The sequence below is a fragment of the Mustela nigripes genome, chromosome 7 (assembly GCF_022355385.1).
Source record: "Mustela nigripes isolate SB6536 chromosome 7, MUSNIG.SB6536, whole genome shotgun sequence".
Classification (NCBI taxonomy): domain Eukaryota; kingdom Metazoa; phylum Chordata; class Mammalia; order Carnivora; family Mustelidae; genus Mustela; species Mustela nigripes.
Window position 1 is genome coordinate 89058340 of NC_081563.1, and position 71849 is coordinate 89130188.

At 44.4% G+C, this 71849-nt stretch overlaps 2 long non-coding RNA genes and 1 other non-coding gene across 3 annotated transcripts; 2 read left to right on the forward strand and 1 right to left on the reverse strand.

Annotated features, from left to right (window-relative positions):
* Nucleotides 1-12260: 12260 nt before the first annotated feature.
* On the forward strand, nucleotides 12261-44914 carry LOC132022627 (uncharacterized). Its single transcript, XR_009405652.1, has 4 exons — nucleotides 12261-12346; nucleotides 40415-40507; nucleotides 44336-44449; nucleotides 44797-44914. It is a non-coding gene; the product is annotated as an uncharacterized LOC132022627 (long non-coding RNA).
* LOC132022909 (U6 spliceosomal RNA) lies at nucleotides 43328-43433 on the reverse strand. Its single transcript, XR_009405796.1, has one exon. It is a non-coding gene; the product is annotated as a U6 spliceosomal RNA (small nuclear RNA).
* A 973-nt stretch (nucleotides 44915-45887) lies between the features above and the next one.
* LOC132022628 (uncharacterized) lies at nucleotides 45888-59483 on the forward strand. Its single transcript, XR_009405653.1, has 5 exons — nucleotides 45888-45968; nucleotides 55849-55885; nucleotides 57405-57490; nucleotides 58104-58198; nucleotides 59298-59483. It is a non-coding gene; the product is annotated as an uncharacterized LOC132022628 (long non-coding RNA).
* Nucleotides 59484-71849: the final 12366 nt, after the last annotated feature.

The window sequence follows — 71849 nt, forward strand, 5'->3', positions numbered from 1 at the left end:
TCAGAATAGGTGCTGAATATGAATGATGTAGAAGAAGCCCACCAAAGTTTTTTCTCTTTTGAAAAATCCCAAACATTATGCTATTAAGAAGGGTTGACGATGGTTACACTTGCAATGCTCATGACCATCATGCCCAAATGAAAAGGAGTATTCAAATTAATTCAGCTGATTAAGAATGGAACAAGAGAGATTATTGCTTATCTCCATCACTTAAGGCCCCAGAGCTTTGAAGATATGTGATTTTCTGTTTTGTACGTTTTCCAGAAGACTGAGGCAGAAATAGCAAAAGCTTATCAATAGAATTTCTTTAAATAAAAACTTGAATCAAGAGTGCAGACCATGGTTGGGTGACTGGGGTCTCTTGGGGCTGTGGAGAATGGAGTGTAATTTAGAACTCATGCTTGATATACATAGCGGGACCCTGCCCAGCCTGCTGTGCGAGCACAGATGCAGCTGGGAGCCCAGAGCACCCCCTAGGCTCGCTGCCTGTGGCAGGTGCCAGCTACCAGCACCGAGAACTTTGGCTCACAGAGATTCAGTAGGACTCTCCAGGCTGTAGAAAACATTCATGTGTTGGTGGGAATGATCTAGCAGATCAGATAATTAACCAGTGAGCAACACTGAGCTGTATTCTGGTCATCACTGGGTCATGACCATTGAGTGAGCTGGTTCCTGATGTCCGCTCCTGCTATCAGAATAGCATTCTTGGGCGTTGGGCACCATTTACTCATTCAGCAAGTGCATGGTTCACCTCTCGGAGCTGGGATACTACGAGAGAGACAAACTCTGGCCTTGAGAAAGCGCCATGGAGGAATAGAATCACCAAGTTCTGAAATAATCATAATATATCATTCCTGGAAGTGATAAGTGGGCAAGGGGGTGCAGGATGCTTGGCCTGTGTGGGCTGCAGTGTGATTGTCTGCTAGTGACAGTTTCCTGCCATCTGATTACTGTCTGGGAAAGCGATCCCCCAGGTAGGGATGCTACTTTTCGGCAGTGCACCCCAAACTCTGAACTGCCTTGACCTATGACAAGTGGCCACAGCAAGTAAACTTCTGGTTACCTACAAAGTTTCCTTCAGAGTGTCTTCCAGGCAATTATTTTCCTCAACTCACAGGAAGCATATGAGGGTTTCGTGAAACTTTGTATGCCCATAGGGGGTGCTCAGTAACACTCACAGAGGTTTTCAGAAGAAGATGACCATAGCTCTGTCTGTGGCATGGAATTTGCAGATTTGAATCTGTCTTAGAACTAGAGTGGAATTGGAATTCTTTTCCTGGGGAACCTGCCCTTGTGATGATGAGGACACCAGAGTCCTCATGCCTGCCCTGGCCCAGTGTCTCCCGTTTCTCTAGGAAAGGCAAGACCCCAGCTCTGCTAGCTGTCAGAACTTCAATTCTGCCATCCTGAGAGCATGGGCTAGCTAGTTTTCAAAGCTCCTTGCTGCCCATGTTTATTACAGCTCCATAGGCAGAAGAAGCAGGAATATAAATACTGGTGATTTAAACCCTTACAATGTTTTCCCCAAAGTACAAACCCTGTAGAGGGTCTTGGTTTGCAAACAGGTGTTAAAAATGCCAGAATGGGGTTCAGTGCTACAAATGGAGGTCAGTGGCAAGCCAGCAGTTGAGGTGGTGAGGGAGCACGTGTGAGGGTGAGGCTTTGGCTGATAAAAGGGTCAGGACTGGTTGTTTGGAGAGGAAGGAGGGAGTTTTGCCTAGTAAGGGAGGAAAGTTGTTTTGGGTGGAAAGAATAGCTTGTGCAAAAACCCTGGGAAAGAGCCAAGCATACCAAGGTACCCAAGAGAGGAGCCATGTGGACAAAAGCAGTGAGGGAGCTGGTCCGAGTAGGCTGAGCTGGACTTGGGAAGGGCCGTAGAGAACACAGCCCAGTAAAGGGGTTTGGATTTTATTCCAAGTATATCATGATTTGAAGATAATGCAATTATATTTCAGAATACGCATCTATCCCTAGCGTCAAAAAGAAAAGCACTGCTCTAAATGGAGTTACTTATGCTAAGCCTTGTCACCCAGCTGAGGGTCCAATCAATACCCAACCTAACTGCAGTTTCAACCTCCACCAGACAAACAGTCTTATCTGGTCAGACAGGAATTTTCTGGTCAGCACCAATGAGATGCTCTGTCACATGCATGATAAGGGAAAGTGACCTTTCCTGGAACAGTCCTTTCTTTTCTTTTCCTGATACCATCTTGCCCCACCCTCCTTCCTATAAAAACCTGCCATTTGGTGCACCTCCTGGGGTTCTCTCTCTACCTGCTAGGTGGGATGCTACCCTTCATGAATTGCTTAATAAAGCCATTAGATCTGAGAATTTACTCCACTGAGTTTTGTCACTGTTGTTTTAACACCAGCAAAGGAAGGAAGGAGAGAGACGAAGTCTGGGGACCCTGGGGTGGGCACATGTACATGCTGGGCCCTGGGTCTTCTGCACACCAGTCCCCAGGGCTGAGTGAGTGGTTAGCAAAAGCATGGGTGATCTGTCTTCTCCCAGCGCAAAATAAGAGGGGACAACTCCAGGTCAGAGGCAGAATAAACAAGCCGGACTTCTCTCTTGGAAGAATGAGATTCTGCATTGAGTTATTTAACTAAATTTGCCATACTCAACACTCCACCGCTAATTAAAGAAATAAAAGTCTGGCTTTCCTTTACCCTGGACACTGTTTAAGAAAAAAGTCACCTGGATTTGGAACTCTCAGCTGTCAGTAATGAGTCTGGTCACATGGAGAGAGTACTATCATGAACCCTCTGCTGAGCCCTTGGCCTTCCCTGTTCCCCCCTCCCCCACCCCAGCCCCCTCCTTCACTCTGCCCCACCCTGGTTACATAAGCAGTGAAAGTATAATTGAAATTGATCCTCACCAAGAATGACTTTGGGAACTTGAATGGTGCAAAGGTTCAAAATACTAAATCTTTTTTATGACCCTTGATATTGTCATTTAGCTCAACAGTACAGATCAGTATATTTTTCTAATAAAAGAAAACCACAATAGTATTATAAAATCCATTTGCACCGTACCAGCCAGAAAAATCAAAGGGGGTTGGGACTGAATTTGGAAATATGGACTATTGATGTCTTCATTTAAAAATCAACACATTCGGGACGCCTGGGTGGCTCAGTTGGTTAAGCAGCTGCCTTCGGCTCAGGTCATGATCCCAGCGTCCTGGGATCGAGTCCCACATCGGGCTCCTTGCTCGGCAGGGAACCTGCTTCTCCCTCTGCCTCTGCCTGCCATTCTGTCTGCCTGTGCTCGCTTTCTCCCCCCTCTCTCTCTGATAAAAAAAAAAAAAAAATCAACACATTCATTCTTCCAATAGAAGAGTTCATATTTCTAACATAATTCATGGCTCTGGGTTAGTGAGTGGTTCATGAACTTATCATTCTAATACCAGTGAATGCTCACAGTAGGGGAATAGGAGCCCATAATATAAACGCACAAAATTATCTGTTCATTGGTTTATATTTAATACAATTTATTAATGGAACTTCATTACATTTACAGGCAGAAGAATAATTACTTTATAAGTGCCAATGTGTTCCTAGAGGACATGTGATTCTACAGAGTACTTAGTATATCTGTACTTGTCACCTACCACTGACAGGAGATCACTTTTCTCAAAAGCTGTGGTTATTGAGAGAAGAGCAGAATGGGGACAAAAATGTTTTTCAATGGGAAATCAACCTGGCTGGCAGGTTTGTCCCTGCCACCTGCTACCCTTTCCGATCTCACTCGTACCTTCCTGGTTCTGCTCAGGGCAACATGGCTGGCTCAGTGGCTGCAGTCCCCAGCTCGCCACGGGGCAGGTGTGCCCACTGCTTCAAGACCATCCACGGAGCCATTGCAGAGGTGCGAGACTTCCAAAAAGCCCGAGTAAGGGGATTTCTCCTCTTGGAAGAGAGTGGTTGTGCCACCTTCCACTTCACTCCTGGCTGTCACTCAGTGAATGTGACAACTGGTATAAGAGGTCAGAGCAAGAGCACGGAAGGAGCTCTGGCCCCTCGGTGGAGTGGTCATGTCAGCCTTGAATTACCTACCTCACTGATGGAAGGAGTAGTCCTTGTGTCTTTTAGCCATTGTGCTCAGGCCTCTGTCAGTAAAAGCCTAAATAATGTGCATGGTGTCCCTCTCTCTCCTTGTGACAAATCAGGATATGCAAGTCATTTTTTTCTAGATATCCAAGGTCTAAGAATGTCTGTTCTATGACAATCTTCGCTTTCATACAGAGAAAGTCATTCTTGGTGAGGATCAATTTCAATTACACTTTCACTGCTTATGTAACTAGGTTGTACTGGGTATCACTCAGAGTACAAAATGACTCTCCAAGGAACCGAATGCTGGTTAACTGAAAAGGTTCTGAAGAATGAGAGCCCCCTGCTGTCTGACTGTGGTTCTCTGGGGGCCAGAAACTCTAGCTCAGAGAGTAGCCAGAGCTGCCCAGCTGCAGCTTCTGACCCAGTCTGAACCCCAGTAGGGTGTGGGCAAGGGCTAGTCCCACTCTAAGCCACACACTCTAGGTATCTTTACACCCCAGATGCAGAGGTATGGGTGTAAGTTCAACATGGTTTCTTACAATCCCGATGGGACTAGACAACAAGTCTCTCCTTGGTCCACTCCTTCAAGGGGCTCAACAATTTCCAACCATGCTCACTGGGCAGCTTGAAGTATAAGAAAGATTCTGGATGGGTGGCCAACTTTTAGGATACTGTCCTTGTTAACTGAGTACGCGGGCTCTCCAAAGTGGAAATAGACACCATAAGGTGATCGAGGTAATTCACTGGGTGGGGCCAGAACATTAAAACTTCCACTTACATTGATAGCCAGTGTCTGAAATACAAGAAACAGTGTATTATTCATATCAAATCTAGGGACGTGTTTCTCCTGTTATAATTTCTTTTACATGGTAAATACAGGGTTAATCAAACCACATGAGAAGGCTGCCAAAATGTTTTTACGTTTTTAAGAAGAGTTTCTGAAGACGAGTTAACTTTCAGTGTTAACCATCTTCGTTTGCTCTCTAAGCATGGACCTGTCTTAGTCATCTTCCCTTCCAGAAACAGTCCATGGAGGCCAGGTGATGCTGACGGAAATCTTGGTGGCAAAATGCAGTGACAACTTACTTCTTGCTCACATCCCATTCTGATGGGGGTCAGGTGGCTCTTCTGGATGGTTCTCCTGTAAGAAGTGACTCAGAAATCCAAGGTCCTTCCATCCTGTGGCCCCACCATCCTGGAGTCCTGTACCCCAGGACAGACAGGGGAAGGAAAGTGTGGATGAACACACTTTGGGGTGAGGCCTGGCAGTGGGGCATATCATTTCAAAAAGCTAAAACCCCTCCACACGTGCCCAGGCTGACTGCAACTGAGGGAAATGCAGTGTCCTTATGTGTCCAGGGAGAGAAAATGGGATCTGTGCATGCATGACATTTCTCTGTTGCAAGACAGCTTCTCACATTGTCTCACCAAAATGCATCCAACTTCTGTCTGTTCCTCTAGATCCACTTCTAATTAGCTCGTCTGAAAAATAGGTGGCCTAATATGAAAATAAAGGATTATGGTTGCTAATGGTTTAGAAACAACCAGAGAACAGATTGCATGTTCGTCAAGGTTGTTTGTCCAACACCGATGTGAAGAGGCTGGGCGGCTGGCTGGAGGCTCTGGCTCTGGAGTCTGAAGATCCTGTTTTTGAGAGGCTGCTCTCCCTCACTGTCCACCCACCCTCAGCAGGTCTCAGAGCACACACCTGATGACGGTTGCCTCTCACGAGGTTATATGGAATTTCACAACAAAGGGGTTGTACGTGGACTTTGCCAGAACTTGGTGCCCTCTCTACATTCTGAAACTGTTCTTGCCTATGTCACCAGGGACCTCCTAACTGCCAAAGCCAATAGATGCCTTTTAGTCTTTATTCCCCCGGAGCTTCTTACCACATTACAATCAAGACCATCGATCCCTTCTTTCCATATGAAACCCAACTCCTTTGCATTCTGAAACCCTTGGGGTTCCTATATCTGTCTCTGATGAGTGATTCTTGGTCTTTTGTGGACAGTTCATCCTCCCCTGCCCAAACCTGCTCCTATACCTCATTCCCTAGCTCAGCTGGGACCAACACTAAGTCTCCTAAGGGGAGCATGTCTTCTTTCTTAGACCTCAAATCTTGCCAGTTCCACCTCCTGGATATGTTTCACATCTACTCCCTCTATCCCATTCCAACTGTTTTTGCCCTAGTTCAGGTTCTCATGATGTCCTCTCAGGATTATAACATCCCTCTGTTTTTCCAGTCTCTGACTTGGTCTTCCCAATTCAGCCTCCATCTGACTTAAGAACTCAAATCCTGAGCCCCAGGCTACAGTCCTTAGTAAAGGAATGGGGAGGGCACCCACTCATTAACCTCTTCTGCCAACTGTTGCAGAAATGCAGAAATGTAGGTCCACAGAGTTCCACAAGAAGCTCAAAAAAAAAAAAAAAAAAAAGAACACAAAAGGAACAGACTCCTAATTGTTGGCTGCCAGAGCCAGGAGGTTGGGGGAAGCTTGGGAGGGGGGCGAGATAACTGACTGGAATTAAGAGCTAAAAACTTCTTATAAAATTATAAAATAAATAGGTGACAAGGATGAATATGTAACACAGTCAATAATATTGTAATAGCTTCATAAGGTGACATATGATAACTAGACTTATGGGGATCATTTCGTAATATATAAAAATATCAAATCAGTATGATGTACAAAAAATATGATATTGAATATATCAATGAAAGAAAGAAACTAAAAAAAATCTGGACTTTAAAAAAACATGAAATCTTCTCATTTTTATATACTGGCTACTAATCTGTGTGGCCCAAATAAACATACACAGAAATCTCTAAACTAGATTAGGTCTCCAGGCTGCCAGGTGGTGGCTCTCTGAACTGAAGGCTGAGGGCAGAACTTGTGCCCTCTGCTACCAGACCTTGGTTCCACATTAGTCTCATGGCTCCCCAAGTCCGCTGTGAACCTCAGACTCTCCTAGCAACCAAAGGCTTACAGTCTCAGGCCATTCTGTTTTTCTGAAATGATTTTTACAACTAGGTTCACCCATTTCATGTTCTTACGGTTCAGATGACCAAAGAATTTAAAATTTTTATTAGCATAAAAATGGAATTGTCTGGAGAGGACTTCATGCTCCACAGAGTTTTCCTTTTCCCAGCACAGAGTCTAAATTACTTACCCTCTGTAAACCTTGGTTTCCTCATCTGTAATTAGTGATAATAATAGTGTCTACTCCATAGGGTTTTTGTGAGTGCTCTAATATACACACAGACTGAGCCTGGAAGTTGGCATAGCTGTCAAGTGACATTACCTCCTATTCCCATTAATTAGAATTTAACCATCTTTTCAAACTACCCAATTCATTCTGTAAAATTACCTTTGGCTATAACTAAGGTGACTTATGGATTCAGCCACTCCCCGCAGTTCAGGACAAAAGGAACTAAGACAGCTTTCCACATTGTTCACTGAGCAGGGAGACCCTGTTCTTGATCAAATATTAAATACTTGCTTCATTTTGAGTGAGGCCACTAACTGTGACTTTTTAATCTTTTAGTACAGAAGCTTGCCAGTCTTTGATATGGCTGTGACATACGGAGATTCTTGATAGGGCTGGTGGCAAAAAGCACAAACTGTGAAGTGTGCACTTTTCCATTCTTCCGTTTTGTGAAAGCTTGTGAAATCTCTGTGGCTAAAGGTTTTAGGCCTTCTAAAAGGTACATATTGAATAATTTTTTTAAAATTCCCATTTTACTTTCACACAAATATGGTAGAGATCATGGAGAGAAATGAAGACACTTTGGATGTGTGACCGTCCATCAGTGGCAGATGTCACAGGCTTGTTTGAGTTTGGGGCTATAAGAGGTGCAGGTTTCATCAACGTTTCTAACCTGCCCACTCTGTCTCATCTTATGCTCCTGCGTCTGGGCCGCTGCCTTACGCATGTCCTAGTTAAGTAACTGCCCACACCCGAAGGCAACCTATAGGTTTTAGACAAACTGATGTGGTTCCTGTACCCAAACCGGGAACAGGAACAACTTCTGGGAGGATGAAGCTATCAGGCAGAAGTTTAGCAAAGCAGTGGCAGGGCCAGAGCATCTGTCCAGCAAAAAATTCTGATCTATCCCAGATTGTCAGGGTCAGGGCAGAAAATAGTGTGTGAGACAAGGAGGTGAGCAAGCGGAACCACACATTTTATGTAGAAAGCTCACAAGCCAAAGGAGGGATGCAAATAGAGTCCTATGAAGGCACAAGGCAGGACAGGTTTCTCCCACTTGGGAACTGGTGATGGTTTCATGGAGAAGGAGTCATGTTTCAAGGGGACATGGTATCATGATGATGGTGGTGATGGAGCTAACAATGTGTCCAGCATTACCGAGCACTCCCTGAATCCAGGCACTAAATGCTTTGCAGAGCTAAGTAATCCTCATAATGGATCATTATGTCATCCCATTTTACAGGTGAGAAAAATGAGGCCTGCAGACAGGGCATAACCCGCTCCAACTCAGTTCTCAGCCCCTGGCAACCAGACCTGACGATCGGAGCTCTAACACCTTCAGTGTGCTGCTGCAACGCCCAGCAGAAGGGGCTGTGCTCTTTGCCGTGTGTCTCTGCGGACAGTGAACTTTGCCACTGGAGGAGGAATGTGTAATTGGGAGAACGCTCAGTATAGTTGGTTTTCTGTCTGGTTTGCATGAATTTCTTGTTCCCAGCAGAGGTGCTCGGCATCTGTGTGAGAGAATGCACAGAGGAGCTGGTTGTGCCCTGAGTCTGTGAGTGCAAGTGCTCCCGGCCAGCCCAGGACCAGTCTCAGCAACCGAGTCCCCAGGGCACCGTCTCTTGCACCAGGGGACCATTGCAGAAGGAACCAGTGCTTGGGCCGGAAACACTCTTTCCGGCCCTGCGTGCTCAGTGCTGAGGAGAGGGCTTGTTTGAGACTGAGCTGGGGTGAGAGGAGGGGCAGGGAAGCCTGACGCACCAGGAGGCAAGTCCAGGCCTGCCTCTCAGGAAGCTGGAAGCAGCCTGTCTTAGGGGGTGCTGGTCCAGCCTCCTGTCTGCCCTGGATGCCTCGCTTCCATAAGGCTACTGGGGAAGGGATGCTCAGGAAGGATGGGAAAGGAGGGACAGGCGACCCTCCCATGGAACCTGTGAAGGTGAACATACCGGGCCCTGCTGTATCTGGCCTGACATGCTGCCTGTGGCCCCTGTCTCAAGGAGCCCGCCTGTCCCCTGGGCTCCCTCTTGGAAAGGAGACACACTGAAGGAGCCCTAAATTCTGTATCAGTTTCTTGATTCCTGGGCTCTTAAGGGTTAAAGCAACCGGCCCGTGATGCCTTTCTCTGTCTGACCCATGTCCCCTGTCCCTGGGACCTCCACAGTTAAGAACTTCAGTGGCTTCTGACTGTCGGTGGGATCACATCCCAAGTCACTGCTTTAGTTATGAAGCCTCAATACATGACGCCCTCACAGCTTGGCCCAGCCGTTCTCTCTAACCTCACTCAGAGCCATGCTGCTCCTTGTCACCCTTCACTGGACAGAGGCCACCAAAGCTCAAGAATGGACATTGATCATGTTCTAAATACAGGGTCTGACACTTGGGGTTTTTGGTGGAATAAATAAAAATCTTTCATTCTGGTCATACTAACACACTCACAGTTTGGAGAAATTGGTGTCAGGCTGTGCCCCAATACTGTCTCTTCTGCTCTGAATGCCCTCACCCACTTTCACCCACGAAACCCATCCTCCATGATGTCCCTTTATTGAAGGCTTTCCAGATGCCAGGAAATGTATTCACTTGCCTGTCTTCCTCACCAGCTGTTGGCTCCGTCAGGGCAAAGAACAAGTCTTTTTGAACTTAGCATAGAACCTGGCACATGGTAGCAATTTTTTAGTAAACTGCCAGAAGTATGAATGAGTGTGATCATCTCCTTTAATGCTCTCATTTTGAGCGAGAGTAGACTCAAGCAGCTCTATTCTGCATGTGGGAATAAAATTATGCATGCAAAGGATATTGGAAGATAGCTTTCCGGGCACGGTCACAGCAGAGGAAAAAATAGCACCCGCAGAGCTGTTTAGTTGGCTCTTGGTTTGCCTGAACTGGAATGGTCATTTCTTACTGCCTCACAGAGCCATGAGGTCTCCCAGGTTCTCTGAGTGGCAGACATTCTAGTCTTGGTTGGTTGACATCAAAGACAGCTGGCAGTCATGAGGGAAATGAGACGGCTGACAAAAAACAAACAGGAGATAAGTTTTCCTTATCTTGCTTATTCTGATAAGAATGTCTGCACATTTTTGTAAAGAAATGGAAAATCACTTTGGTAGAAAGGCTGCAAGCCCAGGAGACTTGGTCTTTTATGGGAACAGCCTGAGGGACTCTCTTTGTAAACCAAGTTCCCCAAGTTGTGGGAATGACTTGAAACTCCCATAGACCTCTGTCACCTGCCCTGAGTCTCAGGATGGGACGTGAGCTCAAAGACGCTGTTCCTTCTTTCCCATAGTTCAGAGGTTCTCAGAAGAGTGGTCCCAGAGCATGAGCATCACCAAGTGTTAGAAACACACATTGTCAAGTTCTTCTCTACCTCTGGAAGAAGAGACTCTGAGGTGAACCCACTAAGTTGAGTTTTAATGAATGTTCCAAATGACTTCCATGCTTTCTCAGGTTTGGGAAGCACTTTCATAGTCCAAACCTCTCTGGAATTGGCTCTGGCTTCCATTCCTGGGGAAGGCACAGTGGAGAGTGAGGAAATGGTGAATGAAGGGTTCTTCCTGGGCTTCTTCTCTCTCTCCAGTCTCTCCCTTGGGTTAATCCACAACCTGTTTCCAGCTCCGAACTCCTCAGAGAGAACCTCTCATCTCCAATTTTTTTCCTTACTTCTTTCTTGAGTGTTTTTTCTCCCTACTAGTCATTTCAATCTGCAGAGTCTACTGCAACTTCAAATCTGGAACATCTGAAAACTCACCATTTTCTCCCAGTTTAAGTAATTTCACTTCGGTTGGCCATTATTCCCTCCCTCCCTCTCACAGTTATTTACCAAAGGCCTCCGGTGGCCAACCCTTGTGCTGGGAAAGCCTCTGGTTTACAAGTAACCATGGATTCTCACCTTCTTCCACAGACCCCTATGTGATAGGTTGAATATAATTTCTTGCTCCTTGTTTTCCCAGCTTCAACTCCTCTCAAGACCCTCTTATTCCCAATCCAATTCGGGAAATATTTATTAGGTACTTAGAACCTGAAATGCACTGTGCCAGCCCCCACTGGGACAAAAAGCAGAATCAACACAGGCCTTGCCCTTGAATAATTGGTTTTCTGAATTATTAAAGGATTAACAATCAATTCCTTCTCCTCCAGGTCTTCTTCTCAGTAATCCAGATTAGATTAATCTCCCCAAATTGATCATTTCAACCCACGACTCTTAAGTTTTTCACGTGTTTCCTGTGTTGTTCAGAGGATCAGGTCCAAATTCCCTAGCTTCCCATGCAGACCTTCTACAGCTAGGAGTCAGTTTTCCAGTCCTCTGCAAACTGTCCCTCCAAACTCTCATGGGCATTGCCACAACTGTTCTATGATCGACCCATCCTCCTGCCCGGTATACTCTATTTCCCCACCCGGCCTGCAGAAGCACCTTCTATTTCATCACCTCTCTGAAACTTCTTGGACAGTCACAGCCTGAAATGCTTCCTTCCCCCTTTTTTGGCCCTGAACACATACTGACCTCTGGCATAAATTACCACTTTACATGTACTCATGTCCCTGAAATTAAACCACAGGGCTCACAAGCAGCTCTTACACCAGAGTTCGTTGCACCCCCCAGAACCCAGGTTCCAGCCTGAGCACCAGGTCACCCGCTGTGTGCCTCCGCTTACTCCATGCTCTCTCGCAGCCAGTATCACGGTTTTCCACCGAAGGCAGCTGCACTGACCCCAAGTGTTAATAGTTGACACTTTCTCGTCACCACCCAATAGATGGGCGCCGTGCTGCTCTTGGTCATGCTGGACGCAGGCTCATTCCGATGACGTGTCCCCCTGCAGCGGCTTCAGAGCACTGGGCTGCCCACGCCATCTAGCTCAGCGCGGAGGAGAACCGGCAGAGGTCACGTGAGCAGGTCCTGGGCGGATCCACCGCAGGCCGGAGTGTCTGCCTTGCTTCCACCGACGCCATTGGCCAGCGCCAGTCACGTGGTACCACTGAAGGCCCACGTGCTGAAGGTGCAGCTAGGCGCAAGGGTCTATGCTGGGAGTGTGGCCCACCATGGTGAACTCGAAGTGTTTTCTTCCTTTACGCTAAAAGGCCGAGCAAACACAAGGTAATTTTGCTGATCAGAATGCGTGCATGAGTGTCTTTGGAGCCGAGGGATGACCGCAGTTGGGGACGGCTTTTGCTTTTGTCCTTGCTGTTTGTTCTCAGGGCAAAGTCCGAAGGACAAAGCTTGGTGGCCGTGGGTCACAACCAAAAGTAGAAGCTCGTTGGCCTACCTCCACTCCACTGGCTGGAGCGGTGTGTCCCACTTCTCTGCAAAACTAACCGGGTCAGGCAGGGCGCTGACCTCCCCTGCTGTGGCAGCGTTCAGGGACAGCAGGTCAGGTGCAGGTACAGGGCAAAAGCTCCTCCAGGGGCTTGCATGCTTACCAAGCTTTAAGTGGGGTGGTTCCTAAATCTTTTAAGTTATGCGTGCGATGTCAATTACTTAAATCTTTCAATTTAATTGATGTCACATAAATTGTTGAGTAAAATGGAAATATGAGTGAAAAAACTTTATTATTTTTTAAAAATTCCAGTATAATTAACATACGGTGGTATGTTAGTTTTGGGTGTGCCATATAGTGATTTAATAATTGTATCTATTACTCAGTGCTCATCACCCTAAGTATACTCTTAATCCTTGAAAAAAATATTTTTTAAAGAAAAGTTTAACTACTTTGGAAAACTTGAACTGAATGAAAAATGATTGTCAAATATGGTGCTTGTGAGACAACTTTGGGGAAAGAGGGTGAGGGTTATAAAAATATAGGGGTCTCTGTACTCTGATTGCTTCAGGGTGTCTCTTAGCTCTAATTGTGCTTTGAAGAAACCCAAACTGGAAGTCGTATTTGATGCATTACATATGTGGCTTTTGTGAAAAGGACCACCGAGACTCAAGGGAAGCCCTTGGCCTGAATTCAGAAGCTTGACAAATAAATGTACTGTTTCTGAGTTTTAAGTTAAAATGGCTATGTTTATATATATATTTAATGGATTCACCCACTTTAATTGGCTTTTTTGATCAACCACCCCGTAGTGGTTGTATCAGGTAAGATACATGCCTATTGTTCTTGGAACACCGCTCCAGAGGGAGTACACTGTAGTCACACTGTATGAGGCTGACTAATTTAGCATTCTGATTTTCTGGAAGCCTCTTCTGGCTATACAATATGTGTCTATAGCTTTTAGTTCCTCAGAGTGAGGCTGCAGCTACTCTCAGTCTAACTCACCCTGTATTTGTTGCCACCTTTATTCAACAAAGGCACCTTACTGTCTTTGGGGTCTAAGGGCCGCCCTTTAAGGGCTGTGGGGGCTTCCCTCTGACTCCCACTTCCTCCCACAAAGCACAGTGTGGGTGTGGCAATCAGGACAAGTCAGGGAAGGAGATAAATCTGCAGTGTGGACCTTTTGCCTGCTGCTTATGGGTGGAAAGAGAAAGCTCCATTATTAACGGGCCTTTTATTGGGATGGTTGTGGCTAGAAATGGACATCTCATCTATGTTGTCTTAGAAACCAGAGATCAGTTCTCTTGTCTAATGGAAATGGTGAAAAGCAGCCTTCTTGCACACTTATATAATCAAGAAACTAAGAGAAGAAATCTAAACCTGTCAGCAGCATTACTGACCAGAGAACAGCAGGCAGGCAAGAGCTGACATTACAGCGTGAGCTGACCACCTCAGGGTGACTTGTTCTTTGTCTCAAAGTATGCTTTTAAAGAATGACTTTTTGTGAAATGAGAAGTCATGCAGGGAATGAGCAACACAATACTATTTTACAGACCTGGTGCCACACTTACTCACAAAGAGTTGAGAGTATTTTTCATACTCCATTCCTTCAGAAACTCTTTGTACCGTTCTCATGGCCCTTAACAAATTAGATCCTATATCATAGTCATTTGTGTGCACGTATGTTTCCATTGCTGGAGAGCAGGCTTCTTGAGGTCAGGATCCAACTCTGAGTCCCCACATGGAACATAGCTGAGAAGGTAAGCACAAGGTAGATGCACAATTCACGCTTATGGAATGAATGAATGGATGAATGAATGAGGTGGAATAACACAGATGAAGGAGACTGGACTATCATTAACTTCCCAGTTGCACCCACTAAACAGCAAATTACAGAAATAAATTCAGTATTTTAACCAAGCAGTATTTTAACAGAACCAGTACTTTGGTGCCTTCTGGTAACCCATGCCAGTCATGAGAAGCTGGGACCGGGCCCTGGGGACTTGGTGCTCATCCTGTCTCCCATTGTCCGAATGTGGTGCCAGAGGGTGATTGGCAACTGCTAAGAAGTGAATAAGAGAAAAATTCCATATACAGTGACCTCCCTTTTGTACCTGATACTATTTACATTTTATATACTGAGGTAAAAAGGTAGCCTGATTAATTTCTGTAGGGAATTTTTGTTATATGAGAGCTTAAAAATAATTTTTCTTATTTTTTCCTTTCACTTGTAAGAGGAGTTTGGGCTTGTTGAAGATAATTTGGACGATACAGCATAATCTAGGGAGTTTATAATCTTACCACCCAAGATCTTGATATTAATTTTTTCAACCATTTTTAATTTCATAATTGGGATCACAAGGTACATGCAACTTTATAGATTGCCCTCTTTATCAAAACTTTATTTTGAAAAGATAGTTTCAGTAGCTACTGAAGGTTCTGTCTCCTGGAAACACTGTAATGTATTTAACAATCCTTCTAAGCCAGGACATTGTGAATGGATACTTCCATTCAAAACATTTTTAAAAATGTGTACATTTACACAGTTTACAGAGTTTTTAAAATCTTCTTATGAAAGCAGCAGTTCCTTGTGCTCTGCCTTTGGATCCTTTGAGGCAATCACCTTCTTTTAGCTGAGTTTTTAGGAATTTACCTCCATATTTTCCAGTAATGTACTTATATGAATGCATTTTTGTGTCTTCAGTTTTAGGCACTAATAGCTTTCTGCACAGAAGGTAAACATTTAGCTGTGTTTCACCACTCCCCTCCCCCAACCCAGCTCAGCCCTACCGCACGTACATACTGTTCATCGCTGTATCCCTCAGCTCGTCTTTCCTATAACTCTGGTGATATTAGCGTTTAGCATCATTTATATTACATTGTTACGTGCATGCAAATGCTAGTTATTACTAAGCCACCAAGGAATTACTAAGCCACCAATGATTACTTTTCCCTTCTGGCACATCTCTCTGTTTCTCTGGAGTTAAAATTTGTCCAGGATTCAGAGAAGCCAAAGGAGGAGACTGAGAAACAGCTGAGGTTACTGTCTGCCTGGCTGCCACAGGTGAGCCAGCAGATGAGTCACAATGTGTGTGAACTGTTACAGTTCCTGGAGCTCTGTACTCACCTTCTTAACATGTAAGAAAAGGGCTGCTGCCCATCTTTTCACTTTCCAAATCGCATGCAAAATGTCACTTTGGTCAAGGCTAATCCGGAATCATTTAAGAAGAGAATTCTGGGCTCAGCAATGTTAACCCAATTCAAATACCAACCCAATCTACTTGAAGGAGTCCAGCCTGTTGCAGTCAGGACTGGTCATGCTCTGTAGCTGGTGCAGTGTTTCATCCTGGGATCCCCTTCATCATCCAGGAGAGTCCTTTTACCTCTTTTCTTTTGTCTTAGCCCTCCTATTCCCTAGATGTCATGATTTCCCCTTTATTGGTTTATATTCTCATTTCTGTTGATCACATCATCAGGAACACTTAAGACAGGAATTCATCAACGGTGAATGTTTCAGGTCTTCAATGTCTGACAGTGTCTCCAGTGTACTCCTACTCTTAATTCTGGCTTAGAAATGTTCTTTAAGCATCCAGTGTTGAAGTTGAGGAGCTCAAAGCCATTCTAATTTCTGGGCTTTGTATGTAATAATACTTCTTTTTGTTCGTTTTCCTCTCTGAAAGCTCACAGGATCTTCTTTGTTCCTAAAGCTCTGAAATTTTGTAATGATGTGTGATTTGGCTTTTCATCCAGTGTGCTGGGCATTCAGTGGGCTGTAATTTTATTATCAAGTTCCTTACCTTAATTTTCTCTGTTGTCTCTTCGTGGAATTCCTACCACATAGGTATTGGAATGTTCTGGAATTGAGTCTTCTATTTTTCCTCCTTTTCCTCTTCTGTTTTCCATCTGTTTGGTTGGTTGGGTTTTGCCCTTTTTCCCTTCAACCTCTCAGCAAATTTCCTCAGTTTTACTTTCAAATGCATCTATTTAGTTTTTAATTTTTACTATCATTTTTTAATTTCCAAAAACTCTTCTTGTACTCTAATTGTCCCTTTAAAAATCATGTACTTGTGAACGATTCTTTTCTTTTTTTCTTAAATTCTATGCCTTCTCTTATCCTTCTGAAGATATTAATACTGGTGTCTTTTCAAGTTACTTTCTTGTGTTTTTTTTGTCTTCTGTCTGTATGTTTCACATCTCAGGCTGACTTAGATAACTGGCTATCTTTGTATTCCCTCATATTTGAGCTTAGGAGATTAAAAATCTGACTGGAAGCTTGGAGATTTGTCAACATAAGGCTATATCTTGTGATGGCACAGCAGAACCATTTTATGGGACCTTGACTCATCAGTATCCTGGGGATTTTTCCTTTTCCTGAGAAGAATCTTGTCTTTCTCCTGGAGGACATGAGCTTGAACGCCAGTGTGCAAGGACTGCCTGGTGTGTCAGCATTCCTACAGTCCTGATTCTTTACAGACTCACCTACCTGGCATCCCACAGTCCAGAAACCTCCACAGATCCAACCTGGGGTTTTCTGTCACCTTCCCCAGCTCCCTCCTCACCTCCTGGCCCTGCCTTGGGTTGCAGAGCAGCAGGAATGAAGGAGAAGGTGAGGGCTCTGTTTCCGCGGTATTTTCTCCAACACTGCACAGAATTGAAACAACACATCCTCAAATCCTGTTTTTAGCCCCATCTTCACCCTGCTTTTCCGGTCACCTGCACTGTCACCTTCCAAGTCATGTGGCAGTCATCATGCAGGGCAGAGGATCAGTGCCCAGCTTTTCCTGCCACTGAAGCTGTGACTTTGGTCTGCAAGCACCCACCTGCTCTGCAGCCTCTGCTGTTCTTACTGTTTTCAAATCTCTCATCCTCTTGGTCCTCCAGGGCTTGTGTTCTTTTAGAAGTTCCTTTTTCTGTCCATTTTGGTGAGATTTGGGAGGTAGCAAAGGTAATGTTTCAAGTCAGTATCTTAATAGGTATCACCTTTTCCAGGAATTTAAGGTGTCTTCATTCCCAGGTAATTCACAAACAGGCCACATCAAGGTACTGACTTAGCTTGAAGAGGCATTTGTGCTGATCCAGGATTAACAGAGGAGTCTGATTCTTTTGTGCCTGAGTAAAAAAGAGGCAACCCTGTCCTTCTCTTAAAAAAATTTTTTTTTAAACTTCAGAAGAGAGGAACGTTTATACTTGGGGAGTGGGGCAGTTTCTATAAACAATGCCAACAAACCTTGAAGAAGGGTCTAGTGGCTCCTTGCGCACAACAGGGGTAAAAAGTTTGCTAGTACCTGCCTAACCCCTTTGTGTCATTCCTTTGGAATAACACCTTTGGAATAATACCTTTGTGTCATTCCAACCAAGGAGTGCATCTCTGACTTGTTCTTGTCTACTGACTGATTCACACACTTTCTCTATCTCTCACGCCATTAGTTTCTGGCTCCTTCCTTGGGCAAGCGACTCAATAAGGATATTCATTTTCTTCCCTACTCAGTGTCAACTAGGGGATTCATCTCTGTAGACATGTCCTGTCAGTCATCCGCTTCCAAGTTCACAGCAGATTTACCCCAAAAGACCTTTTTATCATCAACATGAAAAGCAATTTCCTTCCTTCCTTCTCTTCTTTCCTTCTTTCTTTCTTTCTTACTTACTTTTTAGTTTAGATTTTTTTCATACATAAGCTATCACTATGGTAACCATAGATTATTTTGGTGATCAACTTTTAACTTTACAACTGACTTTTCTCATTCTCAAGGAGCAAGTGGCTGGGAGTTTTGTTTGCTTCCTTTTAGAAAACTTTAATGGAAGCTTGACAAAAAGGTAATTATACTAGCTATTTTTCTAATGCTGCGTCATTTTCAGTGTAATGATTTACCGTCCTGAAGAGACCACTTTTCTTCCATGTAGAATAGAGACACACCTGACCAGTATGAGAAGATAATGGGATGCGTCAGAAGACTTGGGTCACAGATGATTTAATAATGCACAAACACATCATTAGAAAAACAGAGGAGAGTGTGCTTCTGGCAATCTAGTGGTAAAGCAATTCTTTGACACACACAGATGTCTATTTAAACATGTTTATATTGTAAAGTGTAGGATAATCTCTTCTTAATCATTCTTAATGGCTTTTGCCTACTCCCATTTATAGCTTGTTACTAGGTAAGGTCTGATGTTCAAAAGTCAGTAATAGTTATTTTGCTCCCCACTCTTGAGCAACAGTGGAACTATTCCAATTCTGGTCTTACTGGACAGTGTGACAAACCAACGAGAATGCAGGTGTCTTAAGGACAATGATTTGTTTATGGACAAGCCAGACTTGCAGCTTTATGTTAAATTAAAAAATTGTAAATATTTATTTATTTATTTGAGAGAGAGAGAAAACAAAGAGGGGTTAGGGTCAGAGGGAGAGGGAGAGAGAGTCCTAAGCAGACTCTGTGCTAAGCATAGGGCCCCATGGGGGACTCAATCTCATGACCTCGATCTCATGATCTCTTGATCACTACCTGAGCTGAGACCAAGAGTCAGATGCTTAACTAACTGTAGCATACTGGTGTCCCAATAAAGTAATTTTTAAAATAAGCCATTGGAATCAATTATATTTTCTCCTGCCAGACAATAAAGATATTCTACCCATGAAAATGCAGCCTTTCTTTTCAATGTGGCTGCCCACACAGTCATTGCTTAAACAATTGAAGATTGAGAGATAGATACAAAGGTCCTGAATGGAAACACAGTGAGACACTCAGGCTGTGTCGAAGGCCGTATGGTAATAACTCAAGTCAAACCCCTGGTATGAATGTGCTCTGGGCCTGTGCTCCCTGGGCAGGGCCTCCCTGTGGTTTGGAATCTTTTTCCGTAGAGTCTGGGGCTCCTTTCTCAGCATCTATAGTCTGTATCAATGAACAAGAGAGAAAGCATTCATTGTCCAATAAATGCTGGCGTGATTTTCTGAAATAGAAATGTGTCCCTGAGCCAATTTCTATTTTAGAAACAACCAGTGACTCACTGGCAACCTTGTGCAAGGAAGAGGTGACTTTTATCCCTTGCACAAGTTGCCGGGACTCAGAACGAAGTTATAAGGAATACTGTTTCTGACAATGTTCTCTAGAGTGCAGAATGTAAGTGAGCAGCACCCCCCACGCCCACATTCTCAGAGACTTTCTGTTAGAGCATCCAGGATGGCTTGGGAGTGAAGGGTGCAGGGTACAGAGCCAGACCAGGCGTCCAAACCCCAGCTCCAACAAGGTGTGTGGTACGGACTTGACCAAGTTCCTTAGTGTCTGTTCTCCTCCCTCTCCTCCTCCACAAATACGAATAGAACTCGGGGTATGGTGGGGAACAAATATGTTAATATACAGGAAGTGCACATACCAGCAAGTGGAGAGTGCTTAGAAAGGATCATCATTGTTGTGATTGTTGTTATTTTCTAAACAGGTGTAGTAGGGGAGTTATTGTTGCCAATATTATATCCTCTGTTTCCCACGTGCCTTTGAAGTTCCTCCTCTAGAAGTGGAATGCCCTTCCTCACCCTTTGACTTTAGGCTTGACCACATGACTTTCTTCAGCCAACAGTGTCTGGATAGAGTGACAGCATGCCAGTCTCCCTAAGCCTTAAGAGGTATTACATACTCCCACTTGTAGCTCTTAAGCTTCAGCCATCAGTCATGAGAGTGGCAAGTCCCAACCACCCCTCTCTGATATGGGGAGGATGAGATACATGTGGAGCAGACCCGGCCCCAACTCACTTCTCAGAGCCAAAGCCAGCTTGTTGCCCAGACAGTCTGAACACGCATGAATGAGAATAAGTGAGGATATTAAACCAGGGAGTTTGGGGGTGGCTCTTCATTCAGCATAATTGTGGCGATCACTGGCAGTTAGAACAGGAACGTTAATTAATTGTTAACTCAAAGTGAGTTAACTGTTATGGAAAGGTTACATGAAGTATGGCATGATATGATCTGACTGATATGAGGAATTTGAGAAACAAGACAAAGGATCATAGGGGAAGGGAGGAGAAAATGAAACAAGATGAAACCAGAGAGGGAGACAAACTAAAAGAGACTTAATCTCAAGAAACTGAGGGTTGCTGGAAGGGAGAGGTGTGGGGGGATGGGGCAGCTGGGTGATGGACATTGGGAGGGTATGTGTTGTGGTGAGTGCTGAGTATTGTGTAAGACTGAGGAATCACAGACATGTACCTCTGAAACAACTATTACATTTTATGTTAATTAAGAAAAAAAAAAAAAAAGAATGGCATGGAAGCTAAAGTATGAAGGGTGGTTTAGAGGCAGACCTAGGAAGGAAACCTGCTCTCAGAATCTCACTGCAAAGCGTGATGTATGAAGATCGGTTGTTCTGAACCTGCAGAGAGGCCAGTTTTTTTTCCCTCAGCATGTATCTATACTGACCACATTCTCTCTCTCTCTCTTTCTCTCACAGCCCCTCTCTTTTTAAAAATCAACAGAGAAAGGCTCTACTTCTGATTCACATCCAGGGGAAGCCCTGCCTTTCTCTGGTTGCCAAAGGTTCTTACTATGAAGGACAGGTGAGAATTCAGATTCTGGAAATGCTGTCTCTTCACCTGTGCCCAGAATATGTCACTATTTTTCTAATGCTGCAGAAGTAGCTGAGTGATGTAACCCGTTTGGTGTAATCCCGAGGCTCCATGGAATCAATGGCTTGACATTTTAGCATTCTTGATCCCTCCTGTCAGCTTCTTAAAGGGGAGAGAGAGAGAGCATGCATGCAGCGGGAGCAACAGACCCTGGAAATCCCAGGACAGTGGAGGCAGTGGTATCTCATCCTGCTGTTGACTGGCCTGGCTTCTTTGACTTCCTGCTTCTCAGACATTCCTGGGCAGACTCAGAGAAACATTTATATGAACTGAAAGAAGGCCTTTGAAATGTTACCTCACCCAGTTGAGTTAGAGTGACTTTTCTAACTGCTTGTTTTTTCCATTCCTCTTTTATAGTGATTTATTTATTTTATTGGACAAAACTGGCACGTGAGGTCAGTGGATATTTTATAATGGAAAGGTGACCCTCGGATGTGTGATGTACTCAGCCTGCCATGAGCTGTGGTGACCAAACTCATAGTGCATCAATCAGCTCTTAGGGGCAGAGACCCCTCAGTCCGAAAGGGGGCAAGACATTTGTCTGAAACCACGCCTTGCTGGGCCTGAGCTTGGCAGCCCCATCATTATATACTGTCTTTGCTTTTAAGATAATCATGCTGCATTTTGCCTGAGGGTAGTGGAAATGGTCATTGGGGTGAGGAACATTCTAGTTAAAACGGTAGGGAGATCTGTCCCTGACTACCACATCTCATGGGTGCCTCATCAGTGAAGCAAAGGTAATGATGCCTGTTGTTTAAAAAAGAACATTTGCACTGGTAACCATTTTCTTAAAATCAGACCACTGCCTCGGGATTAGAATCAACAAAAGGTCAGAACTGGGCAGATTAGGCTTATCCAATTATAACTTAAAGTGAAATGTTGCCAAGTATAAATTTAACATGAAGATTTCTATTACAGGGATAAATAACTATCTTATTATCCTATTAATTACCTTCTCTCCACAAGTAGAAAGTAACTTTCACTGGCAGACCCAGGAATGGAGATTCTTAGAGCAGGATAGAAGGAATTAGGAGCAAAATTGCAAAATCACTTGAGTGAGGCCTTCCCCACTCAGAATAGCCTACCACCTGCTAACTGGCCTGCCACGTGCTCTGTGGCACCTCATTAAGAGTGGTCTTCTTCCAAGACAGACAGGCTCATGTCATCCTTCTAGCCCCATCTAGACTCTTGAATAACTCCTTCCAAAGGCTCCCTGTCACCCTGGGAGCCAGTGGTTCCCTCTGCTTCAGAAGTTCAGCCAGACCTGGCCCCTTCCTGTGCACCATGACTATGCACTGTTTTCCCATGGCAGCCTTAGCCTCCCGCATTGCTTTCCTTCTGTCTGGACTGCCCCTCTCCATGCTGCAGTCATTAGCTGCAGCTTAGCCCCTTCAGGCACTGGCTCAGCGATGACATCACTTCCTTAGAGGAACTACCCCGACCCTCTAGTCAAGCTCCCCTGTTCCAAACATGTACACCACTTACCACATACGGAGTATTTGCTTATTTGATTAAGTTTCTCTCCCAATACATTCTTTAACTATTTGTAAGGATAGCAGGTTTTTGCTCACCATTGGCTGGGACCCAGAACTGGAATGGTGTTGATACATAGCATGTACTCAATGTCTGTTGAACAAACGGAAAGGGCATTTAGTTTAAAATGCACTTAGAACTTGTGACTGTTGTCCAGAAACATACATTCTAGATCAGATCTTTCCTCAGGGAAAGGACAGAGGATCCAGGTTATCTTGGAAAAGTCTCAAGCCGATAGTGCTTGGTTTGGTTCAGCAATTTGATGTGCTAGTTTGATTTTTGCCTCACTGTTTTTTGCCAGTATGCAATTTCTATTTAGGTTCATACTGGCTTAAAAAGAATCAACCTTTCTACTCATTTATCTATCCATCCATCTCCCTCTTACCTGTCTGCTGAGTAAACTGAATGTTTGAAGCCATTGGCTTATTTGGTCCACATGATATAAAAATCTGGGGTTCTGTGTTTTGTTAGTGAGCTACCAAGTGGTTCTTTCTAATCAATACAGCTCTGAAATCCTCTCCATTGGCATGGAACATGTATGTATCTCCAGCGACAGAGCTCTAAACGAGCAGTTATAAAGCCCAGGGAACACAGTGGCTGAGGAGACAAAAGGGGGTCATTCTGGGGCTGTGTGTTCCACAGAGCAACGTTGTTTGAACAGGGAACCTTTTGGGACATGTTTTTACACTACTTTTCTTGTGATTTGTTCATTTCCTTTCATGACTTCCTCACGGTGAGTACGGGGAAGGGGCTTCTGAAGGGAGGCAGGGCGTGCTAGGATGATGTGGGAGCAAAGGGAGCACCGTTTGCACAACAACAAAGGCAGCCCTAGGCAGTGAGCACAGGCAGAGTAAACAGCACAGATGCTGCCAGCATACTGTTCAAAGCTTGGCCATTCAGGGGAACATCAGAGACAAGCCACCACAAGACGCCTGTAATCACCTTTCCCCCAGTTTATGAAACAGGCCAAGATCAAACGAAGGAGGTTAGAATTCCCGATAACAGCCTCCTGTTTGAACAGCCTGCAGGAGAGGAGAGGAGGTCAGCGGACAGTTCCAGAGATGAGGGCTATTTTCAGTGAGAGCAAAGAAGGAAAACCCTCCAGAGTCATAGATCCCAGGGCAAAAGACACAGTTGTTTGGTGAGCTCTGCTGCGCATGCCCAGAGAGTATATCACTGCTGAGCAGCTGCCCTGGACCGTGCCGGGGAGAAGCAGCCCAGTGATGACATTGACTGTCATCTCCCCGTGGGGAGTGGTAAATGGAGACACCACCGGCAGGCCAGTGAGGGAGACTGGCTGAGAGACAAACAGGTTTGCTTGACCAGGGGACTATGGCTCAGACCCACCCACAATAGGGAGTGGTTTTAGTTTTAACAGTTAAAGTATTATCAAAAACCTAGCCTGCTGGAAACAATTCACAAGTCTGGGCATTGAGAGGGTGAACTGTTTGTCTGGGGGGACATGGTGGCAGAAACGTTCAGTGAGAGACCCGAAGACCTGATTGTTGGGGTGGGAGAAACTAGAGGGAGTGTCACCCCTAGGCTGTCCCCCAGTCTCACAGGGCATTGGTAAAGCCAGGTGGGCCACGCTTCCTGGCTCTGAAAGCAGGAGACGCTTCAAATCATTTCAAATTCCTTTTCAGGCAAAAGGGACAGGGAAATGGTAGAGAGGGATCTCCGGCAGAGGTACAGGGTCCTGGAGAAGACAGTCTGAGGAGCTGCGTGAGCTGTTTCTGGATGGGGGCAGTTTGCTCAGTGCTAATCAAGCAATAAGCTACGGTCCTGTTTTTGCATGAGAAATGATGGCAAAGAAGGGCTCTGCCTAGTGAATGCTGAATCCTGGCACCAGAGCGAGATTTATGGGCCTGAGGACGTGGAGGAGAAGACAGATGGAAGGAGATGCATCAGGAGGATGTTAGGGAACGGAGGAAGAGAAAGCTGCTATGAGCACAGCTGGCCTCTCCAGCAGCCTCTCTTTCATCAGCAATGGCCCAGGCAACACAGGCGTGTGAGCAAAGGACCTGTGAGGCTTTACCTCGTTGTTGAGCAGCAGGACAGCACCCCAAGGTTCAGCAAAAAGGGGACTGCAGAAGCAGCCACGTGAGTGTTTGGAAATCCAAATGAAGTCCCTTTAAGACAATTCCTCCTTCCTAATGAGAAGGGGCTCTGTAAGGACATGACTTTCACCTCTCCAGGGATTAAGAATTGCTCTGGATGTCGAAATGGACCCTGGGGCCAAGCAGGAGTTTGCCTGCGGATCGACCATGGCATGTGGCTCTTACACAAGCCTCTAACTGGCCTGCACAGAAACTTGCAGGTTTCGAAAGCTTTCTGGAAACAGTGGCACAGAGTTGTGGGTCCCAGCTTGCCCTCGTGTTGGGCACTGATTGGCACCGTGCTCAGGTCAGGAGGCCAGTACTCCAGCAACCGCTCCTGCTGACATCACCACCTGCACCCCTTCACCTCCACCCCTCTGCCTTTCAGCCTTGCTGCTGGGGATGGGGACGAGGACCGGCGTCCTGCTGCAGTGTCTTGAGCTGACCCAGAGAGTTTCAGGTTGCCCCTGGGGATCAGCAACACTATGGTCAGAAGTGAGCTTTCAGTTCTGCCTGTTTCCTATTTCCAAACTAAACACCAGAATACTCGGCAAATTCCATTCCTCCCCACCACTGCTTTACGGACCAACTTTTTGTTTGTCAGGAATGAATCAATGGTTTAAAACAGAGGTGTGTGTTGGGGCACCACCTTGTCTGTGAGCATTCTCTGGGGTAAAGCTGTGACTCCACTGGGGCTCAGACTTCCCGCGTCCACGCTGCTCACCTGTGCATGGCCTCACACTGGCCAGGTGTTCCTGCAGAGCATGCGCTCACAAAGGTGCATTTTCCGGATCATTGGTCGTTCAAACTTTTGCAGTGTCAAAACTTTAAAAAGTCACCTTTTCTCATGAGCACCTTGATGACATGTACAAATACTTCTGGTCTTTCCTAAGTAGAAAGTACATAATGTAAGTCATCTTTTCATGATGACTCAGGAATATCATTATAACATTATAATCACCAATTGCAGGGCTGTCCTAAGTTATCAGCAGAGCCCCAGGATGGACAGAGCTTCTAGCACTGTTGCCTTCTACAGTGAGCAATTCCAACCTTAGTGACCAAATAACAACAACAACAACAAAATTAAATTTTAAAAAAACCTGAAAATCTAGGAAACAGGACAACTAGACAGCAATTTTAAAAAACTGCTCTTTTAATTACAATAGTAGTACATGTTCATTGCAGAAAACTGTTATGTATGAAACAATAAAATAAAAAGTCACTAAAAGGAGATTTAAAACAGCTTTTTGCTGCCAGGCATTCCTGCCACAATTTGGCTGATGTCTGTGGGTACTACTGTTAGAGCTCTCTGTTTCTACCTAGTGAGTCTCATTTCTTCTTCAAGATAAGGTGCCTATGCTTTGTGATCACTGCTTTTACTTCTGGGTAAAACAGTTTCGTGGTTTCAAGAAGAGAAGATAAATGTTATCATGACTGTATAAAAAAATTCTCTATACCCTTACTCAGGAAAAAGATAAAATTGGGGCAATTTATAAACACTATCTTACAAACAATGTCAGTTTAAGTATATAGGAAGCAGGTCACATCAGCAAACAGTCCTTCATCTTTTTGCATTTTTGCATAGCTACTCTCAAAAACTTCAAAATTTTGCAGGAAGATTTTAGAGTAGAAGGTATCAGGGTATTTTGCTATAACAAAATACCATTGGCTGGGTGGCTTAAGCAACAAAAATTAATTTCTCACAATCTAAGATCAAGATGCTGGCTAATTCATTTCCTGGTGAGATCCTTTCTCCTGGTGGCAGTTGGCCTTCTTCTCCTTATGTCATCATGTGGCAGAGAGAGGAGGCAAGCTCTTCCATGTCTCTTCTTATCAGGGCACTACTTCTCTGAGGTCCCATCACACTGGGAACTAGGTTTCCACAAGTGAACTTTGCAGGGACCCAAGCATTCAGCTTGCAGCATTCTCGGAATATGCTTTGGCATCATTATAAGAAAATTTGAAAGTCCCCTCGTTAGAGCTTTATGCTGAGATTCTGGTGGCCACATGTTTAATTCCCAGATTTCTGACTTCCCATGGTGGGACTGGGACAGTCCCAGGGGATACCTTCTTTTGAGGCATGACTGTTCATAGTGCCCCTTCCACCCTTCCAAAGGCCCTGACAATGACGTCCTAGCCTCAGACCCCATTCCTGCCTGGTGGGGCGGCTCCCAAGTGTGTCCATCCAGAGCTGATCAGAAGAGAGAGGCAGCTGAGTGCACACCAGGTTCTTCCCAGGCCTGGAAAAATAGTTCAGGAGGATTCAGCACAGGCAAGAAAGTGTATTTTTCTCAATGGTCAATTTTTGCACATCTGAGGTACCGACTGTTCCCTTGGTCCTTTCTTAACTTTCAAGCAAGGGGAAAGAAGACTGACCAGCAGTCCTGATCTCCTGGGGAGGACACACTGGATAAATCCTGCAATTAATTGAAGGAAAGCAGCCTATTTTCTTTACATCCTTAAAGCTCAGAGCCCTTTAGGCTGGGAGAAAGGTCAGAATGGCTCCTCATTCATATTTCATGATGGTTGCTAGTTCAGAGTTGCCAATTACTTAAAAAATCATTGAAAATTTAATGTCAAGAAAAACCAGAACCAGTCATGTCAAACCACATGTATTTCTGTTTTTACATTTATGTTTGTCTTCATGCATGCTTTGTGTATGCTTTTCTATAGTTAATATTTTCACTTAACACCTGTTTTGGCATAGTTTCTTAACTGTCCCCTGTGTGCTCCCCACGCTGCTGGACATGCTCCCCTTTGGGCATTGCAGGACACTCCTTGACCCCACCCAGAGTCTGGGCATTCTGTTTCTTTGCAGGGGCTTCCAGGTAGAGCTGTTGAAGACATAAGGAAAGGTTGAATCTTGAAGACAAATATCATTTTCTTCCTTTGAAGGCAGCATGAAACTGAGGAAGCCCAAGGCACCTAAAACCAGGAGGTTGGGGCTCCAACCCTGCACCTACCTCCTACTTCCGTGACCTTGGGAGGGACTGAACCTTCCTGAGCCTCAGCTGCCAGGAATGGTGGGTAAACCTCACGGCATTATTGAGGATTGGTGCCAGGAATGGTGGATGAACCTCACGGCATTATTGAGGGACTAATGTGGATGGAGCATTGATGTGCTGTGCAAATGTTGTTTGTTATTCTGTCAGGGAATCCGAAGCAGAACTTAGGCCAGGAATGAGGTCTTGGGCTAATGAGGGCCCCTGACCCTGGGAAAGGGGTAGCTTAGGTGAGGCAGGCCCTCCCAGCATGCATGGTAACCTCCCTTCCATTTGTCTTCTTTCTCCCCCCAGAGGCCACTTCCTTGCCTGTCTCCCAATTGCCCCGCTTCCTCTAGAGCTGCCCCTCATGGAGCACTCCTCCAACGGAGGTTAACCTCAGGGTTAAAACACATGTCCTGTAGATGTAAGGAGGAGCAAACTCTCTCAGCTCAAGGATTTCCTGGTGACATTAAAAAATGTGCTGCTGAATTTTGATTGATAACTGATACCTGATGCTCATGGCTAATTGAAAGTATGAAGACAACATGGAGCCATAGTTGACTGTATGGTGATTGAGCTCTGCTAAAGAGATGCTGGCCCTTCTAGCCCTTGTACCAAACAGAAGGGTGTTCCCACCACCCCCTGCCCTCCCAGTGGGGAATGGCGTGTCTCCACACTCCATGCTCCACACTCCATGCTCTGTCCTCCTGCACGGCAACTCCCTTGTGACTGGCACATCATAGCGAAAGGGTGGGGGCCAGTGAGTCAACATTTGCACACTTCTGAGCCCCTTTGCCTTTGTGCTCTTCCATATCCCAAGCATCTTGATCCCAATATCCACGGTAGAAAGCTCTCTTAATTTTTTATTCCACAGCCTTTGAAGAGTATCAGGCATTGGCAGTCGATGATGCTTTCAAATGAGTAGGTAAAGTTAAGGAAAAAAAAAATGCAATTCTGATCTCTCTTCCGTATGCAAATACACAGAATCTTTGAGCCTAGAGCATTGGGAACGATGTTAGAGATCATCCACTCAACCTTCACTTCTATCAGCCAAAGGGTCTCAGGGTCCTTGACATTTATGTGCAGCTCCTGGGTGTGGAGGGTAAACAGGGTAAAGATGTGAAATCATTTGGTTGTTACTGCTTTAGCTATAATTGTTTTATTTATTCCAGAAGGAAGATTTAAGGCAATATTATAGCTATTACTATTAATAGGACATCTGGGCCCCCATTTTATGGAGCTATAACTGACATTTAACATTGTATGTTTTAGGTGTACAAAGGACACTTCAGCCCTTAGTATTAAGACCTAATCCCATGAAGCCCCTGCCTGCTACCACTTCCACGTGGGTGCAGGTGCTGGGGGCTCGGACATTCACTGTTGCCAGTTCTCTTCATGCCTGCAGGTTGCTTCATAAAGTTAGGAAGGCCTCCAGAGAGGAACAACAGGAGACAATACTGTGTAAGAGGGTGACACTTAGTCAGAATGATGAAATGGGGGTGAGTTCCAACAGGAAAACACGAAGGGGAAGCTGAGGAAGAGTGATGTAGCTCCTTCCCTGGCAGGTTCTTAAGGGGGCCTTCGAACTCCCACAAAGTATGTGACCCTCCTTTCGCACAAGAAGAATGGGTCCTTCCAGACCATCTAAAGAAGAGATGCTGCAGCAGGTCGAGCCCTGTAGACATAATTCGTGGCACCAATTCCACATGCAGAACCGGGGTGACCACGGCAGGCACTGGGGAGCAGATCGCCCCAGGTACCCTGTCCCCACATGTCTCTTCCCTCCTCTCCTTGCTGAAGTTGCGGTGAGGGGCCCCAAGACCACTGAGAGTTTCCGTCATCACTACCCTTCCCTCTGTAGGCTTGTCTCCAGTGGCGTCCATGGCTTCACTGTGACCATCACGTGCTGAGAAGCTGTGTTCCTTCAGATGAATGTGGTGCGTCACAGCCTTTGTGGGCAGCATCTGTCTGCTGTAGAGACACTAACCCTCTCCTGACGAGGGTCCTGGTTGTCACCTCTATAATCACTGATTCATTCAATCCTTTGTTTCATTCATTCAAGAGACATTGTTGAATGCCTCTTTGAGTGTGCCTAGGGGTCTTAGATTTCCTGCCCTCCTAGACATCTTTCTTCAAAAAACAATTATACCACCTCTGCCTTTTTTTTTGCTACTTTAGAATGTCCTGCCTGTGCAAATAGTTGCAAATCAGCCTGGATTCATGGGCTCCTCAACCTGCGTGTCCAGCCTTATTCTCAAACCCACACATCCACAGCAAATGGTTCAGGGCTCCCCGCTCAGCAGTGGGCCCTGTATTTTAGTGCTTTTGCTTCAACAAAGCAAAAGTAGGAAGCTCTACCCCCTCTCTACCCAAATTATGCTACACTACTTAAAATTCCTCATATTTCTTTCCTTTTTTATTCTTAAATTTATATCTTAAGTGGATTTCACTTAAATGAAGCAGATCTTTTTATGTCATCTGAAAGCTCATTTCTAAGTTTGGAGGCAGGTTTGCCACCTGTCAGATGTGGCAATGGCGTCCAACCCAGTGCCTAGTGCGTGGGAAGTAAGCAATAATCGTGAACTGAGTGAATGAGTGAGGGTGTCATAGGCCCACCTGCAGAAGGAAGGGGTCCCTGAGGAGTAGAGGAGTGGCTAGCGACAGCACAGCTGGGGCAGGACAAGGCTCCTATAAGGAGGATTTTCCATGAGCATGGAGGACGATCCTGAAGCCTTGTGTGCTCAAATTCCTGGACCATTTTGGTTTCTGTAACCAGGGTGTTAACCACATTCTGCCTCTTGATGGTTTTGAAACTTTCCCAAGACTTGATTTTCTTCTTTTTAGAACGGTTTAACAAGAGGATGCATACTACTAACTAGTATGTGCACTAATAGGCATGCTAATATGATAGGTGTATATACTGTAATTAGTACGATCTGAGGCCTGTGTCTTGAAAGACCCGCGGATCCCCTTACCCAACAATTCAACTCTGCCACAGGATGCAAACAGCAAGAGGTTCTTTATTGTATCGCAGGTGCCTGCGGGTGGTCAGCGCGCGCCTGCTAGCTGAGCACACCAGGCTGGGGTGGTGCAGGATTTTTATAGACTGGTACAAACAAGTTTTGGGTGGGGCGGAGCTGATTGGCTGACAATTTGAACATTTGAAAAAGGCATACTTGGTGTTAGCGGATTGGCTTCGGAGGACCCGCGCGCGCGAAGAAAAAGGCGGGAAGGGGAAATGAGGAGGGGGAGTTGGACCTCATTACTCAGCAGAGAAGTATCCTGCCTACGTGACTATACGATAGGCTGCACCCTCTGACTCAGCTATTAGCAGAAGGTATCTTGCTCAAACAGGAGACAAGTGTCATACTCTAAAGGCCAAGCGGTTACAAAAAGGCAAGAGAGCGGTTAATCAGTTAACAACTGGGGGAAGGGAAAGGCCAGGCGGTTACAGAAAGGCAAAAGAGCAGTTAATTAGTTAACAACTGGGGGAAGGGTCTTTCAGTCTCACTGGGTCACTGAGGCCCCAGAGAGCTAAACTGTGTGAATTCTTTTTGCGAGGATGTCCAAGTCTAAATTGTCATTGTGATTACTCAACCACAATAAGTGATTGTTGTGGGTCCCAGTACTTCTGCCTCAGTTGGCCTGGCTCTGAGTGGAGGGGGCAGATTTCATCTGTGCTCACTTGACTAGTTCTAAGATCTGACCTGCTCTGGCACTCAGTAAACATGGAGGAGGGATGCACAGCCTTAGGCCATCGTGTTCTTCTGGTAGTTTCCTCCGTAGACTCATATCCGGCTCAGCTGAGTGGTACCAGGTGGTTGAAAAGGAGCATTGCCTCAGTGTTGTTGGCATGGTGCCTGGGCTCCAGGCCCTTGGGGTAGACGCCCGGAAACGTGGGGCAAAGCCACCCTTCATGCCCCAGTCAACAGAAACCTCCTCCCTCTGTGCGTTTTCCTCAGCAACCAAGCTTTTATTTTTGCTAACTTTCTTTCAACATGAAAGCTGTGCTATCCCCCGGTTCCCTCCCTCTCCCCCAGCCCCACCACATCCGTTCACTGTTTTTGACCTTCTGCCAAAAACTCTATTTCTTAACGCTCAGCCACCCTCCATCTCATTTGTTCACAGTGTTTCAGGCACTGTGAGTTCTTGGTGTTCAAACCCCCTGAGGTTACGTAAACAGTACTTGGAGCTGATCTTCTTTCTCCTCCTTTAGAGCTTTGTTTTCAGCTTCATTAGGGACTTCCTTCTACGATTAATTACCATCATTCCGTTTTGAGTGCTGCCCACCTTCCCCTTATTTTGTTAAAAAGTCAAAGATCTTCTGAGATTGCTTTACTTTTAAAGTTGTTAACTGCCTGCACATCAATCTTGCTGATCCTCTTTCAAGAAATTTTCCAAAGTGAGTTTCTGCATAGCTATTTTTCTGACTTCAACCCCCTTTTGTAGGGCAGAAGGAAAGGATTAGAACGCAAAGACCCAACCTCAGCTCCTTCAAGCACTGTGTCTGCAAACCAATTGCTGTGCCTGCCGGCCACAGCTCCTTAGCTTACAAAACTTACATGCAGTGAAATCAGCTATATGCATAAGGGGCTCTTCTGTGGGGACCCTGGCTTTTATCCTATACCATCACTCTTGTCTTTCCCTGTTCCCTCCGTTAAGGAGGTTGCCTCCCCTCTGTGATGCCAGTTCCTCCCACTGAGACCAGAGGCCTGGCAGCAAACAGGACCTGTCTTCTGGACTGTCTTCCTTTGGCCACTTCCTACCTCTGGCTCACGCTGGTGGTTTAAACAAAACTTGAATTGTGATCATCAAGCATTTGATTAAAGGTAACACTGATTAGAAATCACAGGTCAGAATGGAAAATTAATTTCCCTCAAGTTGCAGGTGTAAATGCTAATGTGTATTCACTTCATTCCATGATGGAACCTCTTAATTCTGTGGGTTTCAGAGGGAACTCTACACATGCCATTAGGAACTGACAACTGTGCCGTATGTGTGGCCTGGAGCTGCTTTTCCCTGGATCCCAAAAGAGGCTTCATATTTGACCCCGTCAAGAAAGGATGAGATAGAAATCCTCTCTGAGTTCTTAGAAGCTGATTGTGTGACATTGGCCAGGGATATACATTTCCTTTAGATTGGCCATTAGGCCTCAGTTTCATTTGTTCACTGAGTACAACGGTGACCTGCCATGTTTAGCCAGTCATCAACCAGGCACTCTCTTCCCTAGGATGGAATAATTGCAGATACTCTAGGCTATGGATGGGACCTGTCCCCTTTAATTTTTTTTTTTAACTCAGCCTAACTCATTTCTGTGAGCTGAGATTTTGATTATTCCAAGACTCTCCTTGCAAAACAGAATGACTGAAATGAATTGGGTGCTGTGGCCCAACCACTCTGGTTCAGGCCTGCCCCAGAAAGCAGGTGATGTGAGGACCCAGGGCTATGCACCTTGAGAGCTGTTTCCTGTTCTATCTCTGGAGGGGGCAAGTTGCAGAGAAGGATATTAGAACCAGGGGAAAAGGACACAGGGAACTGGGGAGCTGGAATATTGAGGCCAAGCAGAGGACTCATGAAAAAGGGTCTGGAGGAAGATGGGCAAAACCTCTCTGTCTCTCTCATAGAGAATAGATAGATGATAGTTCGATCGCTCTGTTTCTCTGGAGAAGCCTAAGAGATCGAGCAGCTTTTCATATGTTTATTAGCTATCTTGATTTCCTCTTTTGTTAAATGCCAGTCAAGTATTTTCCCTATTTTTTCTATTAGTATATCTATCATTTTGTTAATAATTTTAAGGCATTTGAAAATATGTTCTGAGTATGAGCCCTCAGCAGTAGTGTGTGTTACAAATGTCGTCTTCTATAACTTGCCTTTTCACTCTACTAATGGCATCATTTAATAAATAGAAATTCATAATTTCAGTGTAGTCCAGTGTGTCAGTCTTTTCCTTAAGTTAGTACTTTTTGTATTCCCAACACAATTTTCCCTAGCCTCAAAACATGAAGTTCTCTTTTGATATTATTTTGCAAAAACTTTACTATCTGTTCTTTCACAGTTAGATCTGTAATACACCTGGAATCAGTTCCAGTGTGTGGCATGATGTAGGGGTCGGGTTTTAGTTTTTGCCCATATGGATATCTAATTGTCCCAGTACAGTTTATTAGAAAGACCATCTTTGACCCCTTTTTCTACATCGTTGTCTTAAATCAAGTGTTCATATATGTTTGATGTGTGTCTGGGGTCTCCATTCTGTCTCACTGGCTTTTTTCTTTGTATCCTTGGGCTAATAGCACACTGTCTTAATGATCTTCAGCTTTATAATGAGTCTTGATATCCAACAGAGTGAACTTTCCCACCTGCTTCATTTTTTTTTTTAAAGATTTTATTTATTTACTTGACAGACAGAGATCACAAGTAGGCAGAGAGGCAGGCAGAGAGAGAGAGAGGAGGAAGCAGGCACCCTGCAGAGCAGAGAGCCCGATGTGGGGCTTGATTCCAGGACCCTGGTATCATGACCTGAGCTGAAGGCAGAGGCTTTAACCCACTGAGCCACCCAGGCACCCCTCATTTTTCTTTTTTAAAGAGTGTCTTCATTCTTCTAGACTATTTGTATTTTTATATAAATTTTAGAATCTGCTTGTAAAACTACACATACACGAAGCCCCTTGAAATTTTTGTTGGGACTGCACTGAATCTTTATCAAGTGGAGAATTGTTTCCTTTATTGAATTTTCCATCCATGAACATATAGACATGGTATGTTTTTCCATTTACTTAGATCTTGAATTCCCTTACTAATGACTTTTAATTTTCTGTCTGGAGGTGTTGCACATTTCTTGTTAGATTCTTTTCCCATTTTTTGATGCTATTATATATCTCAGGACTCTTGCTATTATATCTGATATTTTGTATCTCATTATTTGATCTCATGTATGAAATGCAATTGATTTTTAAAGTACTGATTTGTGTACACCCAGGAATCTTGCTAAACTCAGTTATTGATCCTATTAGCTTATCTATACTTTTTTGGGCACTTTTTATTTATACAATTGTATCACCCATAGATAATGGTAGTCCTCTTCCTCCCTCCTTCCCTTTCCCCTTTCCCTCCTTTGTTTTTTCTCTTTTTCTTTTAGCCTTATTGATCTGACTGAGACATCCAGAAAAATGTTGAAAAGAAACACTGATAGAAGATATCCTTGTCCTAATCCCGAAAAAAGAAAACTTCTTACATTTCATTCTTATGTATGATGTTCACTATACACTGTTGGGTCAGTGGCTCCGGGAATGCAGGAGGAACAATAGAAATGACAGCCGGGGCCGCCATCTTCCAGCCCCCTACCCACCCTTGACTCTCCCGCCAAAAGGATGTATGCCCAGGTCACATCTCCATAGGTAACCTGACACCTATGCAGGAAACAGAAGTATCAGGACCCCCTACCCCATACCCTCTGATCACCAAATATCCTACCATATATGGATATGAGCCCATGCCCTGCGTTGGCCGGATAAAAGACCCCCGCCGACTCCCTCTCAGTGCGACTTCCCCAACTCCACTTTCCAGAGTTGCAGAACCTCGCCCAAGGGTGCCCACCTCCTCCCGGCGCGACTTTCCTGGCTCCCCTTCTTTTGAGCCCTAAAACTTCGCCGGAGAGTGCCTTTAATAAATCTTGCCTTGTACCTACCTCACCTGGTGTCGTGTTTATTTCACCTATAAAACCTTACATACACTTTCATGTAGTTACCCCTTATTTGATTGGAATGTTCTGTTTCTAGCTGTTTTTATTTTAAATTTTTTAGAAGTATTTTTTCAAAGATTTTATTTATTTGAGAGAGAGTGAGAGAGAGCATGAGATGGGAGAAGGTCCGAGGGAGAAGCAGACTCCCCATGGAGCTGGGAGCCTGATGCGGGACTTAGTCCCAGGACTCCAGGATCATGACCTGAGCCGAAGGCAGTTGCTTAGCCAACTGTGCCACCCAGGCACCCTGTTTTTGTTTTTAGAAAGGGGGAGGGCAGAGGGAAAGAGAGAATCCCAAGCAGGTTCTACAGCCAGGGCAGATCACCACATGGGTGGGTCTTGATCTCATAACCCCAAGATCATGGCCTTAGCTGAAATCAATAGTTGGTCACTTAACTGACTGAACCTACCCAGGCTCCCCAAGAGTTGTTTTTTTTTCTTTTCTTTTGTTTTGTTTGTTTGTTTTTTTAACGCATCATTTCTTGATGTTGAATTTTATCAAATACTTCTTCCATGTATTGAGCTATTATTGTTTGTCCTCCTTTATTCTGTTAATGTTCTGAATTATTATTGTTGTTCTAATGTTAAACAAATCCTGCATTGTTGGAATAAGTGCAAATTGTTTGTGATCTTATGGGGTTGGTTGGTTGGCTTCTGAGAGAGAGAGAGAGAGAGAGCGAGCGCAGAGAGGGAGAGAGAAAATCTTAAACAGGCTCTTCACTGGTTGGGACTGAATTTCACAACGCTAAGATCATGACCTGATTCAAAAGCAAGAGTCAGACGTTTAACTGATGGAGCTACCCAAGTACCCTACCCCGTGATACTACAGCTAGAATCGCTTGACAGTATTTTGTTTCAGGTTTCTTCAAGTTCCTGAGAGAAATCAGCTCTTTTACTTTCTTGCAATGTCCTTGTCTAGTTTTAAAATCAAGTGGAAACGTTCTTCATTAAACAAGTTCCTTCTTTGTCTAGTCCCTGAGGATAGTGCTCTGGGGAAACTGTTACTTTATTCCAGTACACTCAAGATATCATTTTGTTTTATTTTGGACCTCACAGTTTCTGTTGGGAAGTCTTCTGGTTATAAGTAATTGAATGGAATCTATTTTGTATCTCTGGCTGCTTTAAAATTTTTCTCTTTGACTTTGTTTTCTGCAGTCTTATTGTTATTTGCATTCTTTTTCACATTTGTCTGGCTTCTTGAATATGTAGTATTGACACTTTTCATCAGTTTTAACACATTCTCAGTCATTACCTCTTCAAGTATTGCTTCCATTCCATTTTTTTTCTCTCCCAGAAGAAATTTTGGAGTCTATATCTTCTTTATCTTTTATGACATTTTCTGTTTTGACCGTTTGTTCCATATCCTTTTCTTTGGATCTCTGCTTCTTTTTGGACAATTACTTCTAATCTGTCTCCTGTTAACCACTTCTCTTCTCTGTAGTGTCACTTTTTGGGTTAAACTCATTCACTACATTTTAGTTTTATATTTAAGATATTTACATTGACTTCGGTTACTTTACTTTCAGTTCTAGGGTCCCAATTTCATGTTTATTTTAGAGTCTTATTTTAATATTTCAGTGCAGAGTCTCTATGTGTCTACTTCTATTTTCTCTTGTTTTTTATGTCATACCCCCTCCTGTGCCTGTTATTTTTGATTTTGTGATAAATGTTTTATTTGAAACAATTTCAGTCTTGAGCTTATCTTCTTCCAGAGAGCTTTTATTTTTCTTTCTTTTGTTGAGTTTCTGGGACACTACCAATCCAAGATTTCCTTAATCCAACTGCATAGACTGAGTTGTTTCTGAGCAACTCAGAGAATGTGAAGCTCTGGTTTGGTTTTTATGAAAGCTGGGTTATTTTCAGTCTTCTTATAGCTTGGTCCCATACCAAAACTGAGGGGGCTTGCCGGATCCCAACCCTTGGAAAGTACTGGTCTTTCCTGTTTGTCTCCCCAAACCTAGGGGTCTGTCACCAACCTCCATGTTAGCCAGCAACACCAGGCTCTTAACAATCTCCATTTTAGCCAACAGAACTAGGGCAAGGGGCTGGACTGATTTCAGGGGCTGGGCTCCTTGATCTGGATTTCAGTATTTCTCCTGGATATGTTCTTATACTTCTTGTCTATGTTGTTAGCTTTCCCATGCCCACAAATAGATTAAAAAAAAAAAAACAAAAAACATGATGTCGCTTTTATAAGAGTCCCAGGAAGGAAGATTGATCCTAGTCTACTAAAAATGGAACTTCTAATGACTACTTTCTTAGTCAATAAATTTACATTACTTTTAGAATTCATGACTATACCAAATGATCACATTCTCTTATGTTTAATGAACTTTAAAAATGAATTTTATTTTATAATTTGTATGTAATAATTAAAAGTAGCAAGGGCAGTCACAACATTCAGCTGTGTCTAGTGCTCAATCCTCAAGGGCTTTTGGCAAAGCGTATGGGTGGGAACTGGCATTTAGACCAGGCTCTGCTGGCCAAACTCATCCATGTGGATTTCTCCATCCAGAGTGGTCACCCTTTTCTAATCTGAATGAAAACTAAAGGTGACCCTCATTAGGAATTGCCACGACAAAGGTATATAAGGGGAAGTTTGTCCGTAGGATTTGCAGAAGGCCTGGAAATAGGTAGCCTAACCAGAGGGTGAGTGTGGGAGGCTTTCTGAATTAATGAATAGCCAAGAATGGTTTACAATTAGTGAGTCATTTGTATGTAAATTTAGGTTTCTGAATTACTTCATGTCATTTATTCATTTAAGAGATTATTTCTTGAAGTTTTATTTACATTGTTCACTCGCTTTGCCAAGTTTAAAATTTTTTAAACAATAGTTAATACAAGAGTAAACTTTACTATAGATTACCTTTGAATTACTGTAAAATCCCATGTTTGCATTAGAGCATGTCTGGAGAGATGATGGTTTTATGACATGAAAGTTCTTTGTAAGCATCCACAAGCATAGTTATTTAAATGTTACCCAGAGCCCAGCATTGGAAGACAGACATTGGAAGATGAAAATGATGAATTCTTGATATAGTTGGAAGACTACCAAGAGACCAAGACACCATGCTAAAGAAGTTGGATGTCATCCTATAGTGAATACTTACCTGAGTTTAACCCCAGGAATATTCTGGATAGGCCACTGGGTCGGGGCCAGCCTGGAGCCCATGGGGTTGATGGTGGTATAGCCCAACCAGTGGGGCCACTGTAAGGAAAGGCACTCCCAGAGTGAAGACAGGGTGGATTCATTTTTGGAGTAGAATGCTCACATAGCTTGTCACCTAATCAGTGAGAAGAATAATCAAGAAGGAGAAATCAAAAGTGGTTTTTAGTTCTGGAATGAAAACTTGAATTGTGCTTTGAAGACCTGTATATCATTATAGATGGTATTAAAAAATAAAATAATTTTATCCCCAAATAAATTATGAAGGAGAGAAAACCCTTTGTGTTATTTCTCATTATTGTTTAATTAGGATATAGTTTTTAAAAATAAAATTAATAAGATAAATCACCAATTTCAATTAAAACAGTACTAAGAAATTGTCTTTGACTCATTCTATTAAAATAAAATTTTGCAACACCACAAAACTATAAAGTGGAAGAATCTAAACATACGAGGGCTTCTCATATCGTTCTTTTCCATTCCAAGACTTGCTATAAACTCTCTGGGGCACTTGGGGGATGGTAAGGCAGGCACTGGTGAAAGAAGCTGATCAGACCCAGCTGAACAGCTGTTCAACTCAGGTTTGGAATTAAAAAAAAAAAAAAGTTTTATTTATTTATTTGACAGAGACACAGCAAGAGAGGGAACACAAGCAGGGGGAGTGGGAGAGGGAGAAGCAGGCTTCCCGCTGAGCAGGGAGCCCAAGGAGGAGCTTGATCCCAGGACCCTGGGATCTGGACCTGAGCGGAAAGCAGAAGTTTAACTGAGCCACCCAGGTGCCCCACCTTTGGAAATTTTTAGTGCAATTAAAGCACAGTCTACATCTGCAAAGCAAGCTGTTCATGTTTCAATGAAAAACACCCCCAGAATATTTCTGTCATCTAAAAGGGTGCTTTCTTTTGTACAAATACCTGACACTACTACAGTTTTCCCACAAAAAGGATTTACTGTATTAAATATAGTAAAGCAGTAAACCATGAGTGACCTGTGGGGGTAGTTTTAACTCAAGTTTTTATTCCAAAAATGTCTCTGTTCTGTGACCAGCTAATATGCTTGAAGGTGTGAGCGCAGGGGAGCTGGAGTTCCCCTTGCATGAATCTGCAAAACTATCATCTCGTTCTAAGTGCAGGGATCCCTGAGGAGTCCCAGTGGGGCAAGGAGGCGTGCACTGACAAATATCGGGAAAGTGTCAGGTGTGAGAAGGAACAAAGAGGGTCGTCAGGAATGGAGCTGAAAGGACAGGTCAGAGGACGTAGGTGGAGAGCTTTCTCTTGGCGATGTTCACTGTGTATCGTCAACATAAAGGTTATCAAACAGTGGGTTTCATTTCCAACCAGAATGATATTTTGAAAACATTAAATCAATTTATGTTCATTATTTTTCTACAACCATTTTCCCTAGGGCTAAGCTGGGAGGGTTGTGACCCCATAGAGGGAGAGCTTCTGTGGGCCAGAATCCAAGTTTGGGGGCTGAACAGAGAATCTTCCCGCAAGAATGGGCTCCATTCTGGAAGAGGCAGGGCCACCTGAACACCCAGAGGCTGTGGTCGCAGGGGAGTGGGATGCTCCCTTTTGGGGACAAGGTACAATTCCCTTTGGAAAGGAGGTTCAGGAGAATGGGGACTGATAGGAGCTGGTAAGTGAGAGGGAGACCTGGAACCCTGGGGTCATGTGGTCTGGGCCTTCCCCTCTTGACAGATGGTGTAGGCTTCTGCTGGCCGCATGCCCAACCATAGGGCGTGTTTATGGTTAACTTGTAGCTCTCTACTCTCTTGGTCTAGAAACGGAGGAGGCGGGAGAAACCCACAAACACAGAATGCACAACTACTTCCAAAGAGACAGAGGTAACCTGAAAGACACTGCTTCCCACTGAAGTGAGTTTATTCTCTTGAATGGGAATTCTCAGATGTCCTCCTCCTATGATACCTTCATGCCCATTTGCACTGACAGGATGAGTACAGTTACAGGGAATATAAGAGCCAAACATCTTGTATCCTCAGTCGGTAAATATGTGTGTATTCATTTATGTGAAAGAAAATCCAAAATGGTGTTTGATTTTGGCAATGAGATCATGGGTGATTTTTTTTTTAATTAAAAAAATTTTTTTTTTTTACCAGTTTTCTTTGATTTTGAATTGGGTGAAAATTTTATGACCATGTATAGCTATTTATTTTCCAAAGCAAAACAAAACAAGGTAAACCCTAAGGCTGTGTCCACTTAAATGAGAAAGAGAAAACAGGCAATCCCGTTATCCCTTTGTCCCTGAGCAAGTGGCAGTCTCTCTGGGCTATGGTTGCAGAGCTCTGTCTGGACTGTTATGGGGATGGGGTCAGGTTGGGGCGTTTTGGGGTCTGGGTGCAACAATGAGGCTGCCGGCAGGTTGCAGGTAAGAGAGAAGCAGGAGGAAGGAAGCCCCTGGGAGGAGGAAGCCTCCCTGATTCTTCAGTGCCGCATTTCCCCTCCAGCTCTCCCTGGGCCTCCACAGGCCTCAGGATCCCTGTTCTCTGTCCAGAGCCTTCTTACACTCCTCCTGTGGCTCTGCCCAGCGCTGACACCCTGAGGCAGCACCCTCTGCTCCAACACAGCCCTGCTCCATTGCCCCCACCCATGCTTGGCCAAGGAACCTGGTTCCCCACGGCTGTGCCCGTTCTGAAGAATGAATTAATGCTTACGGCCAACAAGCAGGGATTAGTTAATACACAACCTCTCTGTGACCTTCTGAGGGTCCAGAGGGCCCTTTCTTTTGTATTTTAGTGGGGGCACTCCTGATGATCCAATAGATAAAATGCATGCTGTATGCTCTGCCACTGAATTTCCACAAGGATCTGCCCCCGGATTACAAACAAAAAGAAAGTGAGGCTTAGCAGACCCAGTGAACGAGCAACAAGAACAAGCAAAATCCTCATCCCAAATCACATAGCTAACTCAGGGCAGGGCGGCAACCAGAATCTCCCCCACAGCTAAAGTGAGCCTCCCAGAGGCTTGCTTGCAAGCTCAGCGGGCTGGCTGCTGTCCACTCTGTCCACCCAGAGTCTAGTTCCAACAATAGGTGTATGGGTGCAACCCCAGGCATGGCCACCTCTGCTGTCATTACTTCTGAGGACACAGTGTCATCCTCATCAACGGTCAACACCCACAGACGTGCAATAGAGACGTAGAGCTCTCTGAATGCTGAGTAAGTCACATGGAGAAAAAAATAATTGATAAAAAAGACTTAGAAATTCTGTATAATCTATTTTTTTCTAAACATTTGAGCCATTAATTTTGTCTGTAAATATAATAGCTATAGCTGAAAAATTTTGCTCTTTCGTGCTAGGCATGATTTATTTATTTACTTCTCAGTGTTTATTCATATTCTTGGTATTAAATATTAGACTCAGACTCCTTCCCAAAAGACATAACTTATAATATCATGGGGACATTAAATTTAATCATTGTTGGCAATTATTTGATACCATCCTGGAAAATCAGCTTATAGCAGCTGCAGACACATGGGGCCCCAGACCTCCGTGTATAGTGTATCTGTGATGAAACAGCCTCTGAGACCCTGGCAGGGCAGCCTAGTGACCTGCCCTCCTGCGATAACAATACACCCTGCACCAGGGCTCATCGTGGTGATTGAATTGCGGGGAATTCAAGTGCAGCCTCCAGTGTCTGCTCTTCGGGGACCACTTATTTGCCTTTTCCATTTTCCTTTTAATTACTGTAAAAAGTGAAACCAGTATTTTTTGGAGTGTGACTCCTTGGAGACCGCTGTTCTAGATTCCGTAGACATCTCTGTAGTCTCCGGCAGCCTTCCCCTGAATAATCCCATACTTTTCTTGTGGGTTGGAGACAAAATAAAGAGGTTGACATTTTTAGAGCAGGAGCAGTAGGTCCATCTCATGCATAATATATCCCTGTATCTGGACCATGAAAACACTGCTAAAGGGAGTTAATGAACCTAAAAAATGAGCATTTCCACCCCCCCCCTCATTTTAAAAGAACTCTCAATAGCAGATTGGTATGATGTTTCTCATTTTTGGATCATTCAGTTTTCCCTCTGTCTCTTTTTTATTTTATTTACTTATTCCCCTCCCCCACCCCCGCCACCCCCGTCTTCTTTTTAAAGGCTCATTGAGTTTACGGTATTAAATGAGCTCTTTGCAAATAAGACAAAGAAGGAAAAAAAAAAAAACAACCCAGCTTTTCCTAAAGTACCCACAAGGCAAGAATTTCAAGCAAAGGCGTTTTTAACTAAAGATATCCTAGGTGACTGTGTTGGGAGCAGGCGTATCTTTCCTTGCTGAGCTCATATTGGATGGTCCTGGAGTGCCTGGGACTCAGGAGCTCCTTGCAGGCTGCAGAGACTCCCGGAATTCATGGAAGGCCAAATACAGATGCCATCTTTCTCTGGGGTTGGAGTCTCGCTTTCTCTCTGTGCATCCTGTCATTCCTTCCTCTCTCACCTATTCTCTCCCTAGCATTGTTTTGCTGACTGTGTCTCTGGGGGGAGAGGGGACCTTGGGGTATTTTCAGTGTCTTTTTTTTCTTATAGTCCCTAGATCACCCATGGTGAGCTGTTCTCTGCTTGTCCTCTCCAAGAGACGACCTTCTCGCCCTGTGTGAAGCACCCCTCTTGGCTTTAACACACTTGCAAGCCAGGTTTATTTTAGACGGGTACTTCTCTTAGTATCTGAGAACAGAGGTGTGACAACCTCTTCCTTTTTGATTTAATAAGCCTTGTGATCTGTGTGCAAGGGCCATGCTAATCTTCTCTGCATCCTTCCATTTTAGTATATGTGCTGCCGAAGTGAGCACAAAAAGCAGTATGATCTGTTTAAATTGCTTTTCATAATTACCTCTATCAACGGGACATGGGACACACATTATGCAAGCACTCAAGTTAGCCCCTCACTTTTGAGAAATTGCTTCCCTTTTTGGTTAAGCTCTTATGGAATGTGGAGATTTATGGAGCTTTAAATAAAATCTATGGATCACGCTAGTGCAAAAATGTTGCCAGAAACGCATCATCAGAAATTTAGCTTTTTCCTCTCTGGAGCTGTTCTTCATTTGCTCAGAATAAAAACAAAAGCAACAACATTAGTGCTGACAAAACACTTTGGTCATGGAGTTCTGCCTCCCCATTGCTCTGTGCAATGCGGGCATGTGTGTACGCGTGTGCTATATGCCTGGTGATCTGATCTGCAGCCACTAGCCACCAGCCACTGTGGCTCTTAGAACCTGGTAGGTCAGCTAGTCTAAACCAAGATGTGCTGTCAGTAGAAAATATTCACTGGATTTCAGACTGAATATAAAAAATTGTAAAAGATCTCATGATTTTTATGATTGATTACATGTTGAAATAATAATTGGGATATATTGAGTTAAATAAAATGTACTAAAATTAATTTTACCTATTTCTGTTTACCTTTTAAATTTTACCTCTTTTTTTGTTGTTGTTATTTCCCTTTTTTAACCTTGTTAATAATCACACATGGCTCACGCCATATTTTTCTTGGACAGCACTGGAATGGGTGGGACACCCACTGCTTAACAGCCAAGATTTTAAAATTTTAAGGGGTTGTGTATCTGATAGTCTCTGTCTAGGCACCTAATGCTTGCTTATAATTACCACTTGGGTCCATTGATTCTTTTGTACTCAATGTGTCTTTTTACAATACTAGAAGATGTTCAGTGTTTGCACTTTTTTTTTTTAACAGGTGGAAGTATTAACTATAAAGGATTGAATCCACACTGCAAAAGGAGACAATGTACAGTTTACTGCACAGTTAGGATGTGTAGGCGTGTATAAACATATAATTTCTACAAATGAGGTATGACTTAGTTTTGGCATTAACTTCCCATTGCTCCTCATTAGACAGCATACAATTAATCATTTGGCCAGGTATGAGTAAATCACACTTTCTCTGCCCTGGTTTTCCCGTTGTCTGTCTCCTGTGTACCCCATGCTGTTTTTATCCCATACCATCTGCTGTGAGCTTCCTGCTTTGTTGTATCAGGACTTGCCATACCAATCGTAGAGATAAATTTCAATCTCTCTATCTGTAGTTGCTCCCTAGGAGGACTTAAAATAGAACATCTTCAACAAATTTCTGCAACTATCTATTTCCAACAGCACAAGCTCTAAGGAGATTAACTCTGTCTATGCTATTCTCTGCAGAAGGCCTGCTGGGGTCCCAGTTCTGCCTGCTCTGGAACCTCTGATTGGACGACAGCTGGATGCACCATCTGTTTTGCGACGTCCTTGTCTGCCCTGAGCTGCTGTTGTACAAGAAGTCTCATTCTGGGTTTTGGTAAGAGAACAACTTCAATATTGATTCCAAAATGACAATAGCTCCTGTTTGTTCACAGAAGACTTGAGCTCTGCATGCCTCCTGTTTCCCTACTGAATACCCATCCCTTTCCCCATCAAGGGCCCAAACGGCTGGGCAAAATATTTACCTGATACAAACAGTGCTTGTCCCAGAGGGGAAATTCTCCACGTCCCTGGGCTCGCATTAGAGGTATCACAACCCATTCTGGTATTCAGGCAATACTAGAGAGCTCCACAGAGTGCCGAAAAAGTGTGCAGTAGGTTTGTTTCAGGTGGGGCACCTGGGTGGCTGACTTGATTAAGTGTCTGCCTTCGGCTTGGGTCATGATCCCAAGGTCTGTCCTGGGATCAAGCTCCACATCTGGCTCCCTGCTCTGTGGGAGGCTTGCTTTTCCCTCTCCCTCTTGCTCTGCTTGTGTTCCCTCTCTGACTGTCTCTCTCTGTGTCAAATAAATAAATGAAGTCTTTTTAAAAAATAAGATAAAATATTTCCTCAGGTCAAACCAGTTTTTGTCATATTAACCTTAGAAACAGTAACCTAAAAGAGAGAAGTTTAGGGGCACCTGGGTGGCTTGGTGGGTTAAAGCTTCTGCCTTCCACTCAGGTCATGATCCCAGGGTCCTGGGATTGAGCCCCGCATCGGGCTCTCTGCTTGGCGGGGAGCCTACTTCCTCCTCTCTCTCTGCCTGCCTCTCTGCCTACTTCTGATCTCTCTCTTAAAAAAAAAAAAAAAAAAAAAAAGAGAGAGAGAGAGAGAGAGAGAGAGAAGTTTAAGTTATATGAAAGAATGTGTTTTTTAACACACAAAAAAAGACCCCAGCTGACTGACTGAGTCACCAACGTCCTTGGCTTTCATTATTGTTGCTCAAGAAAACTCTATGATTTTCTAAATGCTTATTTTAAAAAAACTAAAATTTCTGTACTGTTTCTGGACAGCTCGAGAAATAAGAGACAGACTTCAGGTTGAAATCCTTTGTGGATTGCTCTCTCTGGACCAAGCTGGCCAATGGGAGGCCCAGGTACTGCCCAGCCTGGTTATTCTTTAACATTTTAGAGTCCCAAGGTGGTGGTCCTCAGGGTCAGGATTCTGTTGCTGGTTAAAATATTTATAGTTTTGGGAAATCACAAGTTTTCTGTTTTGAAGTAAGCTTTGACTCAACAAGTCTGATTTTCTAAAGCAGCAAGCAAATTTAAAAAAAATTCTTAATTCTGAGTGTTTCTGGGGGCAAAAATGCTAAAGCTCAAATATTCCAACTTTTCAAAAGGTGTTTTGACGTGCCAGGCTGGAGGTCCGGCTGGTCACCTGGCCTGGGTGCTTGGGGCTAACTGAAGGATGCACCTTTGTTCATGTCTTACACTGTCTGTCAGCTGACGGCCCCAGAGCTGATGGTCCTGCCAGGATTTTTCCTGCAAGGAGCAAATGGGTTCTTGGTGAAACGTCTCACTTCATGCTCACTCTAAGCCCAGAAAACTAACAGGAATGAGCTCATTTCAGTTTTCTCAACCAGAACGTGCTGGTAATTAAGGCTCTGCTCATTCCTCTGCTGTAGACCCTGACCATCAGCGGGCACAACCCAGGTGACCCCAAAAGGCATCAGGGTGTGGGGACATCCCTGGGCAGTCTGGCAGTTTCTGCTGTGTCAAGAGTTACCTTGGCCTGGTCCCGGTTGCTGGGTGCCGGGGTCCTGGTTGCTGCTGTGCCTCATTAAGGGGCCACCTCACAACGTGGCCTGCTGCTCATGAACTGGACCAAAAATAGTTGCTCAGAAGCTGCTGTCTGCTTTAGAAGCAGTGATGGAAATTCTGGGCTGTGGGGGAGGGTCCCGACACTTGTCTGTCCCATCCATGCTGAGTGCCAGCTGCCATTACTGGTAAGGGACTTGCATAAAGGGCTGGAGAAGAGCCATGTCCTCATCATCTGCTGCTCTTGGGGGAATGGCTTGTTGCTGACTGGCAGGTGGAAGGTAAAATTTCCCAAAGTGAGAAGAGCTCTACCTTCCTGTTGTCTGCTGTTGAAACAGCGGGAGGAACACACCTTCCTGTGTTGGGTCTACTTGCTCCTCGGGTCAGAACCTTCCCATGGCTCCCACCACTCTTAGCATCAGCCCCTTTGCCTGGCCAACTGTGCTGCCCTTTTCTGTCCTGCTCGACCCATCAGTCACTTCAAACAACCTGCACACATTCATCCCATCCTGGTGTATTTGCTCCACACGGTCTTATAAGAAGCTCTCCCTGCCCAGCTTCATCCCACAGACCCCTCCTCTGCACTGTGGTCCATGGTCCTCTTCTTTTCCCTTTTGCTTTGCTTTCTGCCCCTTGTCTCCAACTAATTTCTTGGATACTTTCTCTCCTAGCGTGAGTACAAGGACTTACCTATTATGCTCACTGTAGGCTCTCAGTGCCCAGCACAGAGCCTGGCACGTGGTAAATGCTAAATCTATTTCAATCATAATTCAATAAATAATAAGTGTGGTATGCAAGAATCCACTTGGAAAGCATGGGTGTATTGGTCAAGGCTATTACTAGATTATATTTGATTAACTTCTAAATTGCACAAAACATTACTTTTCTCATGGAGTCAACCTTCATTCTATTTCAAAGCCAACTTCAGGTGGGTGTTTGGGAGCTCATGCTTTTGTTGGGTCCCCCAATGACCCCTGCTTCTTCTCCTCGTTCCAGAGAAGAGCCCCAGCAGGGATCTCAGCACATCTGGCTTGGCAGACCCTCATTTCACTCTGTGTCCACAGGTCAAACCTTTGTGCCCTGCCCCAAATTGGCCAATCCTCCCATCCGAGTCTGGGGTTATGCCAGATCACCGGGCCAGACACCCTATTTCCTCACTGGAGGCCCCTTGCCTCTTCTACTGCCACTGCTCTTAATTGAGACGATCTGTTAGAATGTCTACTCAAGCTGAAACTTCAAAAAGAAGATGCCCATCCCTCCTCTCCCCAGGGGATCCCAGGCTCCTATGCAGATTGGCCCCCTTCCTGTCTAACAGCTTCCTTTTTTTAATTGACTGTAATTTACATAAAATGAAACACATAGATCTTAAGAGTTCAGCTGGATGAGTTTGGATAAATACACACACCTGTGAAACCTCCACTCCGGTTAGGACATGGACTGCTTCCATCACCCAGTGTGGTCCCTCTTGCCCCATACCCCAACCCTCCCCAACCCCTGCAACACCTGCCGCTCCAGGTTCTCTCACTGAAGCTAGAATGTCACACACATGGAATATATAGTTGGGTGTCAATAGTTCTTGTCATTGCCAGGGAGTCTTTAGTTGAATGGACATCCACCAGTATGCTTGTCCACTCACCTGTTGATAGACTTCTGCATTAGTTCCAGATTTTTGCTGTTGTGAGTAAAGCTGCTACGTAGGAACACTCTTGTATTAGTTTTTGAGGAGACAGATGCTTTCATTTCTATTGGATAAATAGGAAAGTTGCTTGTTTATAGAAGAGATACATATTTCATTGACTCCGGTACTGCTTAACTCTTTTTCAAAGTGTTTGCCCCGTTTTGCTTTTTCCCTGGAGACATAGGACACTTGGTATGGTCAGTCTTTTTAGTATTAGCCTCATCGGTGAATGTGAAATGGTATCTCAATATGTTTTTTTTTTTTTAAGATTTTATTTATTTATTTGACAGACAGAGATCACAAGCAGACAAGAGAGGCAGGCAGAGAGAGAGAGGGGGAAGCAGGCTCCCTGCTGAGCAGAGAGCCCGATGCAGGGCTCGATCCCAGGACCCTGAGGTCATGACCTGAGCTGAAGGCAGAGGCTTAACCCACTGAGTCACCCAGGTGCCCCTTTCAGTATGGTTTTAATCTACATTTCTGCAGTGACTAAGGAGACTGAGCATCTTTTTATGTGCTTATGAACCATTCAGATATGTTCTCCTATAAAGTATCTGTTCAAGTCTTTTGCCCATTGTTAAGAATTGGATTGCTTATTTTATTACTATTGAAACGAGGACAGTTCTTCTGGTTTGTCTCTTGCTTTTTCCTTTTCTTTAGAGTCCTCCGAGTCTTCCTCGTGCCTTTGCAGTAACGCCTGTGACTATTCTAGTACCATCGGTAGCGATTATTTCATTCTATGGTTTTGCTTCCAAGTTGCTCCATGGTAGAGTCCTTGAAAATGGGGCCTTGGATTCTATTCCATGTATTTCTTCTTCCCACCCCAAAGTCTGAGCGCAAAGCGTTCCCCGGAGTCAGAGCATTTGTGGCCCAACTTCCACAATGACTCTGCAGCGAGGTTAACTCTGTGCAGCTTCCTGCTGAACCTGCCGAATTCCAAGTTAGGGCACTTCGGTGTTACGTGCAGTTTTCTAAAGATAGCTGGTTCTCAGAATAATTTGATCTTTCGGTCCCCAAGCCCCATGAAGGCAAGGGTCCTGTTGAACAGCAGTGTCCTGCAGCCCTCTACCTTGACAAACACAGTACCTGACACACAATGGGCGCTTGTTAAATACCTCTTGGCCAAAACAAGTGACAATGCCCGAGAAGCACTTGGGTGGCCCTCCAGGGTCCAAAGGAAGGACTCACAGTCAGGCCGTTCATGGTTAACAGAGGTCAGTAGTATCCCTGAAAGTCATCTATGGGAGGGAAGAGTCTGAGAAGAAGGAGAAAATTGCTGCATTCCTGTCTTTCAGTCTCTTGGGTTTAATCTCTTGCTCATCTTTGATTAAGAATCAAGCATTTCCTGATGCGTCTTTGCTATTACCCAGTTATCTTCTGAAATGAGTTTTTGAATACCTAGGGTCTCTCATTCCTAGGGTATTTCAGGAAATTCATTCACAGATGTCAGTTTCTGTTCCTACCATGTTCATCTGACAGAACACGATTATGCATGTGATGACCTAATTAGGTCTCTTAAATCAATCGTCCGTGTCTCATAAATCTACGCTTTAATACTTTAAACTAGAGCCATTTATTTTTCAAGAAAGAGGTCAGCGTGCATATTAATTTGATCTATGTGGTGTATGAATTATGCAAGGAGAAACTGGATTTCTGTGTTTTCAGCGATGTAAATGATCGTATGATATCTCATATTGTTTCTAATGGGTCTTAGTGCTTAGTGACGGATGACAGTCCTGACCTTGGCTCTGACGTTTGCAGTGGGAGAATCGCCATCAAATAGCTATGGTGTACCTGATAGCCAGCAGATGGCTGAGTTGACAGCAAGGCCACCTTCAGATCTGTTTGGGGCCTATCTCTTCTGGACTTTGAGGAAAAGGCCTCTTCAGCAGTGGGCCTCTGTTTTCTGTGGCTTGTCCACCCTGAGGTGAGTCGAGGTCCCTTCAGAGCCCCATTTCTCAGCCCCCACTGGCTCTTGAGGACAGATACTTCCCTCTCTCTGTGCTAGCCTTGGGCAGTTACTGCATCCTCTATGTGCCCTTGTGCCTGGGTCTGTCTAGCCAGCTAGAGGGTTACTGGGTGGTTGCCTGGGAATCATGGTTTGTCTGGGAGCTGGTGGCAAAGGGCAAGAGGGTTGTCCCGCCCACAGCTCTGCCTTGCAGGTAGGAATGTGGGGGGCGGTGGGGAACTCAGCCTCAAGGAGCCCCGTGAGCCCTCCTGGGTTTGACCTGCTTTCAGTGCCAGCCTGCTGGCCCTCTACTTGTCTCTCACCAGGGCAGTGAATTTACCCCGGGGAACTGTGCCCTGCAACCCTAAGGAAAGCAGCATCAGGAAGCTTCATGTCCTTGTCTCGTTTTCCTGAGATATTTATAGACCCTCAAAAAGCAAAGAGGAGATTATGCAGCTGGCTTGAGATATTTGCATAAATGTGGCGCTTATTTAAGGATTCCATCCCAGCCTGCCCCCCACGCCCTGCTCTCTCCCAGGGCCTCCATTATTCTGCTCTTATCTCACCATTTCTGTAATGTGGTTCATTAGCCACAGACAATTCTCACTCGGGGGTTGTGCCAGGATGCTGGTGCTTATGGCCTGTCAGAACGGGGAGCATCCTATCAGGACGTGGGGTCGATCATTTTTACAGCCTAGGTAATTATGATAAATACTTCAGGCTCCTGTTGAGTTAGAAGGGTGGAACTGATGGGGGGAGGGGAGGGAAGGTAGAGCACGGTCCATCGCTAAGGCAGGGCTAGGGGAGGTGGAAGGGGTGACATCTTGGGACACCAAGGGGCAGTTAGTTGGGGCAGGACCCAGAGAAAGCATGGTCTCATTTAGGGCCACTTCTGCTTCTGCTGCCAGAGCAGTGACCACATAGAGTTAGGGCAGAAAGCTGCTTGCACGGCCCGGGGTGGAGGAGGGAGACAACGGAACAAAGAGGTGTGCAAGCAGCCAGAGGCCTGGGGCACATGGTCTCAAGTGGAGGGGAGAACACGGTGAGGAGATGGACACTGCGGGACAAAGGAGGCGCGGTCTTCCTTATCCCGAAGGGTGGGAAAGGAGTCAGTGGACCCTCATCCCCAGCTTGGACCTGTGAGCAGGTTTCAGGCAAGGTAGAGTTCAGGAAACAGAAGCCAATCTGTTGTTCTAAGGAATTAGGGGTCTGCAAAATCACTGGATGGCCTAGAGACAGGAATGCTAGAGATGCCCCAGCTGTGGGTTAAGGTCAGTCAGTAGGGCTGCTCTGTAGGGGATCAGGAAACACTGTGCTCCTGCCAACCATGGCTGTGACCTTGTGTCCTTGGCACTAGCATGTAAGACCCAGCACCGTGAACCCCTTCTCTGCCAGGCTTGCCCATCGACCCCCATGCCCCAGGATGAGGACCTCTGTCCCGGCGCAGCCCACCCGTGATGGCAGTATGTCCTGTTGGCAGAATCAGAATAGCACAGAGGGCCCTTAGGGAATGCATTTATGCCTTGGAGCCTGAAATATAGGGAAGGGGAGGGGGCCAAGAACACTTGCACCTCTGAGGGGTAGGGGACAACAGGGAGGCATTCTGCTACCGCACATGCCTGATGTCAGAGCTGACCCTGGTCCCATGGGCTCCCAGGTGCTGCCTTCCCAGACCCGCTCTGCCTCATCGAATGAGAAACTCCATTGCCACCCTAGAGCTAAACATCTTGATAACAAGTCTTCTGGAGGCACGTTGAGCCCATCCTTAGAATATCTTGCTGTCACAGGCGGTTAAAAATGGAGAATGTGATACACATATCTAGAAGCTGAAGACGTAGAATGGTAAGGAACTGAGTTGTCAGTAACTGAATACACCGTCACCTTGGCTGGTCTCCTGGAGACATGTGTCTAGCTCCCCCTTGACTTGGTTATGCGGTGAATAAACACGCCCTTAAAATAAGCGGCATCAGAACTGAATGCCGATCCAGATTCTACATGCCATGGTCTCCTCATTTTCCTCGGTGAGGAGCTTCTGCAGGAGAGAACTGGGACAGACACAGTCTATGTGGACAAGCTCGCTTTGCTCTTACCCTTACTTGCATTTGAGAACTTTGTGACTCTTCCAGGCTCCATTTTCTAAATTATAAAGATCCGGTGAATTAGTCTTTGTGCCAGGAAGTGGGAGAGTTGGACTCTTCTCCTGTGTGCAAGCTGTTCTCCTTGAGTTGGCTTTGTTGGGCAAACGTGCAGAGACCAAGGACAAGATACCCGTGCCAAGATGACCCACCTGCCGCTCCGGACCTCAATTTCCCCCATGTGTCACTAGAGGATGGTTTTCCTTTGGGGCCTTTAGTGACTGTCTTATACTTTAAGAATTTCTCTGAGATTAAAAGTTTAATTGTAAATGTAACATATGTACCTCTTGTTAACTCACCTGCTCATTGTACAAAATTTGGAAGAAGCCAAAAGGTGGGGAAAAAACATTCATGGTTTTACCACCCCAAAGCAGTCAAATCTGATTGTTTCTAGGTTAGAGGGCATCCTTCCAGCAGACTGTTTTTCAAACTTGCTCCATTTCTATGAGGAGCTTGGTGTAAAGAAACCTATTTTTCTCCTTTTATGTATGTGTATTTATGTATGTGCACACACACATAAAAAAAAGTTGCTTCATTTACATATAGATGTATTTTGAGGGTAGGCTTCCATTTTGGCTGTGATGTGGACAGTCCTTGTTGACATCTTCAGGTTCTCACAGATGTTTTGGGGCTTTGCCCTGGCCCACGGCTCTCTGCCCCTTCCCACCACCCCGTGAGCTGAGGGCCCCAGAGTCTGCCTCGCTGTAGTGTACAACCTGAAATTAAGGGGAAGTTGCTAACATTGCATTCTGCCTGATCTCTGATCTTATTTCTAGGATGTTTCCTTCATTTTCTTGGAGTTCTAGGAACATTAGTGAGATTTTTTTTATCTGCTTTGAGATAGTAAAAACAGAGCACCGCAGCTGTGACCTTAGAGACTGCTAGTTCTATAGCCTCCTGTCACAGAGTGACTCATTCAGCGCAGGGAAGATTAGCTTTACATCACTTGTCACTGCTGGTTTCCCCTCCCTTCCTGTTGTTTTTCTCATCTCTGTCAGGTGGACTTAGCCCCCAGTGGACTGGGAGAGCTGGGAGGTGGATAAACATAGGTGGATATTGTCATAGCTTCTAAGTGCAAAAGAATTTTAAAATATTCCTCAATTATAGTAACTTTGGATATTATGAATTTTCTACTAAGGATACAACTCCTCTTATGTTCGGGGGCAGACAATTGGGGTGTTAAAAAGTAGTTAACCCACATTCCCAAAAATATGGGCACCTGGCTTCTCCTTGGAGCCCACAGGTTGAAGTTTGGTGAGCTCTTGGGCTAGCTTCCCCTAGGCTGAATCAAACAGGGGGCATATCAGACTGGAGCTATGTACACACCCAGCAGCAGGGACCAGCTGGCCATGCAGCTGTCCCTGAGCCTGTCCCCTCCCTTGTTAGTGTCCCAGGACCCCTTACTGTCATCCTCTCAGCCTGCACTCAGTCCACTGATGTCCTGACCTACTGGGGGCCAGGCAGGTGGCTTGCATCTTCATCTGTTCCTTTCTTTCTCCCAGAGGGAGGAACAAAGCTCTTCAGAGTCTGCTTTGGGCAAAGTGTATATTCATTCAGCCCTCTTTCTCTACCCCATCTGCCCGGGGAGGTGGGGATAAGGAAACAGGTCACTCCTGCTGCTGTATGGATTCAAGACAGAGCTTTAAGCCAAAGGCGATCGTTTGTAACAGTAGAGTTTCTAGCACCAGTGAGAGAGGGAATGGGGTGGAGTGAAATGTCTTTGGAGGACATTTGCCCTGGGCCACTTAGACCAGGCCACGCCAGGGGCAGCCTGCCCCACTACTTTCTATGGGAGGCAGGGCCTTATTTGAACGTGTAGTGAAGCCCAGAATCTTACGTGTCACCTGGATGAATTCCTACGTATCTTTATACCCAGGTAAAAAACACCCACATCAAAACAAGAAGTTTCCCACATGCTGGAAGGTTCCATGAGGTCCCCCACTCCCACTCACAACCTCTTCATTGGGAGGTATTTGACCTACTTGCGGATGGGATAACTGAAGCTGGGAGTAAGCCCTCACTTACACTGCCCTCTCTCGTGTAACTGAACAAGCGCAAGGCTGCTCTCACTTCCCCAAGGCAAAAATCTAGACGCTTTCAGATCCTGGGTGCTGGGATGGCATGGGGGAGGGTGTTGGCAGCATCTTGCATTTGTCTGCCTCAGGGTGACCACCTGTGCAGACAGAGCCCCTGCCAATACACCACCCTTCCCCCTGCACTGGCCCGGCAGCAACACACCCCTACTCCCCGCCAATGTCCCTGTGCCAGGCTGTGCTGGGAGAGGGATTGGTATGTGGATGGGCCAGAGCTCTGTGTCCTGCCATCTCCCATCTCAGGACAGGACGGGAGCTGCTTCCCCATCACCCTGCCCTTCTTGATTGGCAGCCCTTTTCCCACCTTGTCCACCTGCCAGAGTGTGCAGCTCCCACCACCCTCCAAGCCAGCCTTCGAGCCAGCTGTACCTTTCCCCTGGGGCCACACGCCATGTCCCTCCCTTCTGCTGTTCTTGTTGGGTCCCCAGGTTTTGAGTGAGACCTGGAGGTTTTCCAACTGTGCTTGTATATCCCGAGGGGCTGGGGAAGGCAAGGGAGCCACCCACTCCCCTGGCTTTTGATCCTGCTTCAAATTACAGGTCGAATCCTTGAGTATTTCCTGGCTCCCTCCCTCCCCAACTGCCCTGTACCTGGGTTTGCCTTTCCTTTTTTGTGTGCCCCCAGGGTATCTTGACAAAGGAGGGCCCACACCTGCAACACTGGCCTTTGCTGTGGCCTCTCCTTCAGCCAGCAAGAAACTTCCTTTCAGGTTAGGAAATGAGCATGTGGAAGGCCCCCACCTCATAACTGTCCCACCAGAAACACCTGCTGCTTGCTACCTCCATATGCAAAGGAGAAGACACTAGGAGTGATCTTGCCCAGTAATGAGGCATAGAATTGGCTCGTGAACAAACGGCTTGAATTTTCCTGCAGGCACCTGAGTACACACACACACACACACACACACACACGGGACGTCTGTTCCCCACAAATGCACTACAAACTTCCGACCTTCTTTCTTAAGTGGAGATGTAACTAATGACAAATCATATCTAGTTAGTGGCTTGAGTTATTGCAGGCTGGCTTAAAAGTGTAAGTGTAAGTGGCAGAAAAACTGGTTTAGTGTCTTTTACAAACCTTTTTTTTTTTTTTTTTCTCACATAACATTAAGCTGTGGTTTGATTCAGGGGTTCCGTGACAACTGTTGATTGTAATTCTTTTGGTTTTATCCTCATGCTTGTTGCTGTATGGCTACAAAATGGCTGCCTCAGTTCCAGCCATCATATCCATTCAAAGTGGCTAGATTGTTTCTGGGTGCCACACCGAGCTTATAAGAGCAGAGACAGCATGAGTGCTAACAAGCTTTATCTCATTTAATCCTATGGTAATTCTACAAAATAGGTACTAATGGTATTTCCATTTTAGGCAGGAAGAGACTGAAGCTTACAGAGACCAGGAACTGGTAAGTGGCAGAGTTTGGACTTTAACCCAGTACTTCAATGCAGTCTTCCTTTAAACGTGACCTGAGCTTTCAACACAAGGTAGAGAGTTCACTATACTCTAATAGAAATACAGAGAACATGTTAGAAAGTTCTCTAAGGTTCCTTCTGGCTGGAGAAATAAGTGAGGGGTGGTGAGTGAGCAGGGTCTTGTGGGACAGGTGTGACAGGGACACATAGGGGAGGAGGGATGAGCATCCCCCCCCCCCCCCCATTGGCCTCCTTTTTCTCTAGTCCAGGAGAACAACCTGAAGCTGTTCATTTCTCCAGCCAGAGTCTCTCACTCCTCTGTGATTTCATCCCCATGGGGGAGGGGCTTCTGCACTCACCATGGCTCCTTTGTTCTGGAGCTCCTGCCTGAAAACAGGACTTCAGGGGAGCCCTCTTAGCAGGGGGTCTGTGCTAGCAGATGGGGCCTGGAGGACTGGATCAGTTTTCCATAAGAAGAGAAAGAGAAATTAAAGAAAGTAAACACCTCTCAAGTCAGTTTTGGAGTAGACTTTTATTTATTATTATTATTATTTTTAAAGAATTTACTTATCTGACAGTGAAAGACACAGCGAGAGAGGGAAAACAAGCAGGGGGAGTGGGAGAAGGAGAAGTAGGCTTACTGCTGAGCAGGAAGCCCAATGCAGGGCTCAATCCCAGAACTCTGGGATCATGATCTTGTCAAAGGCAGACGCTTAACCACTGAGCCACCTAGGTGCTCCAGGAGTAGATTTTTAAACAGATAAATCTAGCAAAAAATAAACTAATTTTCTTTTCTGAGTACAGCCTTCTGGGGGTCTTAGACCTTGTATGGGTTGTAGTTGATGGAAAAATGTACCCACAGAACCAGGGTTATTCAAATGGAAGCCTTGCGTGATGTGCCTGGGGCTCTGTATTGATCCAGTCCTGCTTGACAACTTTTAATCAATAATTTTAAGGAAGACATAGGCAGAATGCTTTAGAAATTATAGAAAACAGAAATCTGGGAGGGATAGCCTATGAGCTGGATAGTAAAATAAAAACTTCAGAAGAATTTGAAAGATAGGAGCCTTGGGTCTTACATAAATAAAACGGAATGCAGTGGGATTCATACAATGTCTGGCCTTTAGATTCAATACATGGGTTAGGGAGTGCTTGTCTACCACTAGGCCCTACAGAAGAGCAGAGTAGACCATATGCAAACACTAGCACGTATGGTTGGCCTGGCTTCCAGCAAAGCCAGTGTGAGGAGCCATCCTGATTCAGGACTCCTGTACTCCTTGTACAGGGTCTCAGAGGTCTCTGGTCCCTTCACTTATGGCCAGCTTGCATTTGGCAGAGATTTCCATAATGCTCTAAGTCAGTTTTTTTCTTGACTCTTTTCCAGAATTCTAACAAAGTTGATTCTGAGTATTGCCTGATTTTTCCTGGGTGTCTGTGGAGGGATGGGCCCTTGGGGCTGCCTGTCTGAGGTTTTTGCTGCAGATTCTCCCACTCTTGCAATGTCTCACTTAGATTGTGGATGTCAGCCCTATGTTCCTCCCCGGCCAGCCCCAGAGCCTGTGTCACCCACAGCCCCAGGCGCCGGGGAATAACCAGAGGTGAGCAGCTGGTGAAGGGTCAGAAACTGGTACTTGACCTGGAAAAATGGAGATCTGATGGGGATACAGTGGCTGTTCAAAAACCATGATGGTCCAACAAGTGTGGATTTGAGTGGGAAGTGGCAGAGATCTGGGGGCCTTGAGCAGAAAGGGAAGTGCCTGTCTGTGCCATGGCCTCTGCATGGTGGGAGGGGTTTGGGCAAGCTGCCTGGCTTCTATATGAGTGCTGCCCAGGGACATTCCTGCATGCTGAGGTGGCCCAGGGTCTTTTCCATCCTGAGGTGTTACCCTTCTGATCTACTCTAATCTTCTCCCTTCAGCTCTTGCTGATGCTTCTTTGTAAGGGCCTGCCCGGTTCCAGCCCTGCTGCTCGCCCTCATGGGATCCAGTTGACCCTCCCATATGGACCCCGGATCTGTGCCTATAACTGTCCTCCCCACCTCCTGACCCCACCCCCTGAAACAGACATCTAATCTGAAAACATGTGCTTGGTTTCTGCTGCCCCACGGGATCAGCTCTGACTCCTCAGGGGAAAGCTGTCTACATGGGTGCAGCCACCTTTCCAGACCTGGGTCCCAAGTGTCCCATTCCCCCCACCTCTGTTGCTGCTCAGCCTCTGGGGACTGGACCATGACACCAGGTGATGGATGTATGGCCTGGCGTGGACGGGGATGGGAGGCTGTGGCCAAGACTGCCTGAGTTGCATGAGTAAGTGATACTAGAGGTAAGCCTGAATGGGAGGAGGGTCACCAGATGATGAGGGAAGAGAGATCACCCTTCTATTGGTCTCCAAATCCAAGAGCTGACCAGGGCGCTCAGACAACTGTGGAGTTCTACATGGAATCACTCCAGTAATTTCCTTTCCTTTCAACACAGTGATACCCCAGCCTCTCCAAAGCGGAGGCTCCAGACAAAGACTAAGGAACCTGATGCTTCATCCTGGCATAGCCTTGGAACTTTCTCTCTGCAGAGAGCAACATAGAGCAGAGATGAAAAATAAAAAGGAATGCAGAAAGAAAACAATAAATTAAACCCGGTATTACAAAGAAAGGATCAAAGAAAGGATGCAGAGGCCACAGAGAGGGGTTCAGCAAGGGATGCACAGGGAGGACAGTGCTTGGACTGGGCTGGGCCCTGGCTGGGCTTTCCTGGGAGAAGCCACTGCACAAGGGTTAGGGGGACTCAGCTGGTCTTGTGCCCCCTGCCCCCCATTCAGCTTTGGAGAATTACAGCAGTTACTCATCCTAAAATACACCATGGACAGCAACACCTCCAGCGATCAGCTACCTTGGGGCCCCTTGGCTTTTGTGCTGGGAGTGGTCCTCGGGGAGGGCACGGGAACTGTGTGGTTGATCATCGCCACCACCTGCCAGGCATGTTCCGGGTGCCCTGAACAAGTCACTGCGCCACTGTCTTTGCCAAGAGGGCATGAAATGGCATCCATCTCCTGGGGTGTGGAGAAGCCAGTCTCTATGTCCACATGTGCAAAACACTGCAAATGTGTCACAGAGACTACCAGCTTCCTGGGAAAGCAAACTGAGCTCCTCTTCCCCCCAGACCTCTCCTGGCCTGCAATCCTTCAGTGACTGAGGCCAAAATTCTCTGAAACCTCATTGATTCCCTTCTTCCTCCTATGGCCCATAGCCAGTATGTCACCAAATTCTGTTGGCATCAGCTCTGAATTGTACCCAGAAGCTGCCCTTCTCTTGACCTCCCTTCCTGTGACCCATTGCCTCTGCCAGCAGTCTCCCTGCCCCCCCCCCCCGGGCCCCGCAGCGCTTTCAGAGCCTGTCCTTGTTTTGCCCAGGCCCCGCAGTGCTGTCCATGTCAGCTGCCAGAGAGGCAGAGGGCCCCCTCTCTGCTCCAGCCACACCGCCTGCTTCTTGAGAAGGTCCAAGGTCGCTGCTGCTTTCAGGCTTCTGCCTGGAATGCTGTGGCCCCAGACACCTGCCCGCTCACGCTCTCCACCTGCCAGATGTGCTCCAGAGTCACCCTCTGGGTAAGGCCTCACTTGATGACTGCCACCCATGCCACCCACTCTGGTGTCCCTCTACCTGGTTCACTTCTATCTGGGGTATAGAATTATCCATTGTGTACATTAACCTCTAACACCCCATGTCATTCACTTACCCATTTTTTTTTTTTTTTGACAGACCCATTTTCCCCTCTACAAGTGCAGTTCTCAACCGCAGGACATTTATCAATGTCTGGAGGCATTTGGGGTTGTCATAACTGGGAGTGGGGTGTTACTGGTCCCTGCAAGGTGGGAGTGGGGATGCACAGTAGAGTTCCCTGCATATTTATCCCACAAAGAAATATCTACTGAAGGTGTGAGTCACCCCCACGCTGAGAAACCCTGATCTAGAACACAAGGTCTACGAGAACAAGGGTTACTTTCCCCTGTTTTGGTCACTGTTCTCTCTCTAGCACCGGGAACAGGGCTTGATCCTCAGTAATTGTTGGGTGGACAGAGAGAGACGGGCACATACTCATACTTGATAGATAATAGTTTTGATTATTATCATTTCTTATGGGTTTGTAGTTTCTGTGCCTCAGGTTTTCAGAAAAGTGTCTGCCCTTCTCCTGGGCAGTGTGACAGAGGGGCAAAGGGCACTGGACTCTGAGTCAAAGAGCCCTGTGTAAGCCTCAGCTCAGCCATTATGAGCTACATGTCTGTGGGCAAGTGGCTTAGCCCCTCCAAGATTTCATTTCTTCATCCAGTAGGTTGGAATAAAATTTGTTTTTCTTTTTATCTGGCAAACTGATTGGATGGGCAAAAAGGGTAATATGTCAAAGTGCTTATAAGCACTAAATACCTTCAAATGATCGCCATTATGTGGTGTCTACTGCAAAATGGAAAAAAAAAAACAATTGATTTTATCGCGGCTGACGATCTTATATTGGTTATGAGAAGCTTATTATTCAGAGCCCATTTTTCATCATTTGAGAGAGTTTCCATTTCCGCCCATATGGCACTCCTTCTTTAGGTATCTCAAGAGAAAGAAAGGAAGAGACAGCCCTTTAAAATACAACGCACAGATCACATATTTTACTGAACAGCTTTAGCATTTAAAATTCAGACAATGTGCTCAAAATAGTACTAATAAATTTTCTGTCTTGAGTAATGTTTCTCAGACCTACACCAAGGGAAAATAATTAAATAAAGACCCAATAAAACAGAGATTAGAAAATAAAAGGAGGGGATTATAAATCAAGGGCCTGGTCTTCTAGCTGTTACCAAGGCTGCCTTTGAGGGCAGGGACCCCAGATGTCTGATTTGGACACATACGTTCTTGCAATAGGATCACATTCTTATGAATGAAACATCAAAAGGCACAAGGCCATAGATGTCAGCATGCAATAATGTTGGCAAATGTGTCTTGGAGGCCAGAAATAGCCAGCTCACAGCTTCCTTCATCCTTCATGGAGTTATTAGGAGCAAGCCCTAGGGAGCGCATTCCACCCTGCTGGCAATGAACGGCCACTCGTGACAGATCACCTGAGGCCTTTGGCTAAAGCGTCACCGCATCAAAGGGCTAGCAGCATTGTCTGTCCAGAGATAACGTGCTTCCTTCCAGAGCCTGGATCAGAGTCTCACCTTCCTGCCTTCGCGGGGATTAAACCTGAAAGCGCCGTTAGAAAATCTGATATAAAATGAGTGTAAATATTATTTACCTAGCAACAAAATTCACATCTTTACTACTACTTCTTCTTCTTCTTTTTTTTTTTTTTTTTTGGCTCCTTCAAGGAGTCATTATTTCCTTGAATCACCAGTTCACTTCTTCATCCAACAGTTTCTGATTTTTTTTCCAGTTTTACTGAGATACAGTTTTCATACAGCCCATATATATAAGGTACACAAATAAGCCCGTTGTATAAGGTTTACAACATAATGCATTTATTTACCTACATTGTGGAACGAGATCCATCATCTCCTATAGATACAAAAAAAAAAAAAAGGGAAAAGGAAAAAATATTTTTTCCTTGTGATCAGAACTGTCTTACCCTTCATAAATATCATACAGTGGTGTTATAGTCACCAAGCTCTACTTTACACCCCTAATACTTACTTATCTTATAGCTTGAAGTTTGTAACTTTTAACAACATTCATCCTCTGCCAGCCTCCCCCACAATCAGATCTCTTTTTCAATGAATTTGTTTTTAAGATTTTACATGTTAACGTGAGATTATACAGTTTTTGTCTTTCTCTGTCTGACTTATTTCACTTAACACAATGCCCTCAAAACCCACCCATGTTACCACAAATGGCAGGATTTCCTCCCTTTTTATAGTTGATTAATATTCAATTGTATGTGTGTACTGCATTTTCCCTATCCATTTATCTATCAGTAGACACTGGTTATTTCCATGTCGCGGCTATTGTAAATAATGCTGCAGTGGATATGGGGGTGCACATATCTCTTCACCAAAGTGTTTGTATTTCTTTTAGTTATATTCTCAGAAGTAGACTTGCTGGATCATAAGATAGTTATATTTTAACTTTTGAGGAACTTCCAATACTGTTTTCCAAAGCGGCTGCACCAATTTGCATTCCCACCAGCAGTGTGAGAGGGTTCCCCTTTCTCCACATCCTTGCCAGCATTTGTTATCATTTGCCTTTTCAGTGATGGCCATTCTAACACCTGTGAGATGGTATCTCATTGTGGGTTATTTTTTATTTTTTATTTATTTTTATTTTTTATTTTTTATAAACATATATTTTTATCCCCAGGGGTACAGGTCTGTGAATCACCAGGTTTACACACTTCACAGCACTCACCAAAGCACATACCCTCCCCAATGTCCATAATCCCACCCCCTTCTCCCAACCTCCCTCCCCCCAGCAACCCTCAGTTTGTTTTGTGAGATTAAGAGTCACTTATGGTTTGTCTCCCTCCCAATTCCATCTTGTTTCATTGATTCTTCTTCTACCCACTTAAGCCCCCATGTTGCATCACCACTTCCTCATATCAGGGAGATCATATGATAGTTTTCTTTCTCCGCTTGACTTACTTCACTAAGCATGATACGCTCTAGTTCCATCCATGTTGTCGCAAATGGCAAGATTTCATTTCTTTTGATGGCTGCATAGTATTCCATTGTGTATATATACCACATCTTCTTTTTTTTTTTTTACATTTTTTAAATACCCAATTTATTTTCTATTTTTAATGAAGATTAGATAAAATACCTGAATAATACAATATGGAATTGAAAATCTAAATACTTTGTTAATTCTTCTTTTCCTCACAGAAACAATATGTAAGAAGCTCAGATATTCATGGGGGTGATTTTATTAAAATTCAGGAACAGTTAGAGCTGCAGGGCTTCCAAATGTATCTTTAGTAAATAAGAAAAAATGTATGTCATTTCATTAGAACACTACAACTTTGACAGCTAATGAAATGATGTAAATTAAATAAATCAATGCATACATCAACTTCACATGGAAAGATTTACCACATCCAACTATGAAGGAAAAAAATGAAATAGTATTAAAAAATGAAATTCCAACTTTAAAATTCAACACTCTTTTTTATGACTGAGTAATATTCCACTGTGTGTATATACCACATCTTCTTTGTCCATGCATCAATCAATGGACATTTGGTATAACACATCTTCTTGATCCATTCATCTGTTGATGGACATCTAGGTTCTTTCCATAGTTTGGCTATTGTGGACATTGCTGCTATAAACATTCGGGTGCACATGCCCCTTTGGATCACTACGTTTGTATCTTTAGGGGAAATACCCAGTAGTGCAATTGCTGGGACATAGGGCAGTTCTATTTTCAACATTTTGAGGAACCTCCATGCTGTTTTCCAGAGTGGCTGCACCAGCTTGCATTCCCACCAACAGTGTAGGAGGGTTCCCTTTTCTCCACATCCTCGCCAGCATCTGTCATTTCCTGACTTGTTGATTTTAGCCATTCTGACTGGTGTGAGGTGATATCTCATTGTGGTTTTGATTTGTATTTCCATGATGCCCAGTAATATGGAGAACTTTTTCATGTGTCTGTTGGCCATCTGGATGTCGTCTTTGCAGAAATGTCTGTTCATGTCCTCTGCCCATTTCTTGATTGGATTATTTGTTCTTTGGGTGTTGAGTTTGCTAAGTTCTTTATAGATTCTGGACACTAGTCCTTTATCTGATATGTCGTTTGCAAATATCTTCTCCCATTCTGTCAGTTGTCTTTTGATTTTGTTAACTGTTTGCTGTGCAAAAGCTTTTGATCTTGATGAAATCCCAATAGTTCATTTTTGCCCTTGCTTACCTTGCCTTTGGCGATGTTCCTAGGAAGATGTTGCTGTGGCTGAGGTTGAAGAGGTTGCTGCCTGTGTTCTCCTCAAGGATTTTGATGGATTCCTTTCTCACATTGAGGTCCTTCATCCATTTTGAGTCCATTTTTGTGTGTGGTGTAAGGAAATGGTCGAATTTCATTTTTCTGCATGTTGCTGTCCAATTTTCCCAACACCATTTATTGAAGAGGCTGTCTTTTTTCCACTGGACATTCTTTCCGACTTTGTTGAAGATTAGTTGACCATGGAGTTGAGGGTCTATTTCTGGGCTCTCTATTCTTTTCCATTGATCTATGTGTCTGTTTTTGTGCCAGTACCATGCTGTCTTGATGATGACAGCTTTGTAATAGAGCTTGAAGTCCGGAATTGTGATGCCACCAACGTTGGCTTTCTTTTTCAATATCCCTTTGGCTATTCGAGGGCTTTTCTGGTTCCATATAAATTTTAGAATTATTTGTTCCATTTCTTTGAAAAAGATGGATGGTACTTTGATAGGAATTGCATTAAAGGTGTAGATTGCTTTAGGTAGCATAGACATTTTCACAATATTTATTCTTCCAATCCAGGAGCATGGAACATTTTTCCATTTCTTTGTGTCCTCCTCAATTTCTTTCATGAGTACTTTATAGTTTTCTGAGTATAGATTCTGTGCCTCATTGGTTAGGTTTATTCCTAGGTATCTTATGGTTTTGGGTGCAATAAGTGGGATTGACTCCTTAATTTCTCTTTCTTCTGTCTTGTTGGTGTAGAGAAATGCAACTGATTTCTGTGCATTGATTTTATATCCTGACACTTTACTGAATTCCTGTACAAGTTCTAGCAGTTTTGGAGTGGAGCCTTTTGGGTTTTCCACATATAGTATCATATCATCTGCGAAGAGTGATAATTTGACTTCTTCTTTGCCGATTTGGATGCCTTTAATTTCCGTTTGTTGTCTGATTGCTGAGTCTAGGACCTCTAGTACTATGTTGAATAGCAGTGGTGATAATGGACATCCCTGCCATGTTCCTGACCTTAGCAGAAAAGCTTTCAGTTTTTCTCCATTGAGAACGATATTTGCGGTGGGTTTTTCATAGATGGCTTTGATGATATTGAGGTGTGTGCCCTCTATCCCTACACTTTGAAGAGTTTTGATCAGGAAGGGATGCTGTACTTTGTCAAATGCTTTTTCAGCATCTACTGAGAGTATCATATGGTTCTTGTTCTTTCTTTTATTGATGTGTTGTATCACATTGACTGATTTGCGGATGTTGAACCAACCTTGCAGCCCTGGAATTAATCCCACTTGGTCGTGGTGAATAATCCTTTTAATGTACTGTTGAATCCTATTGGCTAGTATTTTGGTGAGAATTTTTGCATCTGTGTTCATGAAGGATATTGGTCTATAGCTCTCTTTTTTGATGGGATCCTTGTCTGGTTTTAGGATCAAGGTGATGCTGGCCTCATAAAATGAGTTTGGAAGTTTTCCTTCCATTTCTATTTTTTGGAACAGTTTCAGGAGAATAGGAATTAGTTCTTCTTTAAATGTTTGGTAGAATTCCCCCGGGAAGCCGTCTAGCCCTGGGCTTTTGTTTGTTTGGAGATTTTTAATGACTGTTTCAATCTCCTTACTGGTTATGAGTCTGTTCAGGCTTTCTACTTCTTCCTGGTTCAGTTGTGGTAGTTTATATGTTTCTAGGAATGCATCCATTTCTTCCAGATTGTCAAATTTGTTGACGTAGAGTTGCTCATAGTATGTTCTTATAATAGTTTGTATTTCTTTGGTGTTAGTTGTGATCTCTCCTCTTTCATTCATGATTTTATTTATTTGGGTCCTTTCTCTTTTCTTTTTCATAAGTCTGGCCAGGGTTTATCAATTTTATTAATTCTTTCAAACAACCAGCTCCTAGTTTCGTTGATTTGCTCTATTGTCTTTTTGGTATCTATTTCATTGATTTCTGCTCTGATCTTTATGATTTCTCTTCTCCTGCTGGGCTTAGGGTTTCTTTCTTGTTCTTTCTCCAGCTCCTTTAGGTGTAGGGTTAGGTTGTGTACCTGAGACCTTTCTTGTTTCTTGAGAAAGGTTTGTACTGCTATATATTTTCCTCTCAGGACTGCCTTTGTTGTGTCCCACAGATTTTGATCCGTTGTATTTTCATTAACATTTGTTTGCATTATTTTTTTCAATTCTTCTTTAATTTCCTGGTTGACCCATTCATTCTTTAGAAGGATGCTGTTTAATCTCCATGTATTTGGGTTCTTTCCAAACTTCCTCTTGTGGTTGAGTTCTAGCTTCAGAGCATTGTGGTCTGGAAATATGCAAGGAATGATCCCAATCTTTTGATACCGGTTGAGTCCTGATTCAGGACCGAGGACGTGATCTATTCTGGAGAATGTTCCATGTGCACTAGAGAAGAATGTGTATTCTGTTGCTTTGGGATGAAATGTTCTGAATATATCTGTGATGTCCATCTGGTCCAGTGTGTCATTTAAGGCCTTTATTTCCTTGCTGATCTTTTGCTTGGATGATCTGTCCATTTCAGTGAGGGGAGTGTTAAAGTCCCCTACTATTATTGTATTATTGTTGATGTGTTTCTTTGATTTTGTTATTAATTGTTTTATATGGTTGGCTGCTCCCACGTTGGGGGCATAGATATTTAAAATTGTTAGATCTTCTTGTTGGACAGACCCTTTGAGTATGATATAGTGTCCTTCCCCATCTCTTATTATAGTCTTTGGCTTAAAATCTAATTGATCTGATATAAGGATTGCCACTCCTGCTTTCTTCTGATGTCCATTAGCATGGTAAATTCTTTTCCACCCCCTCACTTTAAATCTGGAGGTGTCTTCGGGCTTAGAATGAGTTTCTTGGAGGCAACATATAGATGGGTTTTGTTTTTTTATCCATTCTGATACCCTGTGTCTTTTTACAGGGGCCTTTAGCCCATTAACATTCAGGGTAACTATTGAGAGATATGAATTTAGTGCCATTGTATTGCCTGTAAGGTGACTGTTACTGGATATTGTCTCTGTTCCTTACTGATCTACCACTTGTAGGCTCTCTCTTTGCTTAGAGGACCCCTTTCAGTATTTCCTGTAGAGCTGGTTTGGTGTTTACAAATTCTTTCAGTTTTTGTTTGTCCTGGAAGCTTTTAATCTCTCCTTCTATTTTCAATGATAGCCTAGCTGGATATAGTATTCTTGGCTGCATGTTTTTCTCGTTTAGTGCTCTGAAAATATCATGCCAGCTCTTTCTGGCCTGCCAGGTCTCTGTGGATAAGTCAGCTGCCAATCTAATATTTTTACCATTGTATGTTACAGACTTCTTTTCCCGGGCTGCTTTCAGGATTTTCTCTTTGTCACTGAGACTTGTGAATTTTACTATTAGGTGACGGGTTGTGGGCCTATTCTTATTGATTTTGAGGGGCGTTCTCTGAACCTCCTGAATTTTGATGCTCGTTCCCTTTGCCATATTGGGGAAATTCTCCCCAATAATTCTCTCCAGTATACCTTCTGCTCCCCTCTCTCTTTCTTCTTCTTCTGGAATCCCAATTATTCTAATGTTGTTTTGTCTTATGGTGTCACTTATCTCTCGAATTCTCCCCTCGTGGTCCAGTAGCTGTTTGTCCCTCTTTTGCTCAGCTTCTTTATTCTCTGTCATTTGGTCTTCTATATCACTAATTCTTTCTTCTGCCTCATTTATCCTAGCAGTGAGAGCCTCCATTTTTGATTGCACCTCATTAATAGCTTTTTTGATTTCAACTTGGTTAGATTTTAGTTCTTTTATTTCTCCGGAAAGGGCTTTTATATCTCCTGAGAGGGTTTCTCTAATATCTTCCATGCCTTTTTCGAGCCTGGCTAGAACCTTGAGAATTGTCATTCTGAACTCTAGATCTGACATATTACATATGTCTGTATTGATTAGGTCCCTAGCCTTCGGTACTGCCTCTTGTTCTTTTTTTTGTGGTGAATTTTTCCGTCTTGTCATTTTGTCCAGATAAGGGTATATGAAGGAGCAAGTACAATACTAAAAGTGTGGCAACAACAGGAAAATATGCTTTAACCAAATCAGAAGAGATCCCAAATCGTGAGGGGGGAGAAAGGGGATAATAAGATTCAAAAAGGTAGAATGAAAAAAAGAGAGAAAAAAAAAAAGAAAAGAAAAGAATTAAAAAAAAGAAAAGGAATAAAGAAAAATATAAAAAAGAAAAAATATATGTATTAGATAAACTAGTTAAAAAACGTTAAAAAATTAAAGGGTAAAAATTAAAAAAAAAAATTTTACCCAAAGGTGAGAAAAAAGAAAAAAAAATGAAAAGGAAAAAAATTAACTGCAAGACTAATAACAAATTACAGGGAGAAAGCCATAAGTTCCGTGCTTTGCTTTCTCCTCCTCTGGAATTCTGCTGCTCTCCTTGGTATTGAAACCGCACTCTTTGGTAGGTGAACTTGGTCTTGGCTGGATTTCTTGTTGATCTTCTGGGGGAGGGGCCTGGTGTAGTGATTCTCAAGTGTCTTTACCCCAGGTGGAATTGCACCGCTCTTACGGGGGGCTGGGCTGAGTAATCTGCTCCGGTTTGCTTTTAGGAGCTTTTGTTCCCTGAGCGCTTTCCATAGAGTTCTGGAGGACGGGAATACAAATGGCGGCCTCCTGGTCTCTGGCTCGGAGGAGCCGAGAGCCCAGGGCCCTACTCCTCAGTGGGCACTCAGAGAACAGCGCCCAGTTACTCCCGTCTGCCTGACCTCCAGCCACGCTCCGAGCTCACCGAGCTTGTGGCTGGTTCAAGGAAACACGAGCTGTGAGCTTACTGTCGGCTCTGTCTCTGTAGCCGGTTTTCCCGTTCCAATACCCGCAAGCTCTGCGACACTCAGACACCCCCGATCCTCCTGTAACCCTGCGGGACTTGAACCACGCTGACCCCACGTGGGCTTTGCCCCGGTTTAGCCTCTGGAGTGATGTCCCTCAGTGGAACAGACTTTTAAAAGTCCTGATTTTGTGCTTCGTTGCTCCGCCGCTTGCTGGGGGCCAGCCCCTCCCCCTGGGGTCTATCTTCCCGTCGCTTTGGATTCACGTCTCTGCCAGTCCTACCTTTCAGAAAGTGGTTGTTTTTCTGTTTCCAGAATTGCTGTTCTTCTTCTCTTCGATCTGCCGATACATTTGTAGGTGTTTGCAGTCTTTAGATAAGCTATCTAGCTGATCTCCTGCTAGCTGAAATAGTCTCAGCCTGTTACTTCTCCGCCATCTTGACTCCTCCCCTCATTGTGGTTTTGATTTGCATTTCCCTGATGAATACCGATATCAAGCATCCTTCCCTGTACCTGTTAGCCATACATATATCTTCTTCAAAAAATGTCTATTCAGAGGGGCTCCTGGATGGCTCAGTTGATAGGGCGACTGCCTTCAGCTTGGATCGTGATCTCGGAGACCTGGGATGGAGTCCTGCATCGGGCTCCCGGCTCCATGGGGAGTCTGCTTCTCCCTCTGACCTTCTCCCCTCTTGTGCTCTCTCATTCTCTCTCTCTCAAATAAATAAATAAATAAAATCTTAAAGAATATGTTCATGCAGGTCCTTTGCCTGTTCTTATATTAGATTATCTGTTGTTTTGCATTGACTTGTATGATTTTCTTTTTAACAAATTTTTGATATTAACCTTATCAGATATATAGTTGGCAAATATTGTTTCCCATTCTATAGGTCTTTTCATTTTATTGATTACTTCTTTGCTATGCAGATGCTTTTTAGGTTTATGCTATCCTGCTTGATTTTGTTGCCTTGTGCCTTAGGTGCCATATCCAAAAAGATTTTCCCAAATCCCATGTCAATCATCTTTTTTTGTTATGTTTTCTTATAGGAGTTTTATGGTTTCTGGTCTTAAATTTAATTCTTTAATCCATTTCAAATTAATTTTTGTGAGTGGTATATTATAAAGGTCTAAGTTTATTCTTTTGCATGTCAATATCCACTTTCCCCAGCACCATTTATTAAAGAGACTGTCTTTTCTCCACTAAGTATTCTTGGTCCCTTATTAGATATCAGTTGACTATCTATGCATAGGTTATTTCTAGGCTTTCAGTTCTGGTCCATTGGTCTGTGTCTTTTTAATTCCAGTGCTATACTGTTTTGATCACGACAGCTTTGTAACATAGTTTGAAATCAGAAAGTATGTGCCTGCCTCTTGCTTTGTTCTTTTTCCTCAGGATTTCTTTTGCTATTTGGAGTCTTTTGTGATTCCATATAAATTTTAAGATTTTTTAAAACTTCTTTAAAAATTGCTGTTGGAAACTTGATATAGATTTCACTGACTCTATGGATGGCTTTGGGTAATATGAACATTTTATCAGAATTAACTTTTCCAGTTCACGAATATAGGATCTCTTTCCATTCATCTATGTCTTCTCTGATTTCTTTCATCAGTGTCTTATAGTTTTCAGTATAGAGAAATTTTACTTCCTTGATTAAATTTATTCCTAAGTATTTTATTTTATTAAGATTTTATTTATTTATTTGACAGAGAGAAATCACAAGTAGACTGAGAGGCAGGCAGAGAGAGAGAGGGAAGCAGGCTACCCACTGAGCAGAGAGCCTGATGCGGGACTCGATCCCAGGATCCCAAGATCATGACCCGAGCTGAAGGCAGCGGCTTAACCCACTGAGCCACCCAGGTGCCCCAGTATTTTATTTTTTGATGCTATTATAAAGGGTATTGTCTTCTTAATTTTTTTGTTCAAATAATTTGTTGCTAGTGTATAGAAACTATTTTGATTCTTATATGTTAATTTTGTATCCTGTAACTTTACTGAATTTATTGATTTAGATCTAACAAGTTTTTTTGTGTGTGTGGAATCTTTAGGATTTCTACATATAAAATCATGTCATCTGCAAATAAAAACACTTTTGCTTATTCCTTTCCCATTCTGATGCCTTTTATTTCTTTTTCTTGCCTGATGGTTGTGTCTAGGATTTCCAGCCCCAGGTCACTGATTCTTTCTTCTGGCCCATTGCATCTCCGTATTTTTGAAGCTCTCTGTTGAATTCTTTAGTTTACTCATTGTATTTTTCAGCTCTAGGATTTCTGTTTGTTTGTTCTGATCATTTCAATTTCTATTTTGAACTTCTCATTTTGTTCATGCATTGTTTACCTCATTTTGTTTAGTTTTCTGTTTTTCTTATAGTTCATTAAATTTCTTTAAGAGGATTATTGTGAATTATTTGACAGTTTATAAATCTCCACTTCTTTAGGGTCAGTTATTAGGGCTTTATTAGTTTCCTTTGATGCTGTCATGTTTGCCAGATTTTCTGTGATCCTTGATTCCTTATGTCGGTATCTGTGCATTTGAGGAAGTGGTCCCCTCTTCCACACTTTGCAGGCTCACTTCAGCAGAGATGGTTCTCTACCAGTTAGCCCAGTTTGGGTTTCCATTCTGTCAGCTGATAACATCCTTGGGAAAGCAGGGCCTGCTATCAGGGTCTCCTTTTGGGCAAGACCACTGCCCAAGCTCTAATGTTGCAGGTAGGGAGGTTGCTGCTGCTGGCTGAGAACACCTGCATAGGACCGCTGGCTGGTTCCCTGCCTGTCTGTGAGTAGGATGGGCTCTGCAGTTGCCTGGGTTCTCTGCTCAGGTTTACTAGCTGGTCAGCCCGGATACTAAACTCAGCAATAAGTGGGGCTATGAATTAGCTTCTCTGCTCTCGTGGAGCAGCAGAATAGTCTCTAGGGCAAGACTGTGTACTGAATTCCCTAGCCAGGTGGGGCTCCCAGTTTTACTCTGCAAGTAAAGAAAGCCTTGGGCTGCACTCTCTGTTCAAGAGGCTCTGTAAGCAGGGCTGTCATCTGGGCAGTGTGCTCTGCTTAGATTCCCTAGTCGTGTGGACTGAAGTCTATGTTCAGCAGCCGGTGGGGCTCTGAATTTGTTTCCCTGTCTGGGACCAGTGGGAGAACTGGCACCAGCAAGGCTTTTTGTTTGTGGTCTTTGTTCAAGTTGACTTGCACCCCAAATTCCCTGGCCAAATGGGGCCACTGACTGTTCTGCAAACACTCAGCTCTGCCTGCTAGACTATCTCTCCAAGCGTTGTTG